This window comes from Cryptomeria japonica, chromosome 8 (assembly GCF_030272615.1).
Source record: "Cryptomeria japonica chromosome 8, Sugi_1.0, whole genome shotgun sequence".
In the NCBI taxonomy this organism is placed as follows: domain Eukaryota; kingdom Viridiplantae; phylum Streptophyta; class Pinopsida; order Cupressales; family Cupressaceae; genus Cryptomeria; species Cryptomeria japonica.
Window position 1 is genome coordinate 85,554,040 of NC_081412.1, and position 66,180 is coordinate 85,620,219.

The window sequence follows — 66,180 nt, forward strand, 5'->3', positions numbered from 1 at the left end:
ATTTACGACACTACAGTGGTTAACCTAAAAATTTATGTCATCAAGGATACCTTGCTCATTCCATTTTGCAAAAAAATTGGGATGATTAACATATAAAACATCCATGAAACATATGAAGGGAATATGAAAAATATCACCTCAATCCCATGAACACCAAATGGTTGGAGCATCCAAAGACTGTCATTGCTAAAATATCAAAGACCTTATATAAAAGTGATTTTAAACAGGAAATTAGAGACACTGTCACCTTATTGAGAAGAATAATGGGAATGCCAACAACCACTACCTTTGAACGATGGATGTACATGTACATCACCAAAATCCTAAAAGTTGACATCATGGTGCATTGTGCATAAATTATAAGTGATAGTTTGCATTCCCAACTTAGTAATATTGGAACAAAAAAAAACCTTCTACATGACCTCATACATATCATAATCACTGGCAAGAAAGTTCACGCTTAAGATTGGAGAGAAAAGATGTGATGAACCTAAAAATAACACAAGTTTTGATATCTAATCTCTACACACAACTAGAGTACAAATAATCCATTATCCATTATAAAGATGCATTGTTTATGTAGCTAGCAATATTTTTGGAAGGAGAAATGGCTAAGCGCCTATCATATACTACTAAGTTTGAACTTAGAAAGCATGGGAAATGGTTCATCTAGTTCCCAAAATTTTCTTATATCGGGTTGAAAGGATTCAATGGTACACCCTAAAAATTGCCAAGATATCCAACAAATAAGATTATTTTTCTTGAAGTATCCAAACGAGTGGTGGATACTCATGTTCTCCAAACATAGAATTGTGATTTGTTTCCTCGTTGTAAATTTTTTTTGCATGCATGTACAACATAAGCTTATGTAAAAGATTCAAAATTAGAGCTACAATTATATAACCTCAATTTGTATGAGCCTAGGCCCAGTTTTGATCCTTTTGGTAGAATGGAGAAGTGGGTATCACCAAGTTTCAAACACATTCATCATTTGGAGGATTTTTGGGTAGGTTGTGCAAATGAAAAAGAAGTCTAGAAAAAGGGTTCTTATAGATTAACAACTCAAATGAAGTTTTTTAATTTACACATAGAGTTCTAAATTAGGTTAAGGATGATATACAAAAATTTCATGATGCACCAATTATGGAGGCACATTAGGTTGAATTTGAAGAAATGAATATTCAATCCCTGACTAAAAGCATATTTGATAACAATGGTCACTAGGTACATCAATGCATAAAATTATTAATTTTATAGGGAGTCACCCTAACATATAATAAGGATAATCCTCAAAAGAGAAGGGGGATAAAGGAGAATGTGAAATACTAGTTCAAAAGCTAGGAGGATTGTAGAAATAGTTTTTATAGGCAAAGGCAACTCCTAGGTAATGGAAAATGGTATGTACCAAAGACCCAATGATAATTATTGTTGTTGTGCCATCATCTAACACTCCTAAGGTTGATGTCATTTTTTATTGTGATAGCACCTAAAGTTAATGGGCTCAATAGTGAGTCAATTTGTTTAGAGGAGGGAGGGGGGTTTAGCCCAAGATTGCCCTATCTATATCTCTACTCTAGAACTGGAACTCTGGATGCCCAAACCCAAGATAGAGCTAACTCTGGGGACAGGGATCCCAAGCCCCTACTATTCTATGATAGAGGATATAGTAGGGGCCCACCCACCCTGCCTATCTCCTATCAATATCAAACAAGTCAATTGAAGCAATATAAACAATATATTCAAAATAATGTCCAAAGTGGTGAAAAACTAGCATATAAAAATATAGAGGACACTTATCCCTTACAATTACATTGTAGTTAAGAATAAAGCTATAATATAATGGATAGTTGACAATCTTTAAATTTGTATATTAATTTTAATATAATTTATTTTAAATCTTCACTATATTTTTATTATAAAAAATAATGAATACTTTCTATTACTATTTTTTTCTTTAAAAAAATCAAGTATTCTTTTCTATTTGTAATGATATAAAATTAATAAATTCAATAAACTACAATTATTGATAAAAATATTGGGAATGAAACAATTGATAGAGTTATTCGTGATCCCAAATCAATTATTTCAGCTTTTAAATTAATTTTTTTTATGTCTTATTGATCACTTGACAAGCTTCACTACTCTTAAACGAATTTAGAATTTATCTTGATTTCGCTCTTCTTTGGTAGGAGTACTCATCAACATCAAAAACTTATTCTACCAACAACACCTTACAATAGTTTCCACCATGAGTAAACTCTTCACAAACCAAACTACATTGCAATTATTCATAATCTCTAATTAATTATTTCATTTTTTAAATTATTTTTTAATGATGTGACAACCATTCTACAAGCTTCCCTACATTCAAAAGAATTTAAAATTTATTGATTTTACCTTTCTTTTATAACACTACTCATTAACAGTTGTAGGCAGTTTTTGGTTTTGAAAACTAAAGTTGGGATTGGCTGACTGCCGCTAGGCAACTGTGTGTGTTGGTAGGGCTTTTTTTTGTTTCCTTCGAGTCAACCCCCGATTTTGGCTGCTTTATAATAAAAAAACACTACTCATTAACATTAAAAAATAATACCCACATCATTATTTTTAATAGATTCCACCCCAATATAATTATTTTTAATAGATTCCACCCCAATATAAATAGACATATCAACCATAACATAACATCAATTAACACCAAATATATCAACAACAATATTGACTTCAAATTCAGTCACAATCATTCTTCCTTCATGATTTTTCTATATTCTTCCACACTCTTTGTAAAATGTCTAAGGACTAAATGCATGTTATTCATATGTGAGCTAAAATAAAGTCAAAAAGAAAAGTAGCAAACTTGTATTTAAAATTAATTGAATCTTGCACAAATGTGTGAAACTAAATAAAAATTAGCTTAATCTACACCAGTAGGGTAAGTCTACTAATGATATTGTCAGCAAAGAATCTTTCTTTTATTTAATTGTTATTGAATTATAGTTTTCATCAAATAATTGAACTCATTTCAATAAATAAAAAAATATTATATTTAAAAATATCATTTTCAAAACAAATATATTATTATAATATTAAATTTTTGAGAGGTTTTATAAAAATATTAAGTTATTTTTGTAATTTGTTAATATTATTTTTTTCTTACTATATGTCAAATATTCATTTCTATTTTCATGAGATAAAATTAATAGTCACTAAGATCTAATTATTAATAAAAACAATCGATACAATTATTCTTGATTTCTAATAATTATTTCAATTTTTATTTTTATTTTTAAATTATTAATCACTTGACAAATTTCACTACACTATGCTTTTTAAAGAATTTTCGTTACTTTCAGGTTTTTTTCATAAGACTACTCATAACATGACCAACACTACTTTAGGAGATTCCACCACTAATAAACTCTTTGTGAACCAAACAATGTTGCAATTATTTTTAATCTCTAACTAACCATTACAATTTTTAAATTAATTTTAAAGACTTGACTAACTCCTTTGCATTCAAACCGATTTAGAATTTGTTGGTTTCACTTTTCTTTCATAAGACTACTTATTAAAATTAGAAAATATTAAGATGTAATTTTCTTTTTTGTAATAAATTTCACCCCAATATAAATATCCACGTATTAACCATAACATACCACTAATTAATACCAAATACATCAACATCAATATTGACTTAAATTTACTCATAATTTCTTCCTTTTTTTTCCCTCTTTTTATTTAATTAATCAAAAGTGTCTCAGGTTTAGATGCATGTTATAAAGTGGAAAAGGTAAATACCAAACCTTCTATTTAAGAAAAACAAAATCCCTCCACAAATGTGTGAAATAAAAAAATATTAGCTTACGTGGCGTCACCTATCCAAACATAGGATAAGTCTATTAATGCAAAGAGTGTACTATTGTCACCTACGAATTTTCCTTTTTATATAATTATTATTAAATTGGTGTTTTTCATCAAATAATTGAATTAAATTTAAAATATTTTTTAATAAAAAAATTATTATAGTATTTTTAAAAATAATATATTATTTGAGTGTATGATATATTCAAATATTTAAAATATTAACAAAATAAAGATTTATAATAATTTAGGTTGTTTTTTTTAATTTGTTACTTTTGAGATTATAAATTTAAGTTATATAAATAATATTTTTTATTAAAGATAAGGATTGAAGGATATCTATTTTGTCACATTATGAATGTGAGCTATATGAATAATTAATTTCTTTTAATTAAGAGATTATCCATTTTATAGAATTCATTTGTTGGTATCAAGTTCACGAGTCTAGGTTGCACAAATAATTGACTTCTTTCTACTTTGAGTCGGTATCTATTTAATCAAATTCATCTAAACCATATGAATTCATCTTTTATATATTTCACCTTCAAATAATGTACACATAATCAATTAAACCAAAAGCTTTTTAATGACACTATAGTGTAAAAATTGTATATTTGTAAAATTTAAAGATAAATAATATTTTATTTCAATATTTTCTCTACCCTTCAATTATATTGAATCCTATAATTAAGGTAATATTTTTTTTAAGTTGTTCATGTTCTTTGGTCATGTAAGATGCCTTTTTTACTTAATTATTATTTTATTTAAATTTTTTGTTAATTATTTGAGTGAAAAATAGTGGAAATAATTGAAATTATCAACGATGACAAATATTTTAAATATAGAGATATGTTTTAGAACTTTCAAAATTTTACAAGTAATTTTCTTTAATAAAATAACTATATTAAATATTTATAGAGTTGTAATGAAAACTAGAGTACTTTCAGTAAAGTTTACTTGAGAAAAATACAACTCAACTTTGTTTAATATTTTATTTTATTTTTAAAGAGTATTCAATAAGATTTAAAGATATGTAATATTAAGTATGTATGAGTTGAAATAAATGTGATAAAAAGAGACAAAACTAGATATAAAAAATAATAATCAATTTGATTAAGTATGTCTTGTGAAATTAAACCTAGAAATATAATTAGTGGATAATATATCCCTCTGATTGATGCGTTCTATGAAGGAGTACTCACAAATCAAGAAGAGAGAAAATGATATTGTGACTAAAAACAAGGTATGATATGTAGATATAAAATTTGAAAAACTAAGCATGACAAGTAAACTTGAATAGAGAATGCACATATGAATTTAACTTACCCATGTAGTTGATTTATGTGTATGGAAGATGTTATGAGAAGTGCACCCAAGAGGAGCATGAATGAGCACATGAAATTTGTTAAAAACAACACCACCTCACTTCTAAGTGGTAAGAAAGCATGAAAGAAATTTGTTAAAAACAACACCACCTCACTTCTAAGTGGCAAGAAAGCATGGAAGAAAAACGCATAACAAATTACATGATAGGCATGGTAAAGAGGGTAGATAAGAAATTAGTGAGATTTTGTTGTAATGCGTCCATGTCAATAGAGTCAAAAAATGCATTGTAACAATTTGGGTGCCCTCATGGAAGAATCCTCTATAATTGTACATGCAGTGTAGGTGTTGATTATGATCGCAAATTGTCTCTATTTAAACATAGATGATGTAATGAAAATGACACTTTCAATATTGTCGATTCTATCATGTCTTCTTATTCCCATTTATGTTCAATTGTATGCAAAACTTACCCTCGTTACCGTTATATTTTATTTATTTATGTGTCATCTTGAGATTAGATGTGCTAATTATATCTTTAAACTGTAAAGAGTAAAACCAACATATTCCTTATGCTCACCTTTACAAAGATCCTCCTTTAAGTCCCTTCTACTTTATCATGTTTAGGTGTTCTGAATTGTTTTCCTTATCATTAATATCCTCTACTCAAATCACCTTCTCCTTCTCTTCTATATTGTTATATCAAGACATTATACATTATTTTAATCAATTCAAATCACTTGTCATAAACATGAACCAACACTAACCAAAGCACCTTGATCTTCTCTCAATCATTTTCATTTTATTAATTATTAGATTGCATTATCTCGCATTGGCCATAATCTGAATTTATTCATATATTTTTTTAAATATTTATGAATTGTTAAAAAATGATTTTGTTGATGTGATGAACAACCTCATTAACTTGATCAAAAGCCACTCACCCTCTACAAATGTATATTGAATTAAGGAAAAACATAACAGAAAGGAAGTAAGGTGAAGACTCATTTATCCTTTTTTCAGAAAAGCTATACTCGTCATTGAAAAAATTGAAAAATTTAATACAAAATAGAACTTTTTGTAATAAGTTGAAAGATTAAAAAAAAAAAATTAATTTTTATAATTTTTTATTATTCTAATGATAGCTATCAAAATATAATCTCACAATCAAATTTAAAAATTGCATATATTCAATAATTTATTGCTGTAAATATTAGATACAGTTGAATCTGAAAATTAGATATGAATACAAAATAAATTTTAAGAAATAAAAACTTCAAAATTAGATATATGCAATAATTTGACCTGTGTATTGATATTAGATACAGTTGAATAGTTGAATGTAGATATTAAATATTAATGGCACATTCAATCTGAATATTAATATTAGACACAAATTACATTAATTCAAAATTAAGTTTAAAGATTATCTCAAATACATCAATTTTCTAAAATTCATGAAATTATGATTAATATTCTGGATTTGATTGTGTGTAGGTTTTTGCATCAACAATTTGAAAGCATTAATCATACAATCAAAAACAACACAATCAAATTCAGAAACATTAATCATAATTATAAAAGAATGTAATCCAAATCTTGATACAAAACAAATTTTGCAGTCTAAAAACTATATTACTTTGAAAAAACTTACATTCCTTTGGAAAAACTACATTCCTTTGATAATTCAACCTGTGTATTCAAATTACATTATCAACCTGTGTATTCATATAACCTGTGTATTCATATTGTATCCAGTTTATTGGTCCAGAAAATCTCACCAGAAGCTCTCATGCACCCAATTAACTCCTCGGCAATCTATCTAAACCTAAAATATGTACACCCACCACCATAATTTACAGTCCAATCTGCTCAGAAGGGGCAAAGGGGCTACGATACAGCCCCCTCCGCCACAACATTCGAACCAGTGCCACTACAGGAAGCCAAATCGGATGGCGCAGATTGCGTCCCAACATTCTGGGACCCATCCGGAGCCGTAGATTCATCGCCATTAGTGCGGCCGCAATTGCTGCAAGGCACATTGGCAGGCACATTAGCCGCCGCCGTTTTCTTCTCCAAGCTCTCGGGCATACGAGTTCTGCAAATGGGGCACAAAGAATGCGAAACAAACCACCTATCAATGCACTCCACGTGGAAACAATGCGCACAATTGGGCAGCACTCTGACCCTTTCCCCCTCAACAAATTCCCTCAAACAAATAACGCACTCAATGTCGGCGCCGCCACCATTGTCGACGCCGCCACTAATGGCGGCGCCGCCGTACGCAACGAGCGGAAGGGCGTCGATAACCGCCTTTTTCAGCCCCGTGTTAGCCCTCCCCGTGCTCACCGCCGAGGTCGCATGGTCGGTGCTCGTCATGTGACCACGGCCCGCCATGGCAGGGACTCTGAGAACAGAAGTGAGGCAGAGAGCGCAGCGGACCATGAGATTTAAGCCCAGGCCGAAGAAAAGAGCGCAGAGAAGAGCCGCTAAAATGAGCACCAAATTGGGATCTATGGAAGGCCTGTTGGGGGCTAATGAGGGTTGAAGGCTTTCCGGGTAATCCAAAATCTTTCTTCCATGAAAATTTCCAGAAGAAGAAAAATTTGTGATTTCTGGGTAATCTAAAATCTTTCTTCCATGAAAACTAGCAGAAAAAGAAGAAGAAAAACATGTCAGCGCTAATAAGGCCCAGAAGACTCTGTACATCGACTTCATTAGAAATTTTACAGCAGGGAAACCCTAGGGCTCTGTTTTGCGGCAGAAATTTTACAGGTGAACCAAAACCCTAGGGTTCGTTTGGCGGCGGTTTGAAATGGCGGAAGAGGCGAAATATTTCTAGGGCGGAGGGAATTTGTGGGGTTGGAATTCAGTGGGTGTGACGTGGGTGTGATGAACAGGAGTCGTTCGACCCCATGGTCTGGAAAAACTCATAATTCATGACCCACACCTGATCTATTTTTGCCTCGGATTTGGTGTGGGTTTGTTGTTTCTTGTCTCGATTTTTTCCTTTTTTTTCTTTTTTTTCTTTTTTTTCTCGAGGGGCGAGTTTGATGGTGGATTGATGTTCTATTTGTTGGGGTGGGTGGAGGAGTTATGTCCCCATTCGATTTGGCCTGTAGCTTTTGCACCAATTGTTGGACAGGAATATTGCAGGTTTCTTGAACTGCAGAACAAGGAACTAACTTTCTGGTCACGAGTCTCTTTTGAGCTTATTAAATGCAGCAACAGAATTAAATGCAGCAACAGAGAATTTAATTTTCTTTCAGTTGAAGGCAGCAATTTTAAAAGAGGGTGAGGTAAAGGGAGGCGTTGTCTATGCGGTCGATAGAATGCATCGGTTCAGTTTTATAGAGTATTTATAGGTTACATTCTATCGGTAGTATGGTCTTTTATAGAGTATTTATAAGTTACATTCTATCGGTAGTATAGTCTAAATGTGAAGCGATGGGGTGGCACATCATGGATGAAGATGATGGCATGTTTTTCGATTGCGTTATCCATCAATGAGTGTTTGCATGTTTTTTTAATTATGTTATGTTCCGTGAGATTAGTTATGGTTTCTCTTATTTGTACTAATTTCGTTACAAGATAACTTATGACCTAAATGTATAATTATCATGTTGTATAATCTATGTTAACATGGATGTGAGTGTCTATGTAATTCATTTATTTTTCTTTAAAAAAGGAGATTCTTTTGTAAAGGATAAGTATGCTAGTATGTGGCATTAGTAATGCTAGTTATATCCACTTATTAACATTATGTTTGATATCTTCTATCAATGAATGTTCGTGTGAGATTAGTAATGGTTTCTCTTATTTGTACTAGTTTGGTTACAAGATAACTTATGACCTAAATGTATACTTATCATGTTGTAATCTATGTTAACATGGATGTCAATATCTATGCAATTTAGTCATTTTTCTTTAAAAAAAAGATTCTTTTGTAAAGGATAAGTATGCTAGCTATATGACATTAGATATGCTAGTTATATCTGTTGGCAATATGGATGAATTGATCATGTGTTGCATTGATGTTTTGTCATTGATGTCAACACGATCTGTTATGGTTGGTTACCAGCAGACAGGTTTTGGTTACCGGTAGAAGATCTTGTGTTACTGGTAAGGGTTTAAGGTTTAACCGGCAGAGCTTTCACTGAGAAACCTTGACAAAATGTTAAGTGGTGTTGGTGCGGCTTCTAGATGGAATTCAGGATTCAAAAGGTTATCCTTGATTGTGCCTCAATTGATTGGAGACATTGTTTTGGCGTGGTGGACCCGGATTAGGTCCAATACCTATCTAGGTTATGGACTAGTATCATGTTAACGTGTTCTCTACATGTTACCGGGATGTTCTATGGATTGGTTATTGTTGTTTTGGTCTAAAGCCGACATGACATATCATTGTAATATCTTTTAGGTGGCCGATCGAATTGGTTTAGGCCTTAGGGTTTGTATAAATTGATGTAAGATCTCATTGTAGATCATATGTCGTGATCGTGGAAAGTAATATCATATGCGAAGGAGATTTGATCCATCATAGGTGATCGAATTGGGTTTAAGTAAGAGGTCAAAGGCCTCCGGTATTGAGCTTAACCGGGACTGTAATCAGACATGGTTGATGCTATCTCTGGCAGTTCATTTTTCTGGATTGTTGTTCAATTATCTTGAGGTGGTTGTAACCTCTCTGTAGTCAATGACTCTTTTGTAATGAGCAGTACGTTGTAGGCAGTGTGCCTTCCTGCATGTGCAGGCCCCTTATTGTATCACATACTTTTTGCAGAAGTATCATCTGACTGTGGGTAGGCTTCCCACCATGGTTTTTCCCTTTACCGAGTTTTCCACGTACAAATCATGGTGTTATGTGGTATGGTTGCATTGTGTTAATTCTATGTTTCATTCTTAAGTTTTATTGCTTACCAGTATCTGTTTCTGCTATTCCGATATTCAATGTTTAAGTGCTCCGGTTAAAGGTTATAAAGTGATTTGATTAATATAATTTGTTGACAACTGATTCACCCCCCCCCCCCCCCAACCTCAATTGTCCATCGGTTATCCTAACAGTTGGTATCAAATCTTTGGTCCTCTTTTGCAGAAGCTTAACCACTTGAGGTAGATCCTATGGCAGCTAATACTTCAAATCCACCGGCAACTATTTTTAGAAGAGAAATTTTTAAGCTTGATGGAACAAATTATGGGATATGGAAAATCCGAATGGACTCATCTTAGATGTCTTGGCAAGGATATTTGGGAGATCGCTGAGAAAGGATATACACCTTATGATTCGGCATCTGGCAATCCTACTCCTGTAGACCTAGACAAGAATATTGAAAATGATTGCAGAGCTAGAGAAGCCCTCTTGTGTGCACTTACTGATCAGCAAATCATGGGATTGACTGATAAATCATTAGCAAAGGTTACGTGGGATAAATTGCAAACTTTGAATGAAGGTGATCCTACTGTAAAAATTGCTAAACTTGATGGTTATCGGGTAAGGTATGAGAACTTGAAGATGGAAGATAATGAAAGAATCACTACATTTATGGAAAGAGTAAATGAGATTGTCATGGGAATTCAATGTTGTGGAGGATCTCTAAGTGAAGATGAAATAGTTTCCAAAGTCTTGAGAGCTCTTCCACTGGCTTACACGATGAAGGCAACTGCAGTTAGTGAATTAAGAACAATGGAAAACACTTCAATTAACAGAGACATTCTGATTGGGAAATTATCTGCTTTTGAGCTTGAAGAATTTGGACCTTCTAGAGCTGCAAAGTCTGAACCTTCTTTTCATGCATCATCATCTACCAGCAAAAGTGATTGGAAAGCCTTATATGCAAAAGAATTGGAAGATATGAGGAAAGAGGATGAAGAATTTGAGCAACTTGAAGCTTTATTTGCTAGAAGAGTACCTAAAGGACCGACAAGAAGTAAGTATGAAAGAAAAACATCTTTTAAATGTTTTGCATGTAATAAGATTGGTCATTTTGCATCTAGATGTCCTGAAAGGAATGCAAGATTTGAAGAAAGAGTTAAGAAATCATTTAAGCCTAATCAGAACAGATATAGATTCAAGAAAAGTAAACAATGCTACATAGTGGATGAGGAAGGAGTAAGTGATGACTCTGCTAGTGGATCCGGCAATGGAAAGGAATGGGTGTTCTATGCTTTAAAGGAAGATGAACCGGAACCAGCTATCAAGAATGAAGAAAAGGCCCTGACAGCAAAAGTTGAAGACAAGGATGAATGGGTAATTGATTGTGGATGCTCACATCATATGACTGGAAATAAAAGATAATTTATGTCCCTGCAAGAATACAATGGCAGTCAAGTCAGATTTAGAGATGACAAAGCATGTATGATCAAAGGTAGAGGTATTATTTCTCTGGATGGCAAGCATAATACTAATAATGTCTATTATGTAGAAGGTTTAAAGCATAATCTTTTAAGTGTTGGTCAATTGGTGGACAAGGGTTTCCAACTTCAATTTAAAGATAGAAAATGCAAAATCATTAACAAAACTGGTTTGGAGATTGCAACCAGTACTTAGATTGGAGGTAATATCTTTCACTTGAACACTAGTAATAAGACATGTTTAATTGTTCATATTGATGAGAGTTGGTTATGGCATAAGAGGTTGTGTCATGTTAATTTTGATTGTATTGCTAAGATCAGTTCAACAAAGGCAGTTAGAGATATACCTAAGATTATAAAGCCTCATAATCCGGTATGTAAGGAATGTCAGTTGGGAAAGCAAGTTAGAACTTCTTTTAAGAGCATACATGATAAATCTAATGATGTACTTGATTTGATTCACATTGACTTATGTGGTCCAGCAAGGACTAGAAGCTTTCAAGGTGATAGGTATTTCATGTTCATAATTGATGACTATTCTAGAATGATGTGGGTGACTTTTTTTAGGGAGAAGTCTGAAGCTTTTGAGAAATTCAAGATCTTTAAAGCAAAGGTAGAAACAGAAACTAGATTGAAAATCAAATGTCTGAGATCAGATCAAGGCGGTGAGTTCACTTCTCATGAATTTAACAGATATTGTGAGACAAATGGAATCATGAGACAGTTATCTGCACCTTGGACTCCTCAACAAAATGGAGTAGTGGAAAGAAAGAATAAAACCATTTTGGATGCAGCAAGAACTATGATGATGGAAGCCAAATTGTCTCACATCTACTGGAGAGAAGCAGTGAGTACAGCAGTCTACACATTCAATAGAGTTCACATCAAAGGTGAAACCGGTAAGACCCCTTATGAATTATGGTTTGGACATACACCTACTGTTAAATATTTTAGAATTTTTGGAAGTAAATGTTATATCAAAAGGGATGATTCAATTGGGAAGTTTGATCCTAGATGTGATGAAAGGATATTTCTTGGATATTCAATTTAAAGCAAAGCATATAGATGTTATAACAAAAGATTGCAGAAAATTATGGAGAGCACAAATGTGAAAGTGGATGAACATTACAGAAATCAATCTATATCATATGGCAGGGAACTGGCGGTGGAAATGATCATAACTAAACCGACAATGCCTCAACCGGTACAAGACACTAAGACAGTTACACCAGTATAATCAAAAAATTCAACTGTAACTGATGATCAGAACGGTGAACCTAAAGTTCAGAAGACACCAAGGTATGTAAGGTTAAATCATTCTGAAGATCAAATCATTGAAGATAGGAACAAGGGAGTTATGACAAGAAGAAGACTGACAAATGAAGAGGTACGTCTTATTTCTCAAATTGAACCAGCATCTGTTATTGAAGCTTGTAAAGATAAACATTGGTTAAAGGCTATGGAAGATGAATTAGATCAGATAGAGAATAATGAGACTTGGACTTTCGTTCCCAAGCCTAAAAATAAGAATGTTATTGGAACTAAATGAGTTTTTAGGAATAAATTAAATGAGGATGGTCAAGTTGTAAGGAATAAGGCTAGATTAGTTTGTAAAGGATATTCTCAAATGGAAGGAATTGATTATGATGAGACATTTGCACCTGTAGCTAAAATCGAAGTTGTTAGACTATTTCTTGCCTATACAACTTATAAGAACTATAAGGTCTATCAAATGGATGTTAAATGTGCATTTTTAAATGGTGAACTTGAGGAAGAGGTATATATTAAGAAGCCTGATGGATTTTCACTGATAGATGATAAAGATATGGTTTGCAAGTTAAGGAAAGCTTTATATGGATTGAAACAAGCTCCTAGAGCTTGGTATGCAAGGTTGGATAAATATCTTTTGAAGCTTGGTTTTACTAAAGGTAGTGTTGATAGTAATTTATATTATAAGATCACTGATGATGATATTCTGATTATTGAAGTATTTGTTGATGATATCATTTTTGGAGGAGAAAATAAGTTGTGCATGGAATTCTCTAATAATATGAAGAATGAATTTGAAATGTCCATGATTGGTGAAATGAGATTTTTCTTAGGTTTGCAGATTACTCAAACTGACAATGGCATTTTTATCTGTCAACCTAAGTATCTAAGGGAATTGTTGAAGAAGTTTGGTATGGATAATTCCAAACCGGTAAGTACTCCTATGGTGACAAGTGAGAAATTATCTATCAAAGATACATCTGCACCGGTAAATTCAACAAGGTATAAGTCTATGATTGGTGGCTTGTTATATCTAATGCAGACTAGACCAGATATTATGAATGCAGTAAGTATTGTTTCAAGGTATCAAAGTAATCCTAAATAAAATCATGAATGTGTAGTAAAAAGGATATTCCGGTATTTGCAAGGAACAACAGAATATGGCTTATGGTATTCTAGAGATGATAACTTCACTTTAAGTGCATATACAGATTCAGATTGGGCAGGAGATACTGATGACAAGAAGAACACTTCTGGTGGAGCTTTCTTTCTTGGAAAGAAATTGGTTTCATGGATCAACAAAAAACAGTCATGCATTTCTTTATCTACTACAGAAGCTGAATATGTTGTAGCAGCAACTAATTGCACTCAAGTCTTGTGGATGAAGCAAATGTTGAAGGATATCAAGGTAAATTTTAGTGAACCGATAGTTATCTACTGTGATAACTCTGCATCTATTGACATGTCTAAGAATCCGGTATTTCACTCTAAGACTAAACACATCAATAAAATATAACTTTCTGAAGGACATGGTGGAAGAAAAGGAAGTCAAATTGGTTTATGTGAACACTAAAGAGCAGATTGCAAATATATTCACTAACTATTGTCTAAGGAATCATTTGAGTATTTGAGAGATAAGTTAGGGGTATCTACCCCTCCGGAAGAAACTTAATTAACGGAGTAGACCATCAGTCCGGTATGCATCATCAACTTTATCCTTTGCTCTGGGTTGATGTAGTGGTGCTACTGCTCAAGGGGGAGTAGTCAACTTTCAGATTCAGAGGCTTATATTCTTGTTTTGATATTTTTGTCAAATTTCCGGCATTGATGTCAAAGGGGTAGAGATAGTGATGTGAAAAATAAATTCAGAACTTTACAGAGATATTATTAACAAGAGGAGAGTTATTGATATTCAGGAGATTGTTGGTTGTCTTCCACAGGGGGAGACTTGTTTGGCATTTCTTGGTACTTAGATGTTTTTCACATTTAATGTTGCCATCAATACCAAAGGGGGAGATTGTTGGCAATATGGATGAATTGATTATGTGTTGCATTGATGTTTTGTCATTAATGTCAACACTATCTGTTATGGTTGGTGTGTAGGGGAAAAAGCAAGACTAGGCTAACATGCCCTAATCCTACCTTTTGACACACATTGTGGAATACGAAAGAGCCTAGAGGTATCACACAATTGGCTACTTGTTTTTGTGGAAGAGAGAGCCATGGGCTACCTATTAGGGTTTCTATTCCTTTGTTGTAATTGAAAGATAAAATGATGCAAGTTCAATTCCTAACCCCAAAGTGCAAGTATGAACTAATAACAAGATTGCAGAATTGAGATTAAACAATGGAAAGCTGTAAACACAAAGACAAGAATGCAGATGTGTACCCAGAGTTAAAATCTGAGTGAAAATGTTTGGGACGGGGGCGCAGGCACCACTGTCCTGATTCTGCTCCTGAAACTGTTGTTTTGCAACGTGAAAAGTTGTCAAAAATGCTGAAACTTGTTGTCTGACAGAAAGACCAAGGCGCCCAGCGCCCCTGTCCTGGTAGGACCAGGGCACCCCACGCCCCTATCCTAGTCTTTTGCCTTGAAATTTGGTGTGTAGCTCAGTTTTTGTCTACTTCTGCCGGATCTGCAATTTGCGGCGTCGTCCAAATCCCGAAATCTGCACTTATATCTGAAAAGGTATGTTGGGCGGCTATATAGGGTTTTGCCTTAGTCAAACCCCCGCTTTGGTGATTTCCACCTCCACGAATAGCCAAGTTGTATTGTAAAATTAGTGTGTGTGCAAGATCCTAAAATGCAAGTAAGCAAACTAGAGCAACCTAGAAAGTAAACCCTAATTGCTTGTAAATGATAATGTAAATGCTCCAAATCAAGATGCAAAGTGATCTAAAGTATGAATACGAATGATATAATGAGGCTTATGCAAAGACATGAAAACAATACGAAATCATACCCAACCCCAAGGGAGGGGTACAAGCCAATCTTCAGTCGGTGATCCCCTATTGCTCTTCAATGTCTTCAAAGCCCTAAATGCATGAATGAAATTGATGAATGCTTGATGGATGGATGTTGAATGTTATTGAAGTCTTCAAAGATCTACTCTTTCGCTGCATAGAAGGCCCCTTGAAACCAAAAATTCGGATCCTTTCAAATGAAGAAAGAGAGCTCTTATATATGAAACCCTAGGTCTTAATTTCAACTTTTGGCCGACCTAGAGATTGAATCTCCCGCCAATTTCTTGGGGTTAAGCTTTATTTTATGATTGGATTGCGCTCCTAAAATTTTGGGAAAAATGTATGGGACCATGTGCACTCCGGGCGCCATGGTCCCGACAACTTTTCACCAAATTTTCAGGGCCATCGGATATGATGATTTTAGAGAGAATCCCAAAGTTACAGGTGATTTCAAGATGTTTTGACCCCCGAAATCAAGCCCCCAAGTTCAAAATAGGACCTAATTAGGGTTTTTGATTAAATGATGTATTGGAAGAATAAAATAAAAGGGGCACACTTTAATGAAAGGGCCCAACTGGAAGATGATAAAATAGAACCTTAGACCTAATTAAGTGCTAAAGGGGAAATGCAATGCAAAAATGCAAAATGCGCCAAGGCGGGTGCTAAACTAGGTATGAAATTGTACCACCCTAGCAAGTGCGTACAATTTACGACGCTACAGTTGGTTACCGGCAGACAGGTTTTAGTTACCGGTAGAAGATCTTGTGTTACCGGTAAGGGTTTAAGGTTTAACCGGCGGAGCTTTGACTAATAAATCTTGACCAAATGCTAAGTGTTGTTGGTGTGACTTCTAGATAGAATTCAAGATGCAAAAGGTGATCCTTGATCGTGCCTCAATTGATTGGAGACATCACTTTGGCGTGGTGGACCCAGATTAGGTCTGGTACCTATCTAGGTTTTGGACCGGTATCATGTCGACGTGTTCTCTACATGTTACTGGGATGTTCTATGGATTGGTTATTGTTGTTTTGTTCTAAAGCCGACATGGCATATCATTTTAATATGGATGTATGTAATGATCTTATTGTAATATCTTTTAGGTGGTCGATCGAATTGTTTTAGGCCTTATGGTTTGTATAAATTGATATAAGATCTCATTGTAGATCATGTGTCATGGTCGTGGAATGTAATATCATATGCGAAGGAGATTTGGTCGATCATAGGTGATCGAATTGGGTTTAAGTAAGAGGTCAAAGGCCTCCGATATTGAGCTTAACTAGGACTGTAATTAGACATGGTTGATGCTATCTCTAGCAGTTCATTTTTCTGGATTGTTGTCTAATTATCTTGAGGTGGTTGTAACCTCTTTGTAGTTAGTGAGACTCTTTTATAATGAGCAGTACGCTCTAGGCAGTATACCTTCCTGCATGTGCAAGCCCCTTATCATATCACATACTTTCTACAGAACTATCATCTGACTGTGGGTAGGCTTCCCACCAGGGTTTTTCCCTTTACCAGGTTTTCCAAGTACAAATCATGGTGTTATGTGGTATGGTTGCATTGTGTTAATTCTCTATTTCATTCTTAAGTTTTATTGCTTACCGGTATTTGTTTCTGCTATTCTGGTATTCAATGTTTAAGTGCTCTGGTTAAAGGTTATAAAGTGATTTGATTAATATAATCTGTTGACAATTGATTCACCCCCCTCTCTTAGTTGTCCACCGGTTATCCTAACAATATCCACTTATTAACATTACATTTGATCTCTTCTATTAATGGATGTTTGTGTGTGATTATCAATGGTTTCTCTTATTAGTAGAATTTTAGTTACAAGATAATTTATGAGATAAAAGTATACTTATCATGTTGTAATGTATGTTAACATGGATGCCAATATCTATGCAATTCACTTATTTTTCTTTAAAAAAGGAGATTATTTTGTAAAGGATAAGTATGCTAGATATATGACATTAGACGTGTTAGTTTATATCCACTTATTAACATTATGTTTGATCTCTTCTATCAATGAATGCTCATGTGCGATTCATAATGGTTTCTCTTATTTGTAGTAATGGATTTTCAAGATTCGAGGCAAGGGGAACTCTTAGTCAATGAATACTAGAAGTTCACCCAACTATTGAAATACGTACCCCAGTAACAAGTGAATGAAAGATTATGAATCAAAAAATATATTTTGGGCCTTAACAACTACATCAACATCGAAGTGGTGGACATCCTCAAACCCACTACCATGGATGAGGTTAATGAGAAAGCAGTAAGACAAGAGAAAAAGATTAGGAAAAATGATGCTATCAAGGACAAGAATCAGAGAAACGCTAGATGGACACAATCTTCACACCCCTTTAAGAAGGGTGAGAAATATGACTTAGAAAGGGAAAATGATAAGGGATACAAAGGAAATGGGCAAGATGCCAGAGTGAACAAGAAAGGTTTTAACAACTTTAGGAAGGAAGGGGAGTCATCTAACAAGGGTACCAAAAAAGAGGACCACCTGAAAGATGCTTCACATGTGGTGGTGAGAATTATGTGAACCAATGCCCAACTAGGAATCAAGGGGGGAAACAATAGAGAAATCCTCTACCATCTCAACAAGTAGCATTTAAACAGGAAATCCATGTTGCCATAGATAACAGTCAAGCAAAGTTTTGAATTACTCTGATTGAGACGATAGGTCTGTTATATGAGAATCCTATATCAGTTCTTAAAGATATTGGTGCCACAGATAGTTTTGTTGCACCAAAATTGTTAAGTATATTTCCAAAGAGGGTTGGCTTTATGGCCAACTTTTGGATAGTAGAATATGCCAACTAATCAAGAGCTCAACTAGAGCAGTGTCTTTTGAGGCCAAGGTTGAACTTCTCGGTTTTACTATTGAGGTCAATTTATATGTAGCACCCTTAGGCTCTTATGATGTAATCCTAGAAATGAATTGGCAATGGAGACATAGGGCCAAGGTGGATTGCTTTGTTGAAAATGTAGTATGTCTAGATGACTTTGGTAACAAGGTATGTTTCAAGTTGTCGAGTGTGAGGTCAAGATACAACAAATCTCATCTACGCAATTAAAACTGAGTGAAAGGAAATAGTGCCAAGTGTTTGTAGTAACAATGGGAGAGATAGAGGAACTTGGTGAAGTCAAGTTAAAACGATGACATCATGATCTATGAGTCATCCTTTCATAGTGGATTAGAGTCAAGAGAGGATAGTAAGCTAGTAGAATCCTTCGCAAATAAATATCCTTATCTTTGAAACTACAGGGATGTATTACTACCAAAATGAGTATTCAATTTTTTAATCGAATTGGTACTTGAAGTTGGACTAGCTAGTGTCCAAAGCTTTGTATCATATGACAACCATTGAACTTATGGAGTTAAAAGAACAACTTCAAGAATTTCTAGGCAAAGGGTTAATTCGACCTAGTGTGTCACCATGGGAAGCACCAGTGACATTTGTAAAGAAGAAGGATGAGACCCTCTGTTTATGTATAGATTGTTGAATATTGAATAAGGTGACAATAAGGAATAAATATCCCTTACCACATATTGATGATCTATTTGATAAAATGTGTGGGGCTGCAATATTCTCAAAGACAGACTTGCGGTCAAGATATCATCAATTGAGACTCAAAGACGAGGACATTCATAAGACAACTTTCAGAACATGATATAGGCATTACAAGTTTACAATATTACCCTTCGATCTCACAAACACCACAACATCATTCATGAATCTTATGAATAATGTGTTCCAAGATTGCCTTGACAAGTTTGTCCTAGTGTTCCTAGATGAAACTATGATATACTCTAAGAATGAAGAATAACACTTACATATAGTATTACAATGGCTTTGGGAACATAAATTGTATCAAAAGTTATATAAATGTACATTCTTCTACAAGTACAGTATCTAGGGCACGCTATCTTTGCTGAGAGTATATCAGTAGATTTGGCTAAAATCAAGGCCATATTAGAATGGCCAACCCCAAAGAACATACAAGCAGTGAGAAGTTTTATGGGGTTGTTAGAATACTATAGGAAGTTCATAATTAATTTCTCATGAATAGCACATCCCATAACCACTTCAAAGGAAAGGAAAATGGTTTGAATGGACCAAGAAACACTAGAAGGATTTTGAATACCTTAAAGAAAAATTGACAACATCACAAATCTTGAAGGTGCTAGATCTTGAAGGACACTTTGTAGTAGTTATAGATGCTTTAGGAGAAGGATTGGGAGGGGTCGTCATGCAAGATGGGCAAGTGATTGCATATGAATCAAGAAAATTAAAGAATTATGAATAGAACTATGTACCTCATGACCTTGAGCTTGTAGCCATTGTGCATGCTCTTTAAATGTGGTGTCACTATTTGTTAAGGAAGTCGTTCAAACTTTGATTAGATTATCAAGGGTTAAGATATATTTTTACCCAGCCTAATCTTAACACTCGTCAAAGAACATGGTTGGACTTGATTTCAAACTATGAATTCGAAATTAACTATATTGAAGGGAAAGAAAATCGAGTCGAAAATGCCCTAAGTTGTAGAAGACACATATGTTCTATGGTTTTCTTATGCACTAATTTTAAGGCTCGATTCTTACAACAATTAGAAGGGGATGAATATTACCATCAGGTTAAGAAATCCCTCCAAACTAATCCTCAGGATCTTATGCATGAGGGATTCAATTTTGAATTAGACGATATTTTAAGATACCAAGGCCGAATGTATGTGCTAGTGTCTTTGTAATTGAGGAGATTAGTAAGGAAAGAGGTGCATGTAACACCATATTTAGGACATCCAAGGGTCACCAAAATTCTAGTAGATGTTAAGCCTCTTTATTTATGGAAAGGAATGAAGAAGGATGCCATAAGATTTGTGGCAAGCTGCTTTGAGTGCTAAAAGGTAAAGGTAGAAAACCAATACCTGACAAGATTGTTGCAACCTAATGTTGTACCTAGTTGGAAATGGTAGATAATAAGCGTGGACTTTGTTCAGGGTTTTTCGTTGTTTAAGAATATACATAATGCTACATTGGTGGTATTTGATAGACTCACCAAAATTGCCCACTCCATACCAGGTAACTTGACATATGGGGCACCTATTGTAGCCCACAAATTCATACAGGAAATTTTTTGATTGCATAAGGTGTGCGAAAAAATCATATCAGACAGAGATGTCAAGATGACATCAAGGTTCTAGAAAACTTTGTTTGCAATCCTAGGAACCCAGCTAAACATGTTCATCTTATCACATAGAAACAAATGGTTAGAAAGAAAGGGTTAACCAAGTGTTAGAAGATCTTTTGAGGATTTACTGGATGGATTAGCAGTACAACTGGGAATATTATTTATCCTTAGTAGAATTCACATACAATAACTCTTACCAGTCATCCATGAAAGTGGCACCACTTGAGGCATTGTATGGAAGGAGGTGTAGAACTCCTATTAACTGGGATAATATTGAAGATAACCCTCGGTCCTTAGATGCTCTAGGAAATGGAAGAACAAGTTAAGTTGGTCAAACAAAGGTTAGCAGAAGTTAACGATCGACATAAGAGTTATATGGATGTGAAGCAAATCCCAAGGACGTTTGAGGTAGGAGAGAAAGTGCTCCTAAGGGTCAAACCACAAAAGAGTTTAATTAAATTTGGGAAATCCTTTGAGCTAGCACCAAGATATGTGGGACCGTTTGAAGTCCTAGAAGTTGCCAACCCAGTTACTTACAAGATTGATCTAACTTAGCTCTCACCCAGTAGCACAATGTATTTCATGTAGCCTATCTAATGAAGTATATATGATACTTTGATCACATAATTGATTGGAACTCTTTGTAGATGCAAGATTCAAGGGTGGTCATGATCGAGCCACTCAAGGTGCTCAAGTTATGTAAGATTCACTTGTGTAATCAAAAGGTCAATCAGTGTAAGGTCCAGTGGGACTAGTGCTTTGAGGATAGTGCCACCTAGAAGGACTGTGATGAGATTCATCAGAAGTTTCCCTATCTTTTTAATGTTTTCAATAGTTAAAGACTATTTATGATGTTTGGTCAAAACATGATTTTCATTTTAATGTTTATGTTGAAATTTAATCATTGAGGATGATGACTCACGAGGGGGGAGGGATATGTTACATCCCTCTTTTTCATGAGCATTTTTATTGTGCTTTGCTGCAATGTGAAATGTGATGTTTATTATGAACTTAAATGTAAATAGTGGTTTCATGATTTTATTGGAAATAATGTTATTGGTTGAGTAATTATGTGAACTAATGGTTTACTACAATGAAACTTGAATGGTAATAAGTTTATGGCTAACTACATGTGTGTTTAAGTGGATGCAAGAAATCCTATCGTCCTTCAAAAAGGAGGGAGAGTATCATCAAGGAGAGGATGTAGACACATGATAAGTTCAAAGTTACCATTGACACCATGATAAGCTTGTGAGATTAGTAACCTAGTTGGGTCTTGTTGTCAATGTTGCCTTTGAGTCATTAGGGTTGAGTCGTTGTTGGACATTAGAAGGTAGAAAACAAAAACAGAGGTCATAGCTCATAGTTCAAATCCAAGTATCCAGGGAGAATTATGTTCTCAGGTCGCAAATTCTCAGTGAAATTCATGCATAAATCATTCCAACTTAGTCCTTTCTTAATATGAACTCTTAATGCAATAATTTTTAGTTGCAATCAATTCATTTAAAAGAATGTCTTTTACATTAATCTTGACAAGAATGTTAGGTGGTTCTTGGAGAATGTCTCTGTATCTTTTGGTATTTTCTAAAAAATTTCTTGAATCCATACATGTATTAATGTTGAAACTCAGCAGAGTTAGCTTTCATTCTTGAATTTTAACTCAAGAAGTCATAATACTAACTCCCATAGAGCTCTGAAATTACTTACAAGACCCTAACATTTAGAGGTTGATAGTAGAAATCAGACTGTCAAAACCTTGCAATATTAATTTTTCTTAAATATGAAGTAAGGAAAAGAATGATTTTATTATTGCAGGTTCTTTAACCTAATCTTCTAATTCTTGAATTCGAAACGAATTAAGTTATTTGACTCTTACCTAAAACCACATTCAATATAGAATAGAAATAGTGAATAAGCTTAAAGAAACCTTCATTCTGGCAAAACCACAACAGTCATAAGTTGTGTTTCTTGAATAGAGTTGAAAAGATATGAAAGTTTGAGCTTATTGAATATTATTGTTGTCAGTGATGCACTCTCTCTTTTGTGCACTTTATAGGTATTCAAACCCTCATTAGTTGCAACTATGCTGAAGTCAATTCATTTCTTAATGAATTTATTTTACTACTTGGTAAACCTTATCAAAACCAGAATGAAGAGGATTATGAAGACATGAAAATTAAGTCCAAGAATGCTTTAACAGGGGTGTAGAGGAGATGCATGCATGTGCAAGGGATGCACTTACATGCACTTATGTAATGTGTCAAGAAGCACCTTCTTACAAGTATATTAAATATTGAATTTACTTGATATGATACACAATAGTTGGTATTCTGAGTAGCCTTATGCTTACTAGGGTATAGTCTCGTTTCAGGGGATTACGAAGTAATTCTAATCAGTGGAAGAATTGAGACCATGACAAATCTAAAGTATGAATCATCTAGCTAATAAGATAAGCATAACTATGTACCAAGAAATCAAGCAAAGCTAAAAACTAAACTGCAACAATAGCATGTTGTAGTGGCCAAGTCCACCATATCAAATCCACTAGGAATTTAAGTGTAATAGGAACAAGTCGAGTGGGCTGGTGAAATATGACTACACATTCAACATGCTTGCAACTATTCAAAACCTTTCACCAAGGTGACATAGTGTTTTACACACGCCTGTCAGTTCACTTGAATCAGATACACCATTTAGTCAAAAGGTCATACTAGTTAGGAGGTACCTATAGGGTGTGATCAACTAGAGCTATGCAGATTCTAAACACCAAGCTCAAATGGCAATTAAACATAGTCTTGTGTATGCGCCCTTGTGAAGGGTAGGGCCACTTCCATAAGGAAGGTGTGCGGGGAAAAGCACCTTGATGATGCTCTTCCTAGGAAGATCAAGTCAAGACTTGTTAAAGATACCAGACTTATTAAAGATACCAGACTATAAAGCAAATCACTGTAGACTCTTAACTCATTTTCTACTTTTCTTTATGATGCAAAATGCTTATCAAATAAGAAATATGAATAAGTTTTTGTTTTTTTTCAGCTCCATGCTTTCTTTTCAAATGGTTTTTATGTGTTAAGGAAGTTCATGCAATAGAAACTTAGATGTTGCTTTTCAAAAAAAATATGTACATGAAATAGTTGCACTTTATTTTATGCAAGTTGTTTAAAAATTTTGCATTGAATTTCTTTTAGTAGTTAGTTTGTTACAAAATATTGTGAGATACCTCCATGTACTATATTGTTATCATAGTGATTCTACAAGGGACTAGCACTCAATGGATATTCATGATTTATAATTGGGTGAGAGATATTAATGGCAAATAATCTACTAATGGATATGTGTTTAATTTATTTGGTGGTGTTATTGGTTGGATGAGTAAGCGACAAGTTGTAGTCTCTTTGTTCATTATAAGGTTGAGTACATGGAAGTTGCTATGTGGGGTTGAGCCAATGAGCTATTAGATTTATTTGTGATAATTAAAGTGTCATATGTATGGTAAAGATCTAGACTTTCATGAAAGGATGTTGCACATAGATTTCCAATACCATTTTTTTTATGGGAAGGTGATGCTAAAGAAAGTTGACACTTTCCACCATGTCACAAATGTATTAATAAAGCCAACTAGCACAAAAAAATAAAATTAGGTGGTGTAATAAGCCTATGGACCTCTCAACACTTAGCAAATATTTACTGTCTATTTGTGACCTAAAGCTCCAATTCTAGTCCTAAAGTTGCAATATAATATACAAATCACTCACCTTTTGAGTATTTTGTTAAGATGAAATGAATAGCCAAAAACACAATATTGTGCAAAGCAAAGTCATGAGTGGGTGAGAAGAATTGGCAAGGTTATTTGTATATCAACAAAGCTCTCTTAGTTTTGATGTGTAGAAATTAATTCCTCTTTACCAAGCCCAAAGGTTGGCAACAATAACTACATAGTGGGTGGGAAGGATTAGCAAGGGTATTTGTATATCGACAAAGCTCTTAGTTTTGATGTGTGGAAATTAATTCCTCCTTAGCAAGCCCAAAGGTTGGTAGTAGCAACTACATAGTGGGTGAGAAGAATTGGCAAGGTTATTTGTATATCAACAAAGCTCTTCGTTTTGATGTGTAGAAATTAATTCCTCCTTACCAAGCCCAAAGGTTGACAACAACAACTACATAGTGGGTAGGAAGAATTGGCAAGGTTATTTGTGTATCGACAAAGCTCCTAGTTTTGATGTGTAGATTTAATTCCTCCATACCTAGCCCAAAGGTTGGCAGCAACAACTTCATAGTCTATAATAAATAAATATAGAGAAATATTTCAACAGCAACAACTGTTAACATTCTCACCACCCAATGCTAACCTTAGCCACCACGATAAATTATTGAAAAGTGTGTGGATCTCATCAAACAAATGAGAAATATTAAATGCTAATCTATGCATATAACACACGGGCATCTTTATGGAATGTAACTATTATTGCCATTACAATGTACAAGCATGTTGGACTTACCTAGAACATGTGCCATTAAGAGTCGTACATTATATGACATGAAATAAATGATCCAAATATAAATATTAGAAAAAGAGTGTAGTTATGATAAGGAGATTATGGAGAATTGAATAATTATAATTGCAATATAATTGGCATATAATTTTAATCTATAACTTAAGTACACTATTAATAGTCATAATAATTAATATATATAGTAAAAATGTTACAATTAATACAAGTTAACATATAATTGTAATTGTAATATAATAGTTATTATTAATAGTTGTAATATTATGGTAGGATGTTGTTTCCACATATCTCTTAGCCCATGAAATTCTTCACTGCCTTGCTAGTGACATCATGCAAAACTCACAAAACCCTCAACTTGCAAATCATTTGTCAAGGTCTTTTGTAATAAAGGGAAGATATTTCCCCTAACATCATCTTATTCATAAAGCCCATGTAATGTTTAATCCTCATATATTGTCCCTCATTGATCTCTCTATTAATGGTGAAATGTGTTCCACTATTTCAAGCACTATGCGTCTATTTATTTCCCCTTTTGATGTTGTGGCTTCTCCCATTATCATTAGAGCAAATTCTTGAGCATTTTCTAGTCTACCACATAATAGTGGTGGAAATGATGTTAACTCCAAATCTCGCAATCAACCTCAAGCAAACCTAATTGCTTCTCCCTACAAGAAAATGTTTTTTGTCTCCTTACTCTCCAAGGACAAATATGTGTATCAACGTTGAAGGAAGAATTAATCCTGAGCATATGAAGGCTCTAGATCTTGTGAAGAATATGACTAAAATTGGAGATTGACTAAAAGTTGCCTTATTTTATATGTTTCAAAAAATTTGGTCAAGTTTCATTGCTACATGAATGGTTGTCACTTCATTGGAAGCCCCTTTTGAAAAATGACAATGCTACCTGCCCATGCGCAAAAGGTTGGTTTTAGATCATTTGTGAATCTCCCTTGCACACAAAAACACTTCTTGGAAGGGCCATACTTTTGGTATAAGTCTTTCTTGGCTATGAACCCTTAATTTCTAAACTTAAATCCTCACATTGAATCTTTCTTTATTTCTCCAATTTGAGTTAGGCTCTCCAACATTCCACTCCAATTTTGGACTTTTGATTCTTTCTTCAATTGAAAATTTTCTTAGAAATCTTATTTCTGTGCTAAAATTGTCTCTAGTGCGAAAATTCTTGTGAGGGTGGATTTGTCAAAGATGTTCCTTAAAGAAATCCGTTTAAATGTTGGAAATGGCATTTGGATATAACAAATTGCCTTTGGAATTGTTTTTTATGTGGGTCATCTTTTACAATGAGCCATATAACTTTTGAGTGTCCACGATCTTCTATCATTCAATGTCCTAGGCAAACTACTTGGTGGAAAGGGACTAAATTATAACACCAGATTTATTATTATCGTCCCTCTTAAGACTCTTCTATTGATCCTTTGAATTCTCTTGCTTCTCAAACAGCCCCCTTTCCCCAAAATTGAGTTTTCTCTCTAGTCAAGGCTGAGGAGGTTTATCCCTCTGTCCAACTTGGGCCCAATAGGTCTTCTTCTTCCGCCAATGTTGAGGTATCTTTCTTTCTTAGGACAAGTTCCCATGCATCTTATTGATAACCCTCCATATGGAAATCCCGAAATATGAGTTAAGGTTACAAAACCGCATTTTCCTGCAAGTCGTGTAAAGAGCCAAAGTCAGATGACTCTAGAGATCATTTTAAAAAGGGTTAATCAGACATTGCCTTAATTGCCTTAATTCAGGTTTGTCCAAAATCCATCTTCATTCATGAAGAGTATTTTCTTACTTACAATTTAAAGTGCCTTCAAATAATTTTTTCTTTAAACAGTAATATAAATAATAGTATTTAGAAAATTATAAATTACACAATACATTATAGGAACATTATAGTTATTATGTCATTACTTGATACTTACGTAGAAAATAGACTCTATTTATCTTTAGTTTAAAAATTAAGAAAAGATAATTAAATCTTAAGCTACCATCATATAATACAGCTCGCATTTCTGCACCGCAGAACTCTAAGCCTTACCCTCCAATTGGGTCTGACTGTCAGTACAGTCATTGTACTTTTTAATAGTGCAAATGCTACTACTACAGTAAAACTTCATTGACACTACCCATACTTAAAAACTCTTATTATTGGAATGCATTCCATTTATGCATCATTACATCTAAAATTCTTTTAATCATACACATCACAGTAGTCAAGATGATCAATTCTTGCCCCATCAAACTCTGGCCATTCAACAAGGTTATCCTTCGTATCCATTAAACAATACACTTAAAGAATTTTGTAAACAGGTACAAACACCTTATAGCCGTTTTGACTCAATTCAGTGGCTTCCCTCAACCAATTCAATAGTGTCTCATGAAAACTTAGGAGGCCCTGTGGCCCTTGGCAGAGGAAGTGACCTAGGTTTTGCAACTTCCACAAAAATGACCCTGCCATCCAAAAACTGCAAAAAAAAAATTAGAATACTTTCTTACTGTGGTCAACCTTGGTAAAAAGGCATCAGGAAGCCTCTTTAACAAAGTCGAAAGATCTACAAAAATATAAGCATAACCGTACCTTTCCATCCATCCCTAGTATTGCTTCCTGTGCTTCAGTTTCAGTAGCATATTCAATAAAGCCAAACCCTTTTGATCGTTTAGCAAACTTATCCATTATGATTTTTGCTGCAAATCATCCATCAGGAGCATGAAAAACATGAACGTAGAAAATTTCAATCATTAAGTCTCAGAATAGAAACAAAGACAGGCACATACCTTCTACAAGTTGACCAAAGCGTGAAAAACATTTTCTAAAACTATCTTCAGTGGTTAAAAAGGAAAGACCTGCCACCAAATCCTACTATAGTCAATTCTCTATAGCCTATTCAATAGTAACTGGGAAGATGGCATATATTATAAAGTGAATTCAAATACATGTGCCTCTAAAATGCTTTGGCTATATTGGCTGACATATGTTTCTTCCAACCATCTGATTTTAATTTACTTTGAAAGTGATGAAATCTGTTGTATTGCTTCTTAAACAAAAAAAAATGAAAACAACATTCTTTTTAAAAAAAACTAAATGATGAAGCACCCATAAAATTATAAGATAATAGGAGTTACAGAAGGTGGTGCAAAGCCACAACCAGAGGTGAGTATAGCGCAAAAATACAAAATGTGGCAAAACTCAGAGAGAACTGCAGAGTAAGGAATCCAGGGGGACCAAGCCACATAGGTTGAAGGAGAAACCATAAAACAATATTGTTTGTAAAAAACATGTATAAGTAAAATCAAGGTTATTGCCTAGAACTAGTTCTCTTCAATCAACATGGAAGTCTGTCAGAGATTATAAGCTCGTATGGTATCTTTCTCAGGATTTTTAATCCTGCCACACACATCCCAAGCTTTCCATATGCTCTTTATAATTGCACTGCTACAAAATCTAACCTAAGAAAACGTGATAAGCAAGCCTGCACACACAGGCTTCAACACTCACGTGCCTTGTGGAGTTCCAGTGAAAACATGATTTTTCATTGTAACTCTTTAGTTTATTCATATTCAGGCAATGCCTTCTCTTCTAATCAAAAGTAAAGCTTTGTTAATACTAAATAGTGCACTGATAGATATTACAGGAGAACCATTGACATTACTCAAGACGCACATTATACATAACATTGAAGGGTTCCTCTAAATGAAATTGAAATAAACCCAAAGCTTAATTATGCAGATAATATAAGCGTCATTCATAACTTTTTTTGGTATGCAATTTAGATTTTAGATCAGCTGTGGACATCACCTTCTGGTCTTGTAGAGTGCTCATCATCTAATATAAGTTTAGTCAAGTATTTTATAAAGTTTCCTTGTAGTGCATTTTGTATCTAGTACGTATCGTCTGTGGAAAAACTACATCTAATATTTCTTCAGTAGTATGCAATTTAGATTTTAGATCAGCTGTGGACATCACCTTCTGATCTTGTAGAGTGCTCATCATCTAATATAAGTTTAGTCACGTATTTTATAAAGTTACCTAGTAGCGTATTTTGTATCTAGTATGTATCGTCTGTGGAAAACTACATCTAATATTTCTTCAGTATTTTATGTTACTGGGTGTGGCAAATGGGTGCAATTTTCAATATGCAAATTTGTTAATTTAGATAAGGTGGCAACTTTTCCAGGGATGACTTATACCATTTAGGACTCCATCCCTTCTAAAAATATTCTAAAATTTGTGTTTATATTATTGTATCTTAGCAAGTTCTTGTTTAAAGAAATCTGTTTTGAATTCCTAATCTATCTTATCAATTGGAATTCTTCAAAGCCTAGTTTTTTCTTTGAAGGGTACACGGTCTTTCCACTTAGGCTTGATTACTTCTTGGCAATTCCGCTCCATTACATCCATTGAAGCTGTACTGGGTATTTTCCTAAAATATAAATCTCGACCTCATATGTATAAAAAAATATATTCCCATCAAGAATATGTCACTTCAAATTGAAGGATTCCTTTTTGATGTTTAAATCGCACAATTTTGGATTTAAAGTCAAAGGAAAATGATTCTTTAAAGAATCTTCACAGATTCTAGCTTTTGCCTTAATTCAGTCATTGTGTATTTAATTGAATCAAGTTAATGAAGTTCTTACTATAATCCATGGGAGAACCTGGTGAAAATATGAATCAAAGCCGATGCAGAACAAATTTTTGTAGTAACTGCTATTTAATAGATAATCTATGCTTTTTGCGTCCAGTTGCCAAAAATCATCACATCCTTAACATAGCATCAAATTTGTTTGGCTGGCTGTGAAAATTATGCAGCTTTTCAAGCTATGTGGGACATTAAGCTATAAAGTGTTTCATACGCAATTTCTCCCCAACAACATGACAAAAAAGAGACATGTTTTTCATGTTTTTCACTCTCGCCTCCGTCTTTGTGTTTCAACAGCAAGGCAATGTGAGCTTTCCCTGAACTGATATACAATATTTCTATTGTTGTCCTAAATGTATCAATACTCATTATAGTTCAATCCCATGCTTAGAAATTTTCATTTTTCTCCGCAGATCCTACCAAAGCTTCTATACTATCTCATCTACACCAGATCCTGAATGAATGACTTTCACCCAAATCAGCCCCTTCTCCATTTCAATCTATTATGTTACAGACCATCCCACTAAAACTTGCATCCAGTGAGGAAATGCAAAGCCACAAGCTAAGCTCCTCTTTCAAAAACATTCCCCACAAGTCAGTAACTAAAACATGATTGATCTGGTATAACTGATGACAGTCACCAAACCATGTCCTTAGGCCAGTATCCTACGCTGTTTATAGTCTTAAAGGCATAGCAAATTTGGTAATACAACTGTCTCCATTACCCAGCCATGACTGAATACTAAATAGTAAATAGCATTAAAAATATTTTATTTAATTTTGAAAATCAATCTCATCAATTTAATCATTATCATGTTGATGCTATTGTATTCCATTTATCTATCATTGCCAATGGACTGGTTAGCTCATCAATCATTCCACTTGAAGGAGAGCATCATCCACCACCATATTTTAGGATTAGATGGCACATTAATTGTCCACTAAATGTGGGCATCATCAACCATCTCTATTTTAGGATTTGCTTGCTCGTTAACCATCCACCGAACTGTTAGGAATTAGTGTTCGCATGGTTATCATATTATTTGTTAGGTTTGCTACAGTTTGTTAAAATATTACCAGTAGGATACTACATTGATTGTAACAATATGTGTTTGTTTGAGTTGTTAAAACAACTCATATATTTAGAGGATTTGTTCGCTATAAAATAGAATATGAGAGTCCTATTAATATGTAATGTATTATTGAATGCAAGTAGTGTGGAATTAAAGATAAGTATTATTCATGTGTTAAATCATCGCTCTGAAATTTAATATGGTATCAGAGTCATTCTGATTAGTGGATTTGGATTAAGATGTTGGTGTAGTGAGCCATGAAAGCTCTAGTGGCCTTCAAATACCCATTGCCAAACCAAAACTTACAGTTTAAGACCGAAAACTTTTGAAGGCTTGCCTTTCGGCTATTTTTATCATATAAGGTCCATTCTAGATCTGCATGCAGCCTGTTCACAGTGTAATTTGTTGTGTCAAGAGTGCCTAGTTTGTATTTAATCTTTTGTTTGAATGGAGTGAAAAAGGCGTTACAATTAGAAAGCAAAGCTAGAGTCATTTTCGAGGCAGAATCACAGTGAACTCTAAAGGACAATAGCAGCTTTGGGAAGCATATTCACCAGATCTATGAAGCACACACGTTCATATTCTCTTTGTTATCATATGCAGTCACAGTCTGCACAATTCAGAATAGTTCTGCTGCAAAGGATACAAGTAACAAGGCAATGCCTCTTCCTTAGGAACTTAATCCCATGGATATTTGTGTGCCATTGTTGCCCATTGCCGATGAGGAGTGTAATGGTATTAATGAGAACCCCATGATGACAATATTGATAGAAATGAGACAGTGGAAAAGGTCTAAGTTTTCCCACACAAACAAGCCAACCTGAGTGGTTGTAAGAAGTAGCTACAAACCTCGAAGTGCAAACAAATTTCAGTCCAGTGGATCTCAGTCTTTCGATGCCATCAGCACCATAGCATGACGCAGCAAAGGTCATTCACTACCTTTACTAATGCAACAAATTGGGATGTAGAGAATGTGAAGATGACAATGCTACGAGTGAACAAAATGGTGACTTTTTGTCATCCACACAAGATGAGTTGCAAACAAGGTCATTCAATAAATTTCTAAGGCTTCCAATGCAATTTATGCAAGGGTGCAATCAACGCCACGAGAGGTCGAACTGGGGTGCTTTGTCTAAGTAGACAAACACGGGTTTTAATATCAAATGCATACATCGATATGCTTGATAAACAATAGACACAAAAAAACAAATGGAATAATTGCAACAAAGGAAAAGGGAGTAGATGAGAGAGAGGAAAGCAAAATGGGAAGCAAACCAAGCTAAGAAGCAAAAAATAAGATTGGGGAACTAGCTAAAAAGACAAAATGGCAAAGGAGAAATGTACACTACGATGAGAGTAGGTTCAATGAGAGCAAATGAAGATTGCTCCACAACTGCAGACAACTCAAAGAGAAGTAGATCAAGCACACAAAGATAGACGTATGATTCAACGCTATCTCCTCTACTGCCCCCAACATCCCATTTAATGGAAATGTTCAACATAGATGCTGCTCAAAACAATTACAGCTAAATTCAAAGGCAAATCAGGCATTGCTTTCATGTATAGCACGTAGCCTACAAAATGTTCCACAATCAATCACTTCAAATCCACTTGTAAATGACTCTACTACTACACAATACGGACAACAAACTTTTATCATCCATAAAGCCAAGAAAAAGAGCTAGTTGTTCGAATTGTGTAGAAATAAAGTCATTTACAAGTGGATTTGAACTGATTGGTTGTGGAACATTCTGTAGGCTACTTGCTATACGAGCAAGCAATACCTGATTTGCCTCTGAATTTAGTTTCAACTGTTCTAAGCAACCAAGGGTGGACCCAACATGTAGATTGCTTAGAGTTGCAAATGTTGGGGACAATATGTTGTGTCCATTGAAATGGGATGTTGGGGTTGTAGAGGACATAGTTTTGAACTCATACGTTTATCTTTGTGTTCTTGATCTACCTGCCTTTGAGTTGTCTTCAATTGCTGAGCAATCTTCATTTGCTCCCATTGAATCTCTTCTCACGCTATAGCCTACACTTCCCCTCTACCAATTTTTGTTTTCTTAGTTGTTTCTCCAATCTTACTTTTTGCTTCTCTGCTTGGTTTGATTCCCACTCTACTTTCCTCTCTCTCATCTACTCCCTTTTCCTTTATTGCAATTCTTTCATTTGTATTTTTTATGTCTCTTGTTCATTAAGCATATCAATGTATGTATATGTTGATGTGTTTTTTATGCACATAACAATACAGAATAAATTACCAACAAATTTACCCTCTCTTGAACAAAATCACCTCAGATGCTAAGAATGAGATCAACTAAAATGATTCCAAGGTTTCTACATGTCAGGTCTTGACAAGTGGGTAAGTTCAGTGGTTGATGTGAATTGTTGTGTTCACTTGGGGACTTACGCAAATGTTTGGATTATCATGAATGATGCGGAATAGGTGTGCTGACAACTTAAGATTTATCAATATGGCTCTGGATTTTACTTCTTACTAAAAAAAGGACAAAAGGAATAGGGTTCAGGAAATCTATTCTAATCCTAGGAATATAGGAAATGATGAATGGATTTAGTGGAATCAAACCAGGCAAGGTCTCACAATCAAGTATTGACACAAGCTTAGTGCAATTGTCTAAGGTATACTTAAGGATTTTCAAGCTATCACCATCAAACATAGACACCATCCAAGTTGATGTTTGTCAACGGACGCATAATAGTTGAAGTTAAGCTTACTTAAAATTCCAGTTGACCACACAAGGCGCACTTACCCGCGGCAAGAAGCTAGTGGTATGGATTAAAGATTCCACACAAATGAATTCAACAAATCTTCCACTCAATCTAACATACATGAAAATAAATTATAATCTAAATTCTAATCTAACTTGGAGGAATTGAGAACCATGAATGCAAATACAACACTTGAAGAGCAAAATCACCAACAATTGAACAATGATTATGATTCAAATAGCTGCAGCATATACCAACAATTCTACAAAAACTTTGTTTTACAAATGAGAGACTAGGAGGCATATCTAGAGTCTCTTACAAAATGGATGGCCCAGATTGATCTAAGATCAACGACCGAGATCATGCCAACAAAACCCTAGAATTGCCCTAATTAGGGTTACATCAAAAATGGTGCCACCAACATATGGCCCAATGAAAAGATACCTAGTCATCTAATAGGGAATCTTCTAGAAGATTCCTCCCTGCATCTCTCTCTCCTAGCATACTCCAAGAATCTAGTCAATACTGAATCTAACTCCTCCATGGAAATGCTAGGCAAGGTATCCTGCTGTAAATCAATCATGTCCAGTGAATCCGAGCAAGCATTCAAAGTGTTCTCCCATTCTAGCATGAGCTTCTGCGAATTATGAACATGAATCAACAAAGAGACCAAGTCATCAATCTGACTCTTCTTCAAAGAGTCCAACTGGCAAAAATACATAAATTTCATCTTGTCTCTTAATTCGGCTAAGTGTAAACCACTAGCATCACTAACATCAACACCCAATAATTCCTTAATCGAGGCAAGGATCTTCATCTAAATGTCCTGAATTAATCCTTCCATCTCCATACAACTCAATTGGGCGTTCTCATAAGTTGATTTCTTCACAACTAATGCACAATACCAACCATGGAAATCATATCTGTCTCCACTGTGCACAATATTCTCGCTGACCAAGGTCGAATTAGGAACCTTCTTCAATGCCTGGAGGCGTGGAATAGTCTTGTCTTGAATAGGCCGGAATTTTTCCCAAACTCCCTCCAAATACTGGATTCTGAATACGAGCCCTGTCGTCCTATCATATGCATGGACAAACTGAGTAAGGAAATCATCTGCCTGTTTTCTTGTGCTTTCAATCCACTTTTCCACCTCCGAGTGTGTACCTCTCGCTACCTCACAGTGTGAATGTATTCCATGGTCAACTGCAATAGGGGAAATAAGGGTGGGATCTCCACGCCTTGTCCCTGCAATATATACTCTGAGTCTAATATTTTCTTCTATGTACCTTTCTTTCTCCACAACCTCTCTATCTAACCTTGCATCAATTGCTTGGAGGTTTCACCAATTTCATGAAATTCCTGTTTTCTGGATGTACAACCAAGGGCAACTGAAGTGATCTGGAAATCCATAGGAGTAGCAATGTCCGCTGTCATGCCTGCTCTAGGAACAACAATCTGCGCAATCCGCATTCCTGTCTCATCTCTAGCTATGTGCGACAAAATCTCCGCTCTCTTGGGCTCCTCCTCCTTAGCACTCCTAGCTAGGTAGTCATCCATATCATCAATAGGCTATACCTCTATCATCTGTTTACGTTTCTCCATGCTTCTTATCAGCCATTCAGGAATAGCAGCCATCTCCATACCATCATCGAGACATATTTCTCGATCAAGTCCTTTCAATGCCGAGATAACATCATCATTATCATCAAGATTATTCCTGGTCCAATCATATACCTCATTTCCCAAACTAACTTCCAAAAGGACAGTAGGGGATCCCGGCTGGTCATCATTCTGATCAGGAGGTGCAGATGTCCCTGTGGCATGAAATTCCTGAGTATTCTCTGGTAGTATCACTGTGTTGGAACACTACTGAGTCTCCTTATTCTGTTCTATTACTTCAATCACTTCGATTGATGAGACACTAGGAAGGGGTGAAGGAATGATAGGCGGAATCATAGTCTTTTGTTTCTTCTTCACCTCCTCAATCTTCTTCGCTCTGGCCTTGACTTCTCTTGACGTGTTCTTCCTTCTCTTGGGAGCTTGACTCTCTTCGTCTGCATAAATCTTGACATCACTGATAGTCCTCTGATCATCCTCGGAAGTAGACTCTTCTGGCTTCATCCTTTCATAAGTGAAGGGAACACCCATGTCAACTAATTTGTTCATCCGTATATCCACCCATATGCGGGAGAAATTCAAGACCTCTCTCATCAATATATTCAAGTCAATCTCTTCTGGCTCTAACCAATTTGGCAATAGGATTGCCTTCTTCATTTCATTCTCATAATGTGGGTGTGTATGATCTCTATTATCTAATACCTGATCAGGAATGAGGAAAAGTCCACACTTTCTCATGAAATCCACTGACATTCTGGACCACATTCTTCTCTTCACTGCTTGCTCATCCATCAGGTGTGCCCAATAATCTTCTATGTCAATCTTATGAGTGAACTTCTCTCCCCTGATCCTTCTGACCTTCTTGTCTGGATCAAATCTTTCTCTTTTCTTATATGTAGCAAATCGATAGAATGCAAGTTCCTCACCTGCAGTGCTGGTAGCTATGGCGGACTAGCAAACCTCTGATGTCTTCCCAACTGAAATAGGGAATGTCATGCCCGTCCTGTGCTTCTCTCTCTGGATAACATCGAACTCTAGAAGTTGTCTTACCACTTCCAACAAAATCATTTTGTCAGTCGGATACCTAGGAAGTCTGTAGGGTTCAGATTGAAACCCATGAATCGTTAGGTATGTGAAAGTGGAAAACTGTATATACCACGATCCATATTTCTCTATTAACTCCGTTGCCTCCTTGCACAATCTTCTATGGATTCCACCTTGCAGCATCCGTGTGATGTACATAGTGAATGCATCATTCACTCTCTTATAGTCTTCAATTCTATACATGCTCAGCTGGGTGTAGCATTCAAAACTCTTGAACTGTCCTTGCCCATTCCCGACTTCACCTTTGCATATTAATCCTCTGTATGAAACAAACCGTGCAAGCAGGTATACCAGGTAAGAAGTCATGGCGAATGAATTGGACCGCTCTACATTCCTCAGCTGGAAATCCAAGTTGTCACTTATAACCTTGGACCAATTCACTAGTGTTCCTCTCAGACAATCCTAAATGAAGTAGAACATCCATCCATGAAATATTGCTCCCTGCAGCATCCCCATCACTATGTTGAGTAGGAATATCAAATCACTATATTCCTCCTTGAAATCTATGCACATGAGTGTCTTGGGTGCCTTGAAATGATGAGACCTAGGCTCAATCATTCACTCTTTGTTAATTAAATTCTTGCATACACCCATCTTCTTCGTGTATCTTTCTGCATAATCCTCCTTGGTCACATCCTTCATGTCTGTTCCACGTGGAATTCCAAACACCTCTGCAATAGCATCCTCAGCAAGGTAGGTGGTGACAACGCCCTTAGGACTCTTGATCATTCTTGTGAGAGGATCGTAACATCGTGCACACTCCAGGATCAACTCACTGCACTGTATGGACTGTGGGAATCCAGCGGCATGGAAGATGCCACTCTTCATAAAATTCGCATAGGCTAGGGAAGGAACTTGATCTCCAACTCCGAACATCCAACGCTGCATCTGGTTGATGTCTAGGAAATGCATGTTTGTATCTGTGATCTCCTTCCATCTGGATGAAATCTTGAGCTCTGGATAAAATCCAGTCTTCAATAGTTCTTTCCTTTCCTTGTATCCAAACTTTGACACCATACCTGTACGAAGCTCGAAGTTAGACTAAGGAAAATAAATAATACTTGTAATAAAATTCCCGACTTTCTAAAGATTTTAGCTAATTAGAGCATCGAGTCAGGAAAATAATCCTTACACTTGGTAAATTTTAACAATTAAGTTCAAAGTGTGACAACACCAAGGCATGGAAACCTTTCATAAAATTCATTTATACCTCCTTATGCTTAAAAAATATGCAAGCTAAAATGCAAAGGAGTATACCGGATTGATGATGACTAAGGAAAGGCGTGAAAGGTTGTGTTTTCACACAATGAATGTCTGAAGACACCTTCCGCAGTCAACAATGGAGGTCAACAATTCTGAAGACAACATGAAAATCAGGCCTTTAAAACATGTCGTAATCTTCAAAAATGTGCATAAAATCAATAAAAATCAGTTTTATTGATGAAAACAATCATTTTCAGGAATGTAAGTGTGGCTGGTAAAAAATTAATTTCTGAGGACAAGTCTGAAAATTGGATACTTCAGACTTACCAGCACCTTGCAAAGTGGTTAAAATCCCTGAAAATGATGAAAAATGGCTAAGGAAACAGCCCCAAGCAAAATGGTCAAAAATGGTTAGGTGGCTGGAAATGAAAATTTCTGAGGACAACCGCCTAACAATGGAGTTCCAGACCTGCAACAGCGATAAAATGGTCTAAAAAATGCACAGAAAACTCCATAAAACACCTCCAAATGCAAAATGCCTAAGTTGGAATTGGCTGGGCAATAAAAACTTAAGTCTGAAAATTAATGGCAGCCATTAATGGAGGTCAAAATCTTAAGCAAACCTCAGATCTAAAGCGAATCAGCAGGCTGGAAATGATGGCAGCCACCAAGAATCCACGAAAAATCACCAAAATGTGGCACCAAATCACCTCCCAAGCAAAATCGAAATTTTCCCAACTATGGCGCTGAACTTAAAATCTGAAAATTGTTGTCAATGGCAGCCTTGATCTGCAGTAACGAAGGTTTGGACAGCAAGCAAAATGATGGAGGAAAAATCGCCCAAGTCTCCAAACATGAAATTGCCAACTTTCACCAAAAAATGCCAAATTTGGAAAAAATCGCCAAACTTAGCAAAATCGAAATTCTGAAACTGGTCTTTAATGGCAGCCAAGGGGAATAGATCAGCAAGCTGGAAAAAATGGAGGAAAATAAATCCTCAATCCCACACTTCACAAAAACGCCTTGCTAAAAAAATCACCCAACTTGGAGAAAAATTGCTTTCATGGAGACACCTGGCAGAAATAATAATAAAATAATGCTAAGGCCTCCTCTCATATACTTGCTTTCACCTCTCACTTTCACCACACAAGCAATGTGGGATAAAACACTTGCTTAAATACTTGCCTGGTGAAAACCTAACTTGCTTCTAGAAGGTTCAAACATTAAATGATTATTGCAAGTTATTTAATTTTGCTTTTAAAATTTTAAATAATCATTAATAATTATTTAAAAGCAATCAAAATGGGGCTTATTTATTAAAATATTGCAATTTAAATCCAAAATTAAGCCTCCAAGGAAAATCGATATGGGTTGGGATTGAAAAATCCCTTTAAAAATCATTAAAATCATCAAAAATTCCCCATAAGGGAAAATCGATCCATGCTTGGACAAAAATCCATGCATAACTTCATCAAAATGCACACAAAAAACCTCCCAGGGGAAAATCGATGAGAGTTTGGACAAAAATCCAGACAAAAAGGCACTCTACTTGCCAAAAAATCACCCCCAGGGGAAATTCGATATTAGTCTGGACAAAAACCCACACTCAAAACTCACTCAACTTGGAAAAATCACTCCCTGGTGGAAATTCGACCTCTGTCTGGATGAAAATCCGGACTCAAAACTCTTCAAAATATTCCCAGTGGAAAATCGATCTCTATCTGGTTGAAAATCCGAACAAAAATCCTTACAAAATGCTCTCAGGGGAAAATCGACTTCTGTCTGGATGAAAATCCAGACAAAAATCCGCACTTAGTTGTCACAAAAATCCTAGTGGAAAATCAACCCAGGCATGGAATCATCCTTAATGTTGTCCGCACTCCAATCTGCACTCCTGGTGGAAAATCGATGGCAGTTTGGATAAATCCTGACACTTAGCCAAATTTTAGCACTTCCAGGGGAAAATCGATCCAAGTATGGATAAACAGTGGGGGAAAATAGTAGCCAATATGGATTTCAGGGGAAACCCATGTGTAGTATGGATTTTGAGTGGGGGAATGGATTGGGTAGTCTGGATTGTGAGGGGAAAAACGCCTCTAGCATGGAATTTGACCCTTTAACCCTTGGAATATGGATTTCCCTTAGGATTTTATCATTTTAACCACTCAAAATCACTCAGCGACTTTAATTTAGATTGGACTTAGGCTAATTTCCCCAAAATATGAGCGAAACGCTAGGAAAATATTGGAATAAAGTGCGAAACAAACTTAAATAATACCTTAGGAGCGAGAAAACAACTCCAAAAGGTCTGTGAATACCTTGGCACTTTAAAATCACTGATGCGCGTGTTTAAAAACACGTTAACGCTCAAAAGGTCAAACACTTAGCAAAAAGTTTGGATCATTAAAATATCAACTTTTGCAACTTGATCCTATAACTTCGAAAACCCTAGACGGCACTAGGCCTAATCAAAACTACGAGACTTGGGCACGGGAAACGCAAAATTACCCACTAAGCAGCCAAAACCCTAACCTAACAACGCAGGAAGCTGGAAAAGAGGGGGTCCCCGTTAGCAATGGGGCAATGTGTGAAAAGGTCACAACAGTATCTAATGTTAAAATTTGTGATTATCTACTTAGATGAAGCACCTGAATCCGACCTCTTTGTGACATTGATTGCACCCTTTGCATTAACAGCCTTAGAAATTTATTGAGTGACCTTGTTTGCAACTCATCATCTTGCATGCATGGCACAAAGTCAGTGTCTTGTTCACTTGTAGCATTATCATTTTCGCATTCTACCCCATTCTCTACATCCCAATTTGTTGCATTTGTAAAGTAGTGAATGGCCTATTAGGTCATGTTGTAGTATTGATAGCATGGAAAGACCAACATCCACTTGATTTAAATTCGCCTACACCTCGATGTTTCTAGTTGCTTCTTTCAACCACCCAAGTTGGCTTGTTTTTGTGGGCAAACTTAGACCTTCTCCACTATTTGTAGCAAGAACTAATTCAATCGATTGACCATCAACTAGATGGCTATGTATAGTCTCATTACAACCACCTTAAACAACACGGATTTCGATGTCATGCAATTCAATATCAGGAAATTGTGTGCATTTCTCTTCTAAATTGTTCATTGCATTTGTGGGATTATCAACATTGTATGTTTCCATAAAAGTCATCTTCTGATCCTCATTATATCCTACTATGCGCAAGAAAGTTTCAATTGCAATAAACTATGTGTCACCTTCCACTATCATGGCATCACTTTTAGCTCCAACAATATTTACTTGTTCTTCAATTGCGAAGACCTCACTTGGCCTCATGCCCTTTTCAAGTGCATTGTGATTTAATGGCCAAATTCTCGTCATTTGGAAACCACTGATAATATTGGATGGTGTAAATGCCTATTTAAAGGCCTTGCTAGCAAGAATTGTCAACTCTTCCCTTCCTATTTCAATTTGGGGGTGGTTTGCTATCCATATAGTCCTTTGTTGTTTGAAATAATTTTTGAATGGAGAGAAGACAATCACATCCAAGGCTTGGAACTTGTGGCTAGTATGTGCTAGGAGGGTGAGCAAGTCAATATGCCTATACATCTTGCTTCCTCAATTCTTGAAGGCCACGTGGCTACCATGGCCATCAAAAATAAGAAGAGCTATGTTTGTGAGTGACAACCCACTTGGGATAGATGTTGCAAAATGTTCCAACAAATTAATAAATAACTCCTTTGTCATCCAGGCATGTTCTTGGGCAGCCATGCATGCCCTCAACTCACAATTAGAAATATAGTTCTTCATGTGTGTTTTTTATTTAAATAGATAGAAACCAAGAATGCTAAATTCCACTGCACTTGTGCATGCTAAAACTGCGATCCACTCCTTGCTTTTGAGATTAAGTGGGGGACACATTCGGAACCCCATTCTTGCAATCACCTACATGCCACAATTTCTACTAGCTTGTACACTAGTTTCATAGCAGTTCCAAATTCTACTAGACTCATATTGGTGCTCACAATGTAACTTCTGCAAATTGTCATAAAAGCATGCGACAATGCGGGTCCTTAGCATTATTGCTATATCCATTTCCACCCCCTCTGCAGTTTGAATTGTCAAATCTAGATGCCTAATTCGAAAACCTGCCCACCATGACATCCCATCTTTGAATGGATTAGTCCTAAATTCAATGATTTAAGCCACAATAGATTTGAGTTGAGAAAATTGAAGCCCATCGCCAATATCAACCATTTCCTTGCACCATTGAACAATTTTGACCTCCTCCTCATATATAATGATTTGTGACCCCCTTTATTTGGTATAGGTAACTCCATTCAACCATGCCCCCAAACTACTAAGCAGGATTCCCCACTTGTTCACTGCAGCACTGATGGACATATGGTTATCTTCAAAATCTGCTACTACACTTTGGATGTTAAAAAGAGACCAATAACTTCTAGTGACATTTGAAGACGTGCTGAGCGGTCTACACATTTTGAAGGGCGTGCACATCATCTGATTGAATAATGTCAACAGCTGGTTTCAAACCTGAATTGTGTGTTGAAGGTTCTGCAAATTCGTGAACAACATAAGTATTGGTTGGGCATTGGTGTATCTTCCTTGACAAATAGTGCAAAAGTGAACTTCCATACACAAATAACTTTAGTTATACGCCTTCCAGATGTTCTCTTTCTCCTATCATATTTTTCATTGAACTTGCACCCCAAGCAAAGAATAGCAATAGCATTTTTAAGGTACGATCTACAATATAAAGTTAAACATATTGGGTGACAAAAGCAGATGATTGAACTGTAAGAGTAGTTTGAGGAATATAGTGGCATAACCAGTTATACTTGTTAATAGTTGGAGAGCTACTTAATACAAGAATATATGTGTTTGGAATGTCAATGTTATAAAGTGGAAACTGATAGGAGTGTGATCCATTCCAACAAAAATCCCTATCTTGGTGTTTGGAACCAAAAACAAGGACACCATCAATCTTTAATGAATTGATTTGATTATACATATTGGGGAACCCCTTAATGTATACTTTCTATCAAAAATATATACAAACATGTTAACAAAACCCTGCATAGCTGATATAATGAATATGTATGGTGTTGTGCTCAGATGGCAAGCAAAACGACACAAATATATACACAATTTCGTGTATAGAAATGGGGTTCTTTGAATTAAAGTTTAAACCCATAAAAAAAAGATAACCCTGAATTTATATCACTAACTAAAATTAGAACCCTACAAAGTAAATGTGAATATATACAAATTATAAATCAAACCATCAATATACATATATGCGTACATACAAATGTACGTATGTATGTACGCATTTACATACATACATACATACATACATACATACATACATACATATATATATATATATATATATATATATATATATATATATATCAGTGTTCCACGAGCGTTGGGGACGGGGGGACGCGGGGACGTAGGGACGGGTTTCCAGGACGAGGGGGCAAAGGGCCTGTTGGTGTGTGTTTTATTAATTCACCGAACACAAAATAAAATGTCCAAAGACAATCTATCCTCTCTTGAACAAAATCACCACATATGCTAAGATTGCGAGAAGATCATATGGCAATTCCAAGGTTTCTTTTGTTAGGTCTTGACGTGTGGATAAGCTCAATGGGTGTTGTGATATGCTGGTAATACACAAAGGGACTTACACTTGGATTGTTTACAATCTTAGGACTTAGACAAATTTAGCAATAGATGCTCTTTTCTTCTCTCCTTTTGGATTTTCAGGTTTAGACTTTCAAAAAAAAAAAAAGACAAAAGGATAAGGGTTTAGAAGATCTATTCTACTCCGAAGAATTCAAGAGACAATATTGACTAGGTGAACTCAATGACCACACTTTGCTTCGTCTCGCTTAGGACAGCTACACAAAGCAGATGCAATCTTCAAGGGATGTGCTTATGATCACAAGTTAAGCATACACAAAGGAAAGCTCAGACTAACTTTACACAATGAAAATCATCTGTTCATCAAAAATATGAGCAAAGATACACCACAAATCAATACTTATCAAATCTTGCATTCAATCTAACATACATTAAATAAAATCTAATCTGTCGTCTTGAAGAAATTGAAAACCTTGCTAATCATTCACATGATACAAATTACAAAGCCTAGAAGCACACAAGCAATATATTATCCAAAAATGACCTCTCGCAACAATATTTCAAAAAACCTCTCTCCAAATGAGAGGAGGAAACCTTATATAGTCGCACAAAAAGTTTCGAATGGTCGAGATCGAACAGTGATCAAGGGCCCAGATTGAAAGATCAAAACTCTAATTAGGGTTTCCTAAAACTCTATTAGCTCGAACAAGAAAAAATGAGACAAGTGGCACAGCTGCTAATTTTAGTGAAGTGGGCGTCTAGTTTTCTTTTTGGAAGCTGCAAATTCAATGTATCTAGACGCGAGCGGTCGAACTTCCTCCATGGTGACATGTGGCAAGCTGCCAATTTGGTAATCAACCATGGACTCCACGTCATCGGTACATGTTGCGAGAGTGTTCTCCCAGTTAGCTGCCTGTGCTAGGAAGTTCTCATCAATGAGCAAGAAACTCGAAATCCTGGAGAGATCATCCTTGAGAATCGGCCCTGAAACTTTGAAGAAGTTTCCTTGAATCTTGGCCTGCAGATTCTCTGCACGTAAATGTTTCTCTCGCACTTCATCCTGCTGCAATATCTCTGCTGCCACGAGGAAGACCTTGTCTTGAATACTCATGATAGTCTTTTTTATCTCCAAACATTTAGCTTCTGATTTCCATAGAGATTCAACTCTGGTAACCAAGGCAAAGTACCAAGCGTTGAAGTCATATATATCACCAGGCTGAATAACCTTTCCATCAATTAAATCCTGCTGGGGAAGACCTCTAATGGTCTTCAAGCATGGGATTATTCTGTTCCGAATGTCTTCAATGCCCTCCCAAGCTTCAGATATATCCTGGATTCTACTCAAGAGTGAAGAGGTGGAGTCATATGCTGACACTAGGTTCTCAACAAGTATATCAGCACGCTCTGAGGTATCAGAAGTCCATCATTTGACTTCTCCGAAAGTTGTTCTCATATCCTCATAGTCTTTCATTGATTCCTGTGGAAGGGGCACAGGTGGAGTAACTGCTACCTCCTCCCTATCAATGGGGTTTGTCAAGTGCTGAACATACCTTTTCCACTACTCATTTTCAGCCTCTAGTTTCTTTCTCTTTTCAACTTCCTTGTTCAATCTCATCTTGAGGGTGTTGCACGAATCATCAAACCACTAGTCTTCTTGGATTTTGGTGGTCTTACCCAGCCTTATGGTAGTGACCTCATATTCTTCAAGAGTGATATTGTCCTGAGCTTTATCTACTTTCGGTACTGCTACCTGAACTGACCTGAATCCTGCACTGTTTCTTTGAATCAAAGAAAACTTCTTGGCTGGCTTGGGTGCTTTCTTTTCACTCAGTTTGTTCAATTCAGCCAAAAGTGTTGTGGTGTTATCTTCTTGGTGAACTTTCTCAGGAACCCTAGCTTTGATCCTCTCTTTCAACCAATCAAGGATGATTGATTGTTCCATACTGCTATCATCATAATTATCTTCAACTCCTTTTGCCGCAGAGACTATGCCATCTAGGAATTCTTCTTCAGGTACAGGGTTCTCTGCTTGAACAACTTTTGTGGGAATGGGCTCCTGAATTGGTTCCTCAATAATGGGAGATGAAATCTCCATCTCGTTGCCTCCCATTTCACTATCTTGTTCATGTTCATCGATCAAAATTCTTACTGGAGTAGTGGATGAAGCGTTGATAGTCAAATGACCTTCATTTGACTTCTGTCATGTTGTGACATTTTCACACATCGCCCCATAGCAAATGGGGACCCCCTACTTTTTAGGCCCTCTCGATCCTTTGGTTTTGGTTTTTGGGGTCTTTCCGCGGCGGTCTTGTCAATCTCTCTAAGCTTGCAAGTGAGTGGGATCAACTTGATCAAGTCTTCTTTTCATTTGAGCTAATTTGGTTAAGTCTAGGGCCTGTTTTGGTCATTTTAGGGTTTTGTCCTTCGGTCCTAGATTTTAGGGGTTTCTTTTAGGGTTTTTGAAAAGCTAAACTTAGAACTGGAATCAGGACCCTTCAAGGTACCTCCTAGTAAAATTTTAGTGAATTCTGAGCACTTACTATTTTTAGTAAGTTCCACTACCTCCCAAACTTACTATTGTTAGTAATTTCTATTTTTAGTAAGTGCCTTCTTGACCTGTTTTGTCCAAACCCTAACATTTTGAAACGCTCACTATTTGGGAAAATCTATTTTTGGCAGGTTCTTCACAAGAAAAAACTGAAAAACAGACACTGAAGACTGAACGTTCCTAAAGATCATTTCTAAATCCGGAAGAGTCAGAAGGCAGACAAGTGTGATCAAAATTTGGCGCTGTATGGGAACCAATCCAAGAATGGAAAGCTTGAAAAATCATCTGAGTCTGGAAATTCACATCAATCCACAAATGTCATCCTGATCCGGAAATGACCTCAAATTTGACTTTCTGAAAATTTAAAAGATCTTCTAAAACTAGAATATGCATTATAATTCCTAGAGATCTTAAACAACTCTCAAACATCCTGCCAATATATACATGAAATATAACATAAAGTATAAGACTTATACTTAAATGTTATATTTCATGTATACATTATGATGAAGAGAATGAGGAAAAATCATGAAAATCCTTCCCCAAGTCAATTCAGCGCCCAAGTTTGGGCAAGGGCGCTAAAACAGGGTGTCCAAGGAAAGCGTGGAAATGTTGAAATTCCACCAACAACGCAAATTAGCACCCAAGAGGTGGATAGAGCGCAATTCCTTCCCAATGTGCAAATTGTGCTCCATACCAAGGGAGGGCGCCAAAGTGGGGTGCTCAAGGAGAATGGAGAAAGTTTAGAATTCCACGCCTAGAGGAGATTAGTGCCCAAGCAATGATGAAGGCGCCAAAGAGGTGTTATATTGGAAAACCTTAAATGTGATGAAATTCCTTCTTCCTAGCAAAATTCCGCCCTAAGACATGGAAGGGCACCAAAGTGGATGTTGCATGGAAAAATGTTGAAGTTAGGAATTCCTTGCCTTAGGGAGAATTGCGCCTAAGGAAGGTACTAGGGCGCCAAAACTTGATGGTCATGGAAAGCTTCAAAATCACAAAATTCCTTACCAGTGCGGAATCATTGCCCAAGTCCAAAGGCAGGTGCCTAAGTCAAGGTATCAAGGAAGAGCATGGAAAGGATGAATTTCCTCTATCAAAGTCAAAATTCCAGGCCCAGTCAGGAAGTTGAAAATTTTCTTAAGGCATGGAAATAATGAAATTCCTTCACCAAGTTGAATTCCACGTTCCACACCTAAGTTAGAAAGTCCAAGATGGAAATTTCCAAGGCAAAGGAGAGTTTTGAGGGTCAAGGAGGAATTGAAATGCAGGAAATCCCCCCGGGAATAATTTTGAAAAATCCTATTTTTGGACACCAAATCTTGTCATAATTCGAAAAATTTTGCAGATTTGGACTCATGAGGGAATTCTCTCTCCTGGACCTGGGTCCTAAATTTTAGGAAAGTTCCTAAAAAATAGAAGGTGGTCGAAAAGTGATGAAAATCTCCTCCAAGGTGTGAAAAGGTCAAAACTTCAAGAAATTCTTCATGGATCAAATTTTTCTCTCCTAAAGTTTTCTCTCTCCAAGGGTTTCTAACCAAGTGGCAGTCAGGTCAACGCATGTTGAGTCAATGGAGCATCTTTTTTGCATGCAGTCGTCGTCTGGAGGCATAGTGGCACATTCATTGCTGGAATATTTGACCATGGTGGTAGCTAATTCATTGCATGGCAGCCATCATACTTAATGCAATGGTGGAGCATCTTTCACATGTAACTATCATATTCAGGAGATGATAGAGCATTTATTACACATTGTGCGAATTTGAAAGAAGTCGTGCATTTAATGCACAATGGATGCCATTTTGGGCACATAAAATTAATTGTATATGGGCATGATGGGTCATTAATAGCTAATTCCCACCTTGTTGCATCATGTGTGGGGAATCTTTTTGGGAAAACCCTAATTAGGGTTTGCATGTGTCCTCAAGGCGTGAAGCCTATATAAAGGGGTGACCCCCCTCATTTGTAAAGGGGGGTGATTTGTATGAAATTGTTGCGATAAGTTTTTGAGAAAATAACAGTGAAACATTGTTCTCCGATGGTGTCCACTTAAGTTGTTTTTTCAAAACTTGCATGGTTTCACCTTCCTCACTTAAAGTAGAATTTCATTTTCTCAATTGTTAGATAAAGTGCTTTGATTTCAAAAGAGAATGTAATGGTGTTTAATAAAATTTCCATGGTTCATACTTTTTGCATCTTGCTGATTGTAAGTTGCAGTGTAAAGTTAGCCTGAACCCCAAATTTGTGCTAAGTTCGATTGTGAATAGTCGTTTGGATTGTGTCATGTTGGATATTTAGATGCATTTTTCTCAATGTGAAAATCCTCCAACATCCTCAGAAGATTGCACCGGTTCCTGCGGAGTTGTAGTTTAACTTGGCGAAGCAGAGCTTGGTTTATTTGGAATTTGTCCACCAAAGCATTAACTGTTGATATCATTGCCCTTAGGAGTAGATTTAGACCCTTCTATCCCTTTCCCTTTTATTTTCAGTTCATTTTAATTCGATCGAAGCAAAAGCATTGTAAGATTGCCATATCTGATGATGAAGTTCCATGCCACAGCAAAGAAGTGAAAGAACGATCCAAACGTAAGGTCCCTTGGATTACCAGCAATCACATCCGCCAACTGAGTCACGTCCGTTGCATGAAGGAACCTTGGAGTTAGCCATTTGAACTTTCCACAATCGTAGCATATAGTTAAACTTTGATCAAGAGAGAGTGAAGTGACAATTAGGCAACTTTATTATGTGTTCGACGCTGTCATAAAAAACACGTCAACATATAGTTTGCTCACATCTACCTCTCCAATAATCTTCTTTCCTTTTACCATTATTGAATTCTCAATGGGCTCCTTCCTCTTCCTCGATCCAACACTTTTTGGATTCCTTGGACCGCTAGATGTCACACGGTGATTAGAAGACATGGACTCATCAGTCCCCATGAGATCATAAGTGAGGGTGATATTCCTTGCTTTGAGCTCTTTTGTTTTCTGAGTTGCCCACCATTTGGAGTATTCGATCACAAGCTTCATTAGATCTCCCAAGTTAATTCTTTTAGAATCTGTCCAATCAACTAGAGCAAGGGACTCGTTTCTCAAATTAGTAAAATGTGGCTGCTCGAATTCATCATCTTCTTCAATTTGGTCAGCCACTCGGAATACCTCGGATGCCCTGATCAAGTTCAATGAAATTCTAGACCAAAATCTCTTCCTTATCTCAAAGTTATCAGCAGCAGTAGCCCAATAGTCCTCGAAGTCTAGCTTGTGCTCAAACTTCTCTCTGGTAACTTTTCCCATCCGATGAAAAGGATAAAAATGACTCCTTGCTTGATATTGCAGGAATGGGTACCATTGAATCTCCTTGTCGGCATGTGTGGCAGCTTGGGCTGATGGACAAGTCTCCAACCCTTTTCTAATATTGATAGGAAAAGACGCTCCTGTCTTTTGTTTTCCTCTTTGCACAATCATAAAATTTTCCAACTGTCTTATCACTTCAAATAAAACCATTTGGTTTGTAGGAAACAAGGGGAACCTTGTATGGAGGTCCAGAGAATCCTTGGATCCTCAAGTAGGTGAACTTGGGATATTGGATATACCAATGCCCAAACTTGCTGATCAAATCCTTTGACTCTTGAGAGAGTCGCTGATGGAGACCTCCCTGAAGGGTTCTTGTGATATGCATAAGGAATGCATCACTGACCCTCTTAAAATGACATTTCTCCTCCAGGTGTAATTATGGATAACAATCATAGACAATGAACTAGTTCTCTTTATTTCCAACTGCTCCTCTACACACAAGGCCTCTATATCTGTATGTTCTAGCCAAGGAGTAGATCAAGTAGGAACTCATGTAAAACGTTCCATTCTTTTCCAGGTTTCTCAACTGATCATCTAAGTTGTCACTTATGATCTTGGCCCAATTGATTATCTTTACACCAACAGTAACCTCATGGATAAAATAGTACATCCATGGCTGAAAGGGTGCACCTTGTTGGCTACCCATAACTCTATTTATTAAGACAATGAGGTCTCCATAGTCCTCTTTGAAATAAGGCCTAAGAAGGGTCTTAGGCATCTTTGAAACACTTTTTCTAGGCTTCTCCAACCATGAGTGGTTGATGTTAGCCTCATACTCCTCTGTGTTGTCCTCATATAATTTGGTTGCTTCATCACTGGTTATATAGACCGTGTTGTGGTATTCAAGGATGCATAAGACTTCTCGGATTGCTACTTCACCAATGTTTGCAGGCATTCTACCATCAAGAGCAACTATCTCCCTATTCACAGGTTTATAATGTCTAAAACATTCTACAATCAATTCAGTACATTGAACTGCTGGAAGGAAACTAGCAGCCTGCACTATCCAATTTTTCATCATCTTTCGTGCAATTGGAGTGGGTAACTGTGTATCCGTGTCGTGCATCCTCTTCTTGAACTCACGAAGATTGATGTCTCCAACCTACTTCCATTTGGAGTTCATCTTGGATTCCGGAGGGGAATCCTTGTCAACCTGGAACTTTATTTGAACTTTGCGTGATGGTCCAGCTTCTGTGGTCATCCAAATCTGCAAAAATTGAACAAAATTAAGTTAGAATCTGTGTTTTAAGTGGGAATTTGGAGTTTTAGCAGCTAAGTGTATTCTGATTTTTACACTTTTTTTTTTTCAAACACTTAGCATTTAAAAGGGGTTTCAATGCTTAGATATTCTTGAAAATCTCAAAAAAACCCTTGAACATGACCAAACTTGGGAACTTGCATGTTTGATTTTAATCAAAAATCAGAACTGAGAATTAAAACTAAGTCCAAGAAATTTGATTAAGTGTGCACTAACACTGGTTTATGGGGCAGAAAATAAAAAAGAATAGAAGGAGAATGCATTATATTAGTTCTTTCTTTCAAAAAATCAAGTTAAAAAACCTGATAATCTGCCCTAAAACCAAATTTCCCCTTCAAAAAGAATAAGAAAGAACAGAGAAATGTTGTTCATGATGAAAAAATCAGAGGTTGTACTTCAAAATGTTGTTAAATTGATCTTGAAAATAGTCAAAATCCTTCCCCCAAATGTGTATAAACCTTTGGAATCTTGCTGGAAAACCTCAAACCTGCACAAACTTCTTCAAAACGTTCTCAACCTGCTCTCTTAAGTTCGAATTTCTTATGAAAGAATGAGAGAATGAAATGGTATTTGTAATAAAACCTCATGGAGTTCGAACTTCTTAAATAGAAACATAGAAATCTTCTTTGATTTGTTTCCAATTACTCTTTAGTCTTTTGGTTTGCAAAAGAAAGTTTCTAATTTGAGTTTTAGTTGAGTTGGAATCTTCTTAGCAAGTTCAAATGGTGAGTTTCAGTCCAAAAGAAAGTTTTTATTTTCGATTTTCAGTTGATAAATCGAACTCAATCTCCATTCTTTCAATTTCAAAAACTTTCTAAAATTGCACTTAGTTCGAACTTGGACAAAATGTCTTGTTGATCACGATGAGAATATTCCTTAATTCCCAATTTAGCAAGTTTCTTCATGTAGGCGGACTTGGTGAATTTCATTGCTAGTGATCTAGGCGGACTTTTCTTGAGTGTTGTTTCCATCTTCAAGTTGTAGGGCAGACTTGGTTGGTTCTCTTTCCAATGAGGGCGGTCTTCATAGGCTTCATGTCCCTTAGGTAAGTCGAACTTCATTGAAGTTATGCACCTTAACTTGTGATGTTGGGCGGACTTGGTTAGACTTGTGCACCATTCTTGCTATTACTTGACACCTTAAGGCGGACTTCCTTAGCATGCCTTCCATTTTGTTGACTAGTCCTAGGCAGACTTCATAAGCTTTGTGCACTTAGACTTTTAGGAGGGCAGACTTGGTTGATTCCATGCACCTCTCAACTTGCTTCTTCTCTCACTTTAGGGTGGACTTCACCATACCTTTGCACTTCATGCTTCAAACAGGACTTAGACATGTCTTTGCACTTCTTTCTTGGTGGAGTTGCTCATATCCTTGCACTTTACAAGGTGGACTTGAGGGGAGTTGTGCACCTTTCACTAGCATGGCGGACTTCATCAAACTCATGCACCTTCTCCTTAGCGGGGCTCATCAAACTTGAGCACCATGAGGGCGGACTTAGTTCATTTTGTGCATTGATTCCAAGTGGACTTTATGACAATTGGGCACCAAGGTGAGCGGACTTGGAGAGATCTCCTCCCCTTGCAAACACCTTTGTTGGGTAGACTTGGAGAGACTCCATCCTCATGAGAACCAAATCTTCATAACTTATGCATTTTAACTTGGATATTCTTGAAATTTGAAAATCACGCATCTCTTAACCCCCGAATCCCTCTAGATCCCTAAAATTTAGGAACCTAGCTTTTCGGACAAAACTTGAATTTTGGAGGAATTCTCGATCATTTTCAATGTAACTCAAAGCCAACAGTGCAAACCTTAGATCCCCTTTCCAAAAATAGAAAAAGAAAGCATCCCTAAAAAATAGGAAAAACTTTCTAAAAATAGCCATTTCAAGGATCGTGCTTAAAGTGCCAAAAACAAAACTTCCTAAAAAATAGGAAAAAGCAAAAAGGCAAAACTTTCCAAAAATAGAAAGTTGTCCAAATTCAATCAAATCAATTGCAATCTTCGTCCTTTGGACTTTCTTGGCACATTGACGATGTCTAGACCCTGTTCCGACCATGGCTTGCACAAACTTTATGACTTCCAAAACTCAGACCATTCAAAACTGAGAAAGTTGGTGCCGGGAAGGTTGCGAGGCTCTAACAAAAACCCTAGAATGCAAGAAACAAGGAGGGTCCCCATTCTCAATGGGGTGATGTGTGAAAAGGTCACAACAGGGCCTAAGTTTGGGGACGGTGGGGGGGTGGCGGGGTGGTGGTGCTAGTATAGTTATACATATACTTATAGTAATTGACAGACTAGTTTGAAAAGATGTATAACAATATAAGAATTACATTTCAAATGAAACTATAGGAAATTACTAATTAGTAAAATTATAACATTGCAAAATTTGAAATACTAAATCTAAATACAAAGATTTCTTGAATCCTAATTGCTAAATAAAATTTGACAAATGAAATTGTCAAATTGGAGATTTCTATTATATCAAAAAATATGAATATTTGATGTCATGAGATATCACAAAGTCTATAAAGATGATTACATAATTCATCATTACAATGAGTAGCAAATACAAATACTAATAGCAATAGCATTACAAAAGAAAAAATGCCAAAATGTCAAAACTCAAAATGTAGTGAAGGGAGAGGCCTCAAATCATCTGCAAACTCCTCATCACTAGAATTGCTAGACTCCACAAGGTCAAGATCCCTCAACCTCACACCAACCAGCCCTACATCTGAAGTGGTAGGATCATCCTCATCAAACTGTGAAGGCTCCTCTGGCTCTACATCCCAACGTGCCACTAGACTCTCCTTGTACACAAGTGTCTTGCAGTCCATGAGACGCAAAGCACTGTGTACAGCCACAAGCTTCTCTACTCTCTTAGAGGTAAGTCTGTTCCAAATTAGTCATTCAAAATGTGAGTGAAATCATCAAATATGATGGTTTTGTTGTGTTTTGGGGGAAGGGGTGGGGCCCACGTCAAATTAGGGTTACCCCCCAACCTCCAAAAATCGAACTTTTTTTTAAAATTTTAATTTTTTCATTGCATTTGACGTGGGGACAACGGGCCCGCCCCTCGAGAAACAACTAGGCGTCTCCCAAGGAGGCGTGAAGACATTTCCCCGTCTTCGGTGGAGCACTGGTGGTGGTGGTGTGAAGGCGGGAGACATCACTTCCCCTTTTCCCCATCCCGGAAATGTCCCCATCTCCGAAACACGGCCAAAATGGGGGGGAACGCATTCCCGTGTAATGCTTATATATATATATATATATATATATATATATATATATATATATATATATATATATATATATATATATATATATATATATATATATATATATGCTCTGTTGGTAGGGTAGCTTATATACATCATCAAACCACACTGAACCACTGAACTATCAAACTTATCCGCTATTGAAACCAAGAACAAAACAGCGTGAAGCTTTAATGATTTAATTTCATCTCTATTGGTAGCTTATATACATCATCAAACCACACTGAACCACTGAACTATCATACTTATCCGCTATTGAAACCAAAGAACAGAACAGCGTGAAGCTTTAATGATTTAATTTCATCTATACAAGGTTTTATTTACTGTTTGTATATATTGTTGCTCGACAGTATATACTAAGAGTTTCCACTATACATATCCATATAGGATTTTATTTATTTGTTTGTATATATTATTGACAGGCAATACATATTGAACCCACATATGTCTAACAGTTTAACAGTTTTTTATTATGAAAACATGAATATAATTACTATATACATCACTCTATATGCATGCAGACATTTAGAAAATGGCATACATTGATAAGGCAATGAAATTATGGTTTTCGCAGTTTATTTCTAAGATAAATGTGGTGTACAGATATCATATTGCAAGAGACATACATAGGTAGTACCAACTTGAAGATGCTTGGAATGTTCAGCAATATGCATAGGATGTCTGGCGATGCTCTGGATATTGTAGAGGATAATAGCACAAAAGTTGGACGAAAATGATAGTTTACTGCCTTGTGAATATGACACTGCAGAATTCCTCTCTTATGATTGATTCGAATATGAAATGAATGCATTCAACTTGTTTGTTGAGCTGTTGAGTTTAAAATTGAATTAATTTAAATTGTATTTGATCATCTGAATTTGTAATTGCAATTTTTGTATGAAACATGAACGAATTATCAATTATATTTTGTTTGATGTCTAGTAGGGAAGCACCATTTATTGTTTGTGCAGTTACCTATAGTAAATGGAGTTGACCCATGTGGATGTGAGAGCAAGTATGACAGAATGCGCATTTGACAACCCATCAAGTAGAGTGGAGCTTGATTTTATGGCAGATTAGGAACCAATAACTGTGCTTAAACATGTGTATATAAGAACTATTTTGAGTTTTGCAACCTATTCGAGTGGGTGGTTATTGAAAACATAAGAGATTTAAAGTAATTATAAAAGTGGGTATTTTGGAGCAACTTGTCCTATATTAGAAATGCACTCGCATGTATTTTGACCCTCATTCCACGGGGACGCGTCCCCCCCCTTTTTGGGCGCATCCCCCCGTCAGAAACGTCTCAGGGACGGGGGGATGGGGACGTGACGTCCCCCGCCGTCCCGCCACCACCACCCAAGCGCCGTCGGGACGTCCCCGCGTCCCCGCGTCTCCCAGGGAGACGGGGAGACAGGGAGACATCTCCTTGGGAGACGTCTGGGCGTCTCCCAAAGAGACATGGAGACGCCTCCACGTCTCCTTGGGAGACGTTTGGGTGTCTCCCCATCCTTGGAGAGACATGCTCCCAAAGAGACATGGAGACGCCTCCACGTCTCCTTGGGAGACGTTTGGGTGTCTCCCAATCTTCGAGAGACGTGCAGACGTCTCTCCAAGGATGGGGAGACGCCCAGACGTCTCCTGTCGCCCCGACATATATGCAATATTTAATATTAAAAATTTTTTTAAAAGTGACTTTTTAAGTTTTTTGAGGGTTAAGGGGTAACTCTAATTGGACGTGGGCCAAAAGAAAAATAACACCCGACGCCTTTAGAAAATAATAAAAGTATTTTTGGCCTCGCGGGGCGCTGCCCCTCGACCCCGCCCTGTATCGCGACAGGGAACGCGCAAGGGGCGCTGCCCCTTGACCCCAACTTGGGGGCGCTGCCCCCAAACCCCCGTTGAAAAATATAGGGGGAAACCGCGCCAATATAAGTAGGGAAAATCTAACCTCCGAGTCTGATTAGGCTCCATATAACAACACAACTTAGAAATCTTGGTATTTAGATTTAGTATTTCAAATTTCCTATAGCCTCATTTGAAATATAATTCTTACACTGTAATACTGTCATACATCTTTTCAAAACTAGTTTTTCAAGTACTATATGTATATGTATAACTATATCAGCACCACCACCCCGCCACCCCCCTGCCGCCGTCCCCCTGCCGTCCCCAAACTTAGGCCCTTGGTCCCCCCATCCCGGAAACGTGTCCCCACGTCCCCCCGTCCCCAACGCCCGTGGAACACTGATTTTGACCATATTCATCAATCAACTACACATCCACAAGAGAACGTGTATTAGTACATGTGAAAAAATGTATAGACTTTAAAGCTTTGTGTTGGTTATAATGCAAAAATATTTGGGGGCTTAGGTGTGCAAGGCGTGAGCGACTATTGGAACATGGTGGCCACTGGGTCCTTTCCACTAGTAAATATTACTGTGGAATAAATTTTCATGGAAGGATATGCCACTATATTTTTACTTAAACTTGTAATTTTTGTTAGTATAAACAAGGAAATAAGATGAGAGAAAGAGTCTTACTCTCATGGAGAAAGAACAACATTATATAGATTCAGAAATTCCTATTATAGTTATCACATTAATGTTACAGCTTACAACTACCATATTAATGACAATATAACAAGCTCGTTAATAAGCTGCAACAACTACAACAACTCTATCTAAAGACCTACACCTAACCACCTTATTGATTGCATACAAGTGTAAACATACACTTTATTACATCATTATTCTAATACACCCCTTAATTACTAAACCAGAAGGATTTGGAGGTTTAGTCTTCAAATTATAATACAGTTCCTGATATGTGTAGAAATGGAGAGAAATATCTACACAAGCAACTTTCATGACAATAGGTACATGAGTAAGATATGCAAAAAAAATATAATGAACATGCTTACTACAAATTTATCAATTGGTTTGCCTGTCTTCTTAGATGACATGTCTGATTTGATGAAGTCATCATTGAGCTCACCTTCAAAACACCACTAGGGCCTCCAAGGCATAAGAAGTGAATGCTATAGAAACAAAGTCTCAACTCAAGACAAACTCTGTATGGGTTGAATCTTAGCTGCAATGGAGACACCTCCAGTTTTGTGTTGTTGTTGCATAGGTGGAGAAGAACCACCCAAAGGCCGACACATTGGAAGAACCCATGAACTAAAAGGTACATCTATCAATGGTGTCACAATACTAACTTCTAGCTTGATCTCAAATTTATGATCGGATCACTGCTCCTCTAATGTATCATGCAAAAAAAGATCAACAAGTTTGTACAAGCCTTTGTACATATTGTTTGGCCTAATGCCTTGAGCAATTACTTTATCCCTGTTTACATCACAAATGTATCATGCAAAAAAACAAATCAACAAGTTTGTACAAGCCTTTGTACACATTGTTTGGCCTAATGCCTTAAACAATTACTTTATCCCTGTTTACATAAAAAACAAGCATTCTTTCCCACAAAATTGAACTAAAATGTTAGGTTTTTTATAATCTAGCTAATAGAAGGTAATTTTTTGTTCAAACCTAGAACATACCTAATATTTTGTATTAATAGTTTGATTTCATTATTGAATTCAATTCTAACATCACCTATCCCTTCAACTATATATACTTGCCATCACCAAGCAGAATCTATCACATACCAATACTTTTGACACATGAAATGTTTGGACTTTGGATGCCCCTGAATCAAACCAAAAATATATATATATGAAAATTTGTATACTGTTGTCCCCTGCCGTCCCCCATCTCCATCCCCAAAATGCCGTGTAACATAGGAAATTTGTTTTGGTCCAGCCCCACTGAGTCCCCAAATTAACGGTTTCCATAAACTACAACGGCAGAGCCTCATGCACTAGCAATGGCAGAAAATAGCAGTATGCTTTGGCATGATAGGTACTTGAATTATCTGTATTTGTCTCTACTAAACAAGTCCAATATGGTGAACAGACTTCCATACATACATGAATGCCATGATGTATATACAAGATGCCAATTGGGAAGACAAAGTCAGCCGACTCAGCCCCTATTTGATATTGATAAAGTATGGAGGGCCACATGATTCTTGGACCTGGTTCATGCTGAATTGCGTGGCCCAATGAAAACACCCTTTGTGTCTGAAGCCAATTATTTCTGTTGATTGTTGATGGCTTTCCTAGGAAAATGTGGGCCTACATCTTGAAAATTAAGCTTAAATGTTTCTCTCATTTCATAGCACACAAAGCCCTGGTTTAAAAACAAATGAATAGACCCATCAAGTCAGTATAATTCCGTCCAATCACTTCAAGGAAATCTGAAATGAGAATGGTATACAAAGATTGCGTCCTACTTCACACACTCCACAACAAAATGGAGCTGTGGAATAGAGGAATGGGACAGTTATGGCAATGGCAAAGTGCATGGTGCATGGCTGGAATGTACTATATCAGTACCGAGAGGGAGTTGTTAATACAGTTCTTTAAATGCTTAATCAGAGTCCTTATAAGGCATTGCAGAATATCACTCCTGAGAAGCATGATCACGAGGCAGAACACTGGTAAGTGCCTTTAATATTTTTGCTTCTGTTGCTTTTGCAATGATTTCTGAACAGAATAGGAATGAACTAGATGCAAAAAGTAAAAGGTACATGTGTGTCAGCTATGATGAGCAATCAAAGGCATGTGATGGTAAATCTACAAAAGTTACGTATGAGAAACTATTACAGATAAATCTGGTGTAATCATTGAAGAAGGCTCGAAACATAGCACAAGCCAAGAATATCAGGGTCTTTGTTAGTTATGTTACTTATCTTAAGGAGGCACCAGCAAAGCTAAGCTCCGATGATGTTAACTCATTTTAGAAACAACCACACAAAATTTGAAACATGAAGGGAGCACCACCAATGCTCAGTTCCAGTGACTCAACTCAGCATTTCAGACGCATACATGAATCTGAAATAGATTGACATTCTAGTTAGCTACTGTAGTTGTGTGGCATGTAATTTTACTAGCAAACTTAAAATTTGTGACAAAGGTGTCAAGACTCAGATTACCCCCAGGATACTCGAAACTCAGGTTAAAGGCTTGCACAAATGGGCTCCAGAGGGCTTGGAGTGCTACGAAAGGTGCTTGAAAGCTAGCTTAAAGGCTTGTAGAAGGGATTCCAGAGGACTTAGAGTGTGTTATATCTGTTCATGATCGAAAAAAGAAGGCTGAAATGCTAACACATCGACCTAGGCACTTGCACCCCGAAGCCTAATTTTAAATTCACAAAGATTTTACGATTATTGTCAAATCTAATCTGAAAAACATCATACCCAGCAACAAGAAAGAATGTTCTGGGATTTGGTGCGAAAAAACTCACAATAGCAGTTTCTTCAGTTTATTTTAGTGGGTATAGGATTGATAAAGATTTTTCTGGGGAAAAAAATTACAGTGACTGTAGCTGGGATAAATTTTGCTTATGTCCTATGTACAAGTAGATTTACAATTGTCAATAAAATCTAGAACTTATTGAAGAACGTGGGTAAGATGGTAAAGGAAGTTCCTAAGTATAAGGGAATGAGTTCTTTTTAGGAACAAAAATCACAGAGGCTTCTACTCAAATTAAATACAATGAGCTAAAGATGCGCACTGGATTTCCATATCAATGAAAACTCTGTATATATCAAAACGATGATTTTATAGGAAGCATACCGCTAACAAAGAGCTTTTTTGTGTTTATCAATAACTCGCGAGGAGCACATTCCTCTGAAGCAAATGATGAAGGAGCAGGGAAGCAAGCAACAATTCCCAACAACCCACTTCGCAAAAGGGGAGATTTTTGATGTTCTGCAGGGCTGCATGTCCATATCCTTGTAGATATGCATGTGGATGCTCCCGCGGATAGAGAATGAGAATTTAACCTTGACTTCGTTGGAATAATGGTACTACAGTATGGATAAGGCCCTGAAATTAATGCCATCTTCTTTTATAAAATAATTTTATCTTTACAAATGGATTTCTTCTTTCAGCTCTGAAGTTAAAAAAGGGAGAAATTCTGATGATGGCCACTACAACCCTTCACCTATGATCCTGAGGCTTTCGCATTGTTAACCTAAGCGTAGACAGGTAAATACTTACTCTCTTTAAGCCGATTTTGCACTATTATCTCTTAAATGATAAGAAATACTTGAATTCAGTTCTGGCCCTTTTTTCTCTAAGGAAAGAATTATCACAGTTTTAGTCAATTACACAAACAGTAAGGGGTTGTAAGGGTTTTTTCCGGAGGGCAATAGTTGAACCAAATGTATGTGGACGATGCTTCGTGCATTTTGTTTTTCCTTTATGCTCGTTTTTAAAATTTATTGTGTTTTTCTTTTCTAAATTTATTTTGTTAGATGTTTTTTTTTTGTTTTTTTTCTTTGTTTTGTTGTTTTTTTCCTTAATTGTATGTTTTGTTTGTTTTATATTTGATCTGATTATTTTTAAGTTGTATAATTAGTTGATTTTTTTCACGAAATCTGAATTTGTACAAAGGAAATTAAAGATTTCTATAGTGTTGTGTTTTTTTAAATGTTTATTTGTGTATGGATATTTAATTTTTATAATAGGTTAACTTTGGAAGTAGAAAGCACAAGAAAGATGGTTTTTTTCTTTTGGGGTAACATTAGTGTGTTGTGGGATTTGTTTATGTACAAGAAATTTAATAGCGCTTGCAAGATAACAATCATTTTTTTTTGTAAGTTCATCTGGAGGTCAAATAGCAAGCTTTGGAAAAAAAAGGAGAAATATAAATTGTCTATATAACTTTGTTAAATGTGTGTTGCAAATTTGAATTTAGAAGAGGTTGTTAAGAGTGAGCATGATTAGTAAAAAGCATTATATATAAGTATAATATTTTAACTTTGATTTATTTGGTGAAAAAGCTAATGATGGTGGCTAATAAAAAATGTGCAATTTGAAGGCGATCATAAAAGAAAGTTTCAAAGCATCAATAATGGTGCAAGTAAAAGAGCATGATAAGATAAGATACGCAAAATGATTATGATTTATTGAATATTTTGAAATAACTAAGTACACAATAAAACCCAAACACATTTGAGATTTATTGAGTGTTCTGAAATAATTTGAGTATATAATAGAAGGAAAAGATCTGATATGAAAGTACCAGAGTATTGCAGTTTGGAGATGGATAGGAACATTTCGGATAACAAATAATATTACACTTATATTTGTGAAAGAGTATAGATACAAATTTGGAGAAGAACAATGCTATGTTTATAAGTCACAATTATTGTACAATAATAAGTGTTTCATATCAGCAACTACAGGTAATGAGAATATTTTAAATAGTGTTTTTTCCCTGGTTGTCAAGGAAAACTCCAGATGCAATAAACTACATTCTTGGTTTGATGAAAGATGGGTTGAGGATACTCATAATGTTGTTGGATCCTATCATTGAAACAATAGAAAAGTAAGTGTTAGTGTTTTGTAGGAACAAGGAAATGAAAAAACATAAGATGGTAGAAGTATGAAGGAAAAATTTACCAAGTAAAGATGACAAGGACAGAAGAAAGAACAATAGCTTATAGCTGCATTGTAATAACTAAGAATAGAAGTAATTAGTGGAAGCAATTAATATTAACATAATGAGCGAGTAAGTGCTTAAAAAAGATATACGATCAATTAAAGGAGTAAAGAGTACACCGAACATGTAAAATTTAACAATCTAATAGGGTTGTATTTCAACAGTGAATTGTGGTAGAACTCAAAAAAGTATTATTGTAATGTAATGTTCAAAATGAGATAGATAGTTGGACACAAGATAAATTGTACCTAAGGGCATTGCAATAAGACAAGTGAAGGGAAATTGAAGAAATTTTAAAAGTGCAGTACTTATAGTGAATGAAATGATAATGATAAGCTTGGCTAATACCATAAGTAATCTTCAATCGATAGAACCCCAATTCCTTGCCAATGGTTCTCCAACCTCCTTTGTCGATTGAAGAGAAATGTGGTATTTATGTTTGCACCTTGCTTAAGCAAGATACGCACCTCGACCAAGTGTGTAGTGGTCGGGATATGCAATGGGTCTTTTCCAATGTGTGGTTTGTGTACATAACTAGTGTGTAAGTTATGCATCACATGGTATGTCTCATTCAAACATGTTGGTGATGATAGGTGAAAGCTAAACACAATGTCTTTCAATGGTCTCTACTTTGCACGATGCGAAGAAGCAATATAATACCTATCATGACATCTAGTGATTGCTTTGACGGTGGTATCAAGAGTCTACATTAATTGTGCCTAAAGACTTGGCCATTCTTAGCAGGTAGTCGTATCATTGCGAATGTCATGGTATATTTGATTATGGATTTTCATTTGATGCAGGCATAGACAGTTTGGAAATGTATACACACACACACATATTATATACCTACATGCAAAAGTATGTGTTTGTGTGTGTGCATTAATGGATAGAGAGAGATGAACAGACATAGATATGTATATATATGCATGTTTACATACATACATGCATACTGTGGTACCCCTCCTCGATCAACCCCTTTTGTATGTTTTGAGTTACTTCAGTGACTGTTCTGTGGAACATTATTGTATTTTGATTCAGATATTATGTGATGTTATTTCATGCTTTATCTGGATTTATGGTGTATGATTTTATGCAGTATTTCAGTGCTTGTGAGTAATGTTATTTTTATGGATCATTATTATGGACTGACAATTTTCCCTTATATTGTGATGTGTTATTTATATGTTGTGTGTTTGCAAGTGTATTGGGATGCGAGGGGATGATTTTCCTTCACTCACTTCTGTGAGATAGAGAATGTCATGATTCTCCTTCATCGGTGTGTGTGTCGTGTATATATATATATATATATATATATATATATATATATATATATATATTGGTCTATATGCACGTGTGGTTCTTTAGTGCAGGACATTGCAGGTACTAGTACCAGGTAGGTACGGGGTATGGACTCCACCTGGTTTCACAGGTCTGAGCATGTCTTATATATCTGATGGGAGTGGAGGAGATAGTTGTTGTACCCTAGCTTGACTGCAGTTACACTCGTATGAGTGTTGTCAGTTGGTTGTGTTTCCCTATCTGGCTGTTATGTGTATCATGGTGCCTTGGTTTGGTCATTTGAGAGTCATCATTTGATCTGTCTTGGTTTACGTGTTTCCATTTATTTAAATAGTTATTTAATTTAAATGGATGATGCTATCTTGTGTTGGCGTAATCATTTAATTATTATGCTCTGAGATTATTGATTTATTTAAATTAATGATTGCTAGATTAAATGGTTAAATGGCTTAATTTATTGTGTAAAGTTGCATTGTGATTTTTGTGAAATAAATAAATTGCCTAGCCATTTAAAAAGGTTGAATGCTTATATTGAAGGAAGTATTTATGGAAAAAGAAATAAATAAAAGCTTCCCTTTTTATTCTTCCTTTTGGCCTTTTTAATTTAATCATTGCAAAGAATTATTATGTTTGGGAAATAAATAAATTTGATTGCCTTTTAGTTTTAAAATATTTAAATTTGATTGGATGAAAACTTTAACCTAGAAGCTTAGGTTAAAAGATATTTTTGGGCATCCATTATGGGATTCATAGTAGGAGAAGAGGAGGAATTTTGGAGAGAAGGAAATAATTCTGGAAATCTTCCTGGAAGAGTTGGAGATTCAACCTGGGTTGTAAGAGTGGTGTTCCTTCATTCCCTTGCTTGCCTTTGCTTCAGGTTGGATAATCTATTCTGATGTTTTGATTTGATTTTGTATATTTCAGTTTTCTTCCTGTGTGATTGGAAAATGCAATCTGCCTGTAGATTCTTTTTGGAATGTTGAAATGGAAGAAAGATTGTCTGATATAGTTGATTTTGTGATGCTAATAGCATAGGGTTGCATTCAGGAAAGGAATTGTTCATTTCTTCTTTGTTGTGTGTTATTTGTTCATAGCAAACAACTTCTTGATTTACCTCTTCTTTTGAAAGAAATAATTTTAGGTTGGGTTTGTTGGGTGCATCCTTGTTTCTATAATGTCAAGAATTGGCTAGTCATTCTTTCCAGTGTGTTTATTTCACCATATACCTTGTTGGTAAACTTTTCCTTGAAAATTTGGAAATTGGCATTGTATGTGTGTTCTCGTGAAATAATTCTGGAAATGGAATGTTCTTTGTGGTTTTTGTTTTTGTGACTTTTTGGTTTTAGAATGCTTGGAGGCATGTTTCTTGTGCCTCTCTTGTAGACTTTACCGCTCCCGTGATGGGCTTGCCTCATCACGTGGGTCGGTAGTGTCTGCTACCCGCAGGTAGCAGAACTACCGATCGGCAGCACTGCTACGTAGTAGCAGTGCTACTGGTCGGTAGGACTACCACTGGTTGGTAGTAGTGCTACCGGTTGGTAGCGGCACTACCGGTCGGTAGTAGTGCTACCGGTCAGCGGTGGTGGCACTACCAATCGATAGCACCGCTACCTGTTGGTAGCGGCAGCCACCAATTAGTAGGGTTGTTACCAGTGGAAGCAGCACTATCGGTGGGTAGTGTCTGTCGCCCCGGCAGCAGCACAACCGTAGGTTGGTTTGACCCCCGCTTAGCTTTGAGCCCTCACCGGTCTCCAAACCGGTTAGTGCTAGGAATTTAAACTTTATATATGGATTGTTTAAAGTGGTTTTGCGTGATGAAATGTGATTTTCATGTGATTTTTATTATGTGGTTAATAAATTATCAATGGGAATCAAGGCATGAATTAGAAATTCAAATCAGTAAGTTTTGGATATATTCTAAAAATGAATTAAATGCCTGTTTGAAATTCATGTTTTATTCGGTGGAATGTATAATGTGGATTTCATTTCTGATGGATATTGATTTGGAAATTAAATAACGTGTCTGCTGGAAAGAGTGTTTTATTTATGATTCAATCAATGATGTTTCAAGTGCTTATGATGTTGATATTCTCAAAGATTGTTTGAGTGCGGACTTGATGTATTTAGTTGTCCTTGCGAGTGTATATTGTGATATTTTGGTCTGTGGTTCAGTCATCCTGTGGTGGTGTAATTGGTACCTTTGACCAAGATATATATGTTGGCTTCATTGTCTTAACCATGTAGTGTCTTTGCCTTGTGGTTAGCCAAGAGTCAGTATGTCCTTATTTGACCACTTGTTTCTAATAGTGGTGTTATGGTTGTCTGCTTCGCCATAGGGTCCTCGGGGAGTGACCATGCTTGTGTAGTGTCCTTTGAGAGAGTGGCTTTCGCTTGGGGGTTGCACCCAAAGTGGTAGGCATTACAACCTAGTGAAAGTCAGATAATAATTGGTAATCTAATGAATTGATTAAGTGGGTAGAATCATAACATTAATAAAGATAATTGTACCTCATGCATAGGTGAGTGCTAGTACATGGCTCATAATGTTGTGAGAAGGCCTGGAATGGCAAACCAACCACTTTGTCTTCACGAAAGGCTGGTAGGGTCTGCATGAGACTTAGTTGGAACCGGAGGTTCAAGAGAGGTTACCAGGACAATGAGTCGAGACCTATGGAGGTTGTACCATGGTATCCATCTCAAGCTATGCAATGACACTCTCTCATTTGGTTCACTTGTGTGTTTGTGATGTTGAGTCACCTGGATTCTTGTGGAGTCATTTTGTGCTATCATGGAGTCGTATTGTTTTGTCGACCATGTCATGCTTATGCTTGTTTGAGCGTCCTCAGCTATCTCCTAGCACAGTGGGGTGATGCCATTTGGGAATTACATGGTCGGGTGGTAGTGCCACTTCCCATCGGATGTTCAGATTCGTGCCTTCATGCAAGGATTGGCTTCACGAGTATTCCAGTGGTTCGTGGCTCATGCTTCATCTCTTGTTTGAAGACTATTGTTTTACAGAGACCCTTGGGGTCATTGTAATATTGATCTTATGTAAACTTGTAATTGGATGAGATCTATCCTTATATGTTTATTGAGAAGCTATGTATTGGAAGAGCAATGTAATCCTATTTTTGGATGTTTTTATCTATTTCCTTCATGATATGTGTAAATGCTTATTGAAATGGAATGATATGTTGTATCCTTTCAATCTTTTCATGATGTATCAGTTATTGCTATGGCTTCTTGTGATCATTGAGTTATTGATGCATATGTGGATTTATGAGTATGTGAAATTTATTCTTGAAGTTAATTCTTCATTGGTAACCCTTAAGGAATTCTAGTGT

The 66,180-nt window shown here is 36.3% G+C and overlaps 2 protein-coding genes across 3 annotated transcripts; both read right to left on the bottom strand.

The window, feature by feature from the left end:
* Positions 1-6,795: 6,795 nt before the first annotated feature.
* On the bottom strand, positions 6,796-8,502 carry LOC131038454 (RING-H2 finger protein ATL72). Its single transcript, XM_057970892.2, has one exon. The coding sequence runs from the start codon at positions 7,897-7,899 to the stop codon at positions 7,072-7,074; it is 828 nt and encodes a 275-aa protein (XP_057826875.2). The 5' UTR covers positions 7,900-8,502; the 3' UTR covers positions 6,796-7,071.
* Positions 8,503-27,615: 19,113 nt separating this feature from the next.
* On the bottom strand, positions 27,616-60,255 carry LOC131038435 (small RNA-binding protein 11, chloroplastic). 2 transcript variants are annotated; one of them, XM_057970876.2, is made up of 4 exons: positions 59,662-60,255; positions 28,262-28,330; positions 28,065-28,171; positions 27,616-27,937 (listed from the first exon to the last, which is right to left on the bottom strand). In XM_057970876.2, the coding sequence occupies exons 1-4, from the start codon at positions 59,927-59,929 to the stop codon at positions 27,908-27,910; spliced, it is 474 nt and encodes a 157-aa protein (XP_057826859.2). In that variant the 5' UTR covers positions 59,930-60,255; the 3' UTR covers positions 27,616-27,907. The 2 variants fall into 2 exon arrangements, with proteins under 2 accessions (XP_057826859.2, XP_057826858.2); XM_057970875.2 differs by having other exon boundaries at positions 27,616-27,951; positions 59,662-60,250.
* Positions 60,256-66,180: the final 5,925 nt, after the last annotated feature.

Bases quoted from the DNA above. Each gene is read 5' to 3' on its own strand.
- LOC131038454 (XM_057970892.2), bottom strand. From the start codon at position 7,899: ATGAAGTCGATGTACAGAGTCTTCTGGGCCTTATTAGCGCTGACATGT.
- LOC131038435 (XM_057970875.2), bottom strand. From the start codon at position 59,929: ATGGCATTAATTTCAGGGCCTTATCCATACTGTAGTACCATTATTCCA. The intron at 28,331-59,661 runs GTATGCTTCCTA...ATTTGGTGGCAG, and splicing joins AAAAAAGCTCTTTGTTAGCG to GTCTTTCCTTTTTAACCACT. The intron at 27,952-28,064 runs GTACGGTTATGC...TTTTTTTTGCAG, and splicing joins TACTAGGGATGGATGGAAAG to TTTTTGGATGGCAGGGTCAT.